The following is a 72,089-nucleotide window of genomic DNA, read 5'->3' as shown; positions in this document are numbered from 1 at the left end:
TCTCAGAATTGTTTTAATTTGTATTTCTCTTAGTGATTTGTAGCAATTATTCATGTGGTTGTTAAGGATTTGAAATTTTTCCTTTGAAATCTTTGGATCTAATTATATTTTCCTAAAAACTTGTCCCTCTTTTGAACTTCCCTATTTTGATTAATGACATCATCATCCTTTCAGGCACCTGAATTCCTACCCTCGGAGTCATCCATGAATCTTCCCTCTTCCTCAACTCTCATAACAACTCAGCTGTGAAGTCTGATTGAGCCTCTCTCCAAATCCCTCACAAATCTATCCCTTTTTCTCCTTTTACAAATCCCTAGTTTAGTTATATAATATAAACATAGTGTCATCTCCTCTTGCCTAGACTATTTCAATATCCTTCGAGTCATTTTCCCTTCCTTCCCATTCCAATCTGTTTGAGTTGCTAAATTGATATTCTCAAATAACACATATGACTCACCCACTCCCCAACACAAACTCAAAAATTTTCAATTGCTCTTTATTTTCTCTGGGATGATATATGGATTCAGCCTGACATTTAAAGCCCTCCAGAGTTTCATTTCCACTTACCTTTCTAGTTTTATTTCCTAGTACTCTTCTTACACTCTTCATTCCAGTCAAATTAGGCTATTTATTCCCTGCATATAATATTCTATCCCCTTTATCTGCTTGTGTCTTTGAACAAGTAGCTTTCTCTGCCTGGAAATGTGATCCTTTCTTAACTCCTACCTTATAGATCCCCTAGTTTTCTTCGAATCATCAGTCACATACCACCTGGTACATGAGGTCTTTCTCAATTAGTCCCTTGATTAGAATACACTGGCCCTCTTGAATTTCAGTTATATTCTTTGTATCTGTTTATGCGTGTATGTGTTTTGTCCTCAAAGGACAATGAAAACCCTTTGAAAACAGAGAGAATTTCATTTTTGTCTTGCTTGGCACTGAGCATGTAACAAGCATTGATAAATTGAATTGCTAAGATCATCAATGTAGAGCAGGAAGATACAGTTGTAGGCACCATAGAGCACAATGGTTTTCCTCATTTTATAGTTAAAGAAACTGAGGCTTAGACAGGTTGAGACTTGCCCAAGTTCATATGGGACATACCTGGGATTTGAACCCAAGTCCTCTGACTTCAGTCAGTTCTTTATTCAAGGTACCTTGTTGTATACTCTCAGAGTTTGTCTTTTTTTTTAATTAGATATTTCCATTAAGATTTACATTTTCTTTATCCTAATAAGAAAAAAAGTTGTTTATTTTCAGGAGCTGAACGTTGCATCTGATTTTTCTCTACATGCCAGGCCAAAGAATTTTTTGGAACACAAAGGAGAGGAACATGTTTCTCCCCAGCAATCCCTTTCCCTTTTAGAATAATTTTCCCCTCTCACAGCACAACATGGTGGCCAGTCCCAAAAATCTCTTTTCCTATCCACAGAGTAATAGCATACCCTACAATTTTTATGGGGTATTTCTTATTCATAGAGAGACTCCTCCCTCCCTCACAGTGAAAACCAGAATTTTCCCCTTTACTCACCCATATAGCCTCAATTTGAGCTGTTCAGGAGACTCCCACACTTCCTGGGAGAGAGATGTTGCACTCTATTAATATAGGCATCTGGAGAACACCTCCACACACCCCACAAAGTATACAAAAAGTATACTCTTATATGCTCAGCCCTCCTACCTCTCTTAACCTCTCTAGCCTCCACCCTCTCCCTTCTGTTTCTCACCATTTGCCCTTGGCATTCTCTCTGACTCATATACAATGCTTAGGCCTCTAATTCTCAGCAGACCAGGGGAGTGAAAGGCAGATGACTGTCTTCCTGTCCTTCCCATTATGAAAAGTGAAACTATATCTAGCCCCAGGAGGAAGATTGAATTGGACTAATATGTTTGTGAAGATGTTTCTACCTTGACATTTACCATATTCATTGTATTTATGAAGTGTAAGATATGAGTTATTAAACAAAACTGGAAATGTAGAACTAAAAATTTCTTGGTAACAAAAAATAGCATCATCTATAAAATTGTTCTTTATAATGTAACAAGATATAATATAAGCAGTTACACATCTTAATAAATTATAAAGCATATTGTAAAATAAGCTTGAAAGGAAGATGTCATGACAAACTGTTATATACATGTTTAATAAATTAATGTAAGCTATTATCAAATACTTTGAATGGCAAGTAATTTAATGCACTGGATTATCTTTAGGGAAAATGAATCTTTGTGGCCTAAAGGAAGTATTTACACTTCAAACCAAATGCTAATTTTTTTATATAAAGAGTCAGAGAAGCATGGGACAGAAAGGCAGGTCAGGAAGTCATCTAATCCTTCCCTTATTTCCAAGCAAAATTCAAGTCAAATAAAACTGTCTTATCCTTAACCATCATAAGAAAAGAATATTAAACAAATTATCTAATAAGTCTTTCTTAGGAGCCTTAAAAATCAGTCAACAAGTATTTCTTAAGAGGCTACTATATGCCAAGAACTGTAATAAACAGGGGCATACAAAGAAAAGCCAAAACATGGGTATGTAAAAAAGCCCAAAGCAGTCCCTTTCTTTCAGGAGCTTTGTTTATAATGAAGGAGAGGATATTTGCATAACTAGATATATGTAAGATATACACAGAATAGATGGATGGTAATATGGGAGGAAAAGACACTGGCAGTTAATGAGAAAGACCAACTGAAGAAGGTAGGGTCTGAGATGAGTCTATGAGGAAGTCCATAAATAGTTAGACAGCTTCTAAAACCAATAGAATTAACGAAAAAAGCATAAAGTTCAATGTGACTTGAGGTCCTCCTGATAATGGTGGTGTTTATTAAATGTGTGATGAGTGCTTGCTCCCTTTTTTGATCAGTATTTTCTTTTATGATAATTGTAAGTCTTAAGATTGTCTATGGCTTCTTTTCATTCAGAGGAAGCTATTTCCATGAATCAAATATTGGATTAGAGAGTTTCTGGAAATCCTTAGCTGGTCTTTGAGGACTTCTCACTTATTTTATAGGATCAATGAGGTAAGCAATCAATAAATGTCATGCCAGTTACTGTGCTAGGTGTTAGGGAGACAATTGTAAAGAATGAAGCAAAACCTACTCATAATGCTCTTATACTTTATTTATTTATTTAGTGATTTATTTTAGGCAATTGGGGTTAAGTGACTTGCCCAGAGTCACACAGCTAGTAAGTGTCAAGTGTTTGGTCTGAGACCAGATTTGAACTCAGGTCCTCCTGACTTCACTTCTATCTACTTCTTCTATCCAAACGTCTATCCACTGCACCACCTAGCTGCCCCTAAGCTCATTTTTTTTTTTGATGAAGCATATAGGGTTGCCCATAGTCACACAGCTAGCGAGTGTTATGTGTCTAAGGCCAGATTTGAACTCAGAAGCTCCTGACTCCAGGGCTGGTGCTCTATCCACCATGCCACCTAGCTGCCCCAATGCTCTTATACTTTATCAACAGAAACAACAGAATAGCTGTGTGACCTTGGACAACTCATTTAACCTCTGTTTGTCTTAATTTGCTATAAAATGGGGATAATAATATCACCTGACTCCCATGGCTATTGTGAGGGTCAATTAAGATTATAAAGTGCTTAGCACAGTGCCTGGCACAATAAGAACTATACAAATGTTAGTAGCCTGTAAAAGATGATGTTAAAGTGCTGTAATCACTATTCCAGCAAATTTGGAAAACTCAACAATGGCCACTGGATTGGAAAAGATTAGATTAAGTCTCAATCCTAAAGAAGGGCAATGCCAAGGAATGTTCAAATTACCAAACAGTTTTCTTATTTCAAATGCTAGCAACATTATGCTTAAGATTCTGTAAGCTAAGTTTCAGCAATATGTGAACTGAGAATTACCAGAAGAGCAGATTGGTTCTCAAAAAGGCAAAGGAACTAGAGACTGACATTCACAAATTCAAATTCAAAATTCAACAAATTGCCAACATTCACAAGATTATAGAGAAAATAAGGATTTCCAGAAAAAAAATCTACTCCTGATTAATTGATTACACTGAATCATTTGACTGTATGGATAACAACAAAATGTGTCAAGTCCTCAAAGAGGTGGGAGTACCAGATCATCTGGTCTCCTGAAGAACCTGTTTGCAGGCCAAGAAGCAACAGCTACAACTGAACTTGGAATAACTAATTGGGTTAAGTTTGGGAAAGGAGTATGACAAGGTTGTATATTTTTACTTTATTTACATAACTTGTATGCAGAGTACCTCAGGCAAAATGCCAGGCTGGATAAATCAAAAGCTGAAATTAAGGTTGTAAGGAGAAATATAAACAATTTCAGATATGCAGACAATATTACTCTGATTGTGGTGGCTTGTCCTTAGTTCTCGAAGAGGGCCATGACATCATAAAGATGATGACTTGACTTGCAATTGAATTAGATTGGAGTGAGAGAGGGCTGTGCAAAGTCACCAACCTCATTTTCTGCTCCAGAACCATATAGATCCAGTGGCCAGAGATAGATCAAGATGATTAGAGATGTCCCAGGATGCAGTGGGAGACCTTGGCCTTTTTAAGCACTTTGAGCGAGGCAACACCCATTCAGTAAATAGGCCTGTTTAAGAAGTGAGTGAAGAGATGGCCCCTTTAGTGAAAAAAAAAAAGGTTCAAACTGGGAGGAGAAGACCCTCAGAGTTGCTGGCCAAAAGAGAAACAATTACTATTTACATTTACTCTGAGCCAGGAGAGCACCAAAAATAACCATTAAATAGTACTGGGGCAGGGGCCTTTTGTTGTCCAATCAATGAGAAACAAAGTGAATTGGGTTTTAGGTATGGTCTTTAAGAAAGAAATGTAGCTATTAAACCCCAAGATAAGTAGGTAGTTTTCAGCCATCAAAATAAGGGTATCACTCTTGAAAAGGGTGAAAGAGAAGAGTGTAAAATCTGACTTGAAGCTTAACATGAAACAAACAAACTAAAAAAACCCCTGAGATCTTGGCAACTGGTCTCATAACTTCCTGGCAAACAGAGGGAGAAGAAATGGAAGCAGGGTCATATTTTATATTCTTGGATTCAAATATCACTGCAGACAGTGACTGGAACCATGAAATCAAAAGACTCTTGCTCTTTGGAAGGAAAACTATGACAAATCTGGACAGCATACTAAGAAGCAGACATCACCTTGCCAACAAAGGTCCATATAGTAAAAGTTATCTTTTTTTTTTCCTGGAAGTATTGTATGGTTGTGAGAATTAGTCTATAAGAAAAGATGAACGCTGCATAATGGATGCTTTCAAACTGAGATACTATAGAAGACTTTTGATAGCAATGAGATCAAATCAGTAGATACCTATTAATTAATTTTAATTAATTGATTGTAATTAATTAAATTAATTCAGGCTATTTACTGTAAGGTCAAATACTTAAGCTGAAACTTAAATACTTTGGTCACATAATGAGAAAACAGGACTCATTGGAAAAGACCCTGATGTTGGGAAAGATTGAAGGCAAAAGGAAAAGGGAACAGGAGAGGATGAGATGGATAGATAGTGTCATGGAAGCAAAAAAAATGAGCTTAGACAGACTTTGGGAAATAGTGGAGGACAGAAGGGTCTGGCATGCCATGGTCCATGGAATCACAGTCAGAAAACTGAACAACTAAATAACAACAACAGTTTATCATCATCATCATCACCATCATTACTGTCATTATTATTAGTAAATGTATCAATAATATACATGAATAATTTATACACACAAATGTATATATATGTACCATGACTATGTGTATGTGTGTACATACAATTATATAAATATGCACATGTGTATATGTATATATTATGTGTATATGAGACAAATAGTATATACTATATAGAGTATATGTCAATATATAGCAAATACATGTATATATATATACATGCATATATGGATAACCATAATAGTGTCTACACATATATGAGTATCTATCTACATGTATATGTATATATGTATACATACAGAATAAATATATGGGGAATAAATATAAATTAAATACAAGATAATTTAGGAGTGAGGAAAGGATAATACTGGCATTTGAGGGGGAGGAAGTGGGTCAGAAAAGCCTGTGCTTTGAGATGTAGCTGCATCTTAAAGGAAGAGAGAGGTTCTTATTTCTGAAATCTTTTATTTTAAGTACCATGCTTTAAGCCAAATCGCTCTGGTTATCATTGATTGGCCAACAGTAGGTCCCAGGTCAAGCCCCACTTGGTTATTGTTTGGGTCCTGATTGGCTCATCGGGAATGTAAATAGCAGTTGTTTCTGTTTTAGTCAGAAACCCTGAGGTCTTCCCTTTCCAAATTGATTTTTTTTTTGACTAGGTAAAGAGGTCGTTCTTCACCTCATTTCTTACCTGGATTTAATCACTGAATGGGCAGTCCCTCAGTCAAACTGAGACCTGCTCACTAAGTTAGCTTTAAAAGGCCAAAGTCTCCCACTACATCTGGGGCTATCTCCAGGCACTGAACCCAGATGGCTCTGGAGCAGAAAATGAGGCTGGTGAGTTTGTACAGCCCTCCCTCACTTAAATCCAATTCACTTGCATGTCATAGCATAACCTCCCTGATGTCATTGACCTCTTCAGGATAGGATATGAAGGACAAAGAACAATGACCAAGAAAATGGAGATGGAGTGATGATGTCTGTGAGGAACAAAAAATAGTTGAGTTTAGCTGGATAACAGAGTATGGAAGGGGTAGGAATATATAATGAGTTTAGGAAGAAATGTTGGGGACAGATAGTGAAAGTCTTTCAAAGCTAAACAGATGAGTTTTTACATAATTACAAATACATTGTGGTAATGTCATCTCAAAGAAATGAATAAAGAAAGTATAGTGGAAAGAACACTGGATTTAAAGTTAGAAGACTTGGGTTCAAATTCAAGATGAACCATTTATTAGCCATGTGATCATGAGTCAACCACTTAGCCCCTCTGATTTTTAGTTTTCTCATCTGTAAAACTGGAGACTATAATATTTGCACCCAACTTCACAAATTTGTTCACATTATCATAGATACAGAGCTGGAACAGATCTCTTAGGTCATCTAGTCCCACCTCTTCATTTTATAGGTAAAGAAACAGAGGTCCAGATAAGGAGAAGTTAAGTGATTTGTCCAAGGTCACTGTTATTATGAGGAAAATACCTTGTAAACTTTAAAGCACTATTGTTATTTCAAGATCACGCATAAGCAAATTAGGGAGATCTCTTCTGGCAACCTGAAAATTGGTCCTCTGTATTAATTCTTCTTCCCAGCACAAAAGACTGACTCGTTGAAAATCTAGTCTCACATGAACTCCTAAAAGCAGACAAGGAACCTATAGCCATGTCATCATTAACATCATGTTCTAAAGTGATGTGCCCTGGCATTATTGACATATCTTACCATTAGATGAATTCCTTTAATACTGGTTCAAAGTTAACTTTTTATCTTGAAATCCATTTTCTTATAGACTTCTACATTTTTTACACTGGGACTATTTTCATTACTCTCCCCACCCCCAAACAAAATAACTTGAAAATTTTTGATATAGTAGTAAAGTAGGCTACAGACCTGAGACATTGTGGGATTGCTCTATACCAAAAGTGCTAAACTTTTAAGGTATAGCCCTTACCAGGTGGAATGTTTTAATGAATCATGGCTTCCATGAAAATAACTTAGTCTTCCATCTTGTTTCCTTTTTTAAAAATAGATAGAAAAAATAAATGACTTTGAAAGGATCTACAACACAGCATAAGGGAACTGAAGAGGCTCTTAGGTCAGGCCAGAGGTCAAGTGCTAATGCCAGTTACACTACAGCACCACTAGTAGATGTTGTGACTGTGTTCAATCTAGACCTTTTTTTTTTTCTGGCAGTTCTAAGACCTGTATTTGGGAAGCAAAGAGAGGATGACATTGTTGTGTTCTAGGGGTGCTGGAAATCCTGAAGTGCAAGGGTACAGGACGGGTCTACCTCAAAAGAATTCAACCACTCATGCTTTCTTTCAGTAAGACTAACAAAGTTTATTGTGTTACCATTAGAAGTCCTTGAGATTTTAAGAATCTGTGCATTTGATGAGGGTAAAGTTGATATTTTATACAGAAAGACTGTGGGAAGATTGGGATTAAGGAGTGGCAAGTAGCCTGGGGTGGGCCAGGTGCAGCCAATTACGAGAGTTTCACTTTCCACAGTGAAAGGGCAATTAAAAAGATTATTGACTGGGATGGGTCAGGTGCCTCAGGCAAAATCCAAAGATCTAGATTCAGGGGCTTTGGGAGTCCAGGTCCCAAAGATATGGTCTTTTCCTTTTAGGGGTTCAGATCAAATCCCATCCCCCATCAGCACCTGATGATCTATCATTTTAATTATAAGGAATCAGATAAAGTATAACAGAGACATTTCCAACTTTCTAAATTCTAAAACTGTGACTGGGTCTAAGTGTAGGTGGAGGATCTAGCTACTTCACTTGTCTCTTTGAGCAGCACCAAATTTTCTCTGGCCCTCAAATAAAATCTCTGTTCTATCTGTCATAATTCCTGGAATTCTCATTCCTATAGTCCTTCTATTGTGTTTCCAAAAAGAAAATGAAGATCTGTCCCCAGGAGAGATACCACAGTAAACTTTTCTGACATGTTATCATATTGGCACAAGGGAGATCATGAGATTAGCTACTAGTACCTTAGTAAGGATTCAGGACATAGGGTACAGTAAAGGTTTAGGTGAAGAAGAGGGAAGGAAAAGTGAAAGTCTAGATCGTATAATTTTGCTCAGAAAAGACTGGAACCCCAGTGGGTGGCCACAGGAAGAGAGAAGTAGCATAAAGGTAGCAAACATTTATAAAATTTCTACTATGTGCAAGTATCTCCATTAAATTCCTACTCTAAGACCTTCTGGCGGCATGGAAGTGACCCTGAGTTCTTGAAGGCTCTAGTAGATCCTATCAATCTTAAAAAAGCTTCAAGTATGAGCCAGTATATTTATTGTTTGTGAACCAGACTAACTTAATTCAGAAGACTCATTCCACATTGGCTTCAAAGTGATGTATATTTCAGCTACAGCAATTCCCTAAGTGATCTGTGTCGGTGGAGGGAATACCTGAAGAAATCACTGACACCAGAAATAGATGTGCAAGGTACTGGAAATCTTAAAAGATTTGTGCATGATAAGGATCACTGTAATGGAAAGTATGGGGACACTGCTGAAAATGTAATTTATGTGTTTGTTTGCTTGTTTGTTTTTTGCCTGCAATTTATGAGTATAATAATGCCACAAATAATGATCAAACCCCTAGGTCAACAACGCATAAACCTTTTAGATCTGTAATATAGGCCAGGGAGGATGGATGGGCAATAACCTTAATTGATAAGAGAACTCTTAAAGGTTAAGTGAGTTGCCCAGAATGTTTCACAGGTAAACCAGATCTTTGTAACCTCAAGGCTAGCTCTCCACTACACCAGAGGTGTCACATTCCAAGTCTAGCTTCAAGAGTCCCAAGTGCTACTGAAACAGATTAAAATATAATTGGGAAATATTTAACAAAATTAATTAAATATAAAAAAGATAGAAACGCTGATTTGTGGTTTTCTAAGTCAATATGCAGCCCACAGGGATCCTTAGGTATAGTTTAGTGGCCCACTTCCTGTTTGAGTTTGACAACACTGCACTATAGCATGTTGCTTTTAGATTCAAAATGTATCTGGTTTAAAGTAAAAACCTATAGAAAAAAAGTACCAAAAGGACTTTATATAATACTGTTTAAGTAAAAGAAGGAAAGAAAACCCTGACTGGAAGCCATAATTCATGGTGCTGGAAAGGGAAGCAGATGAGCCAATCTCAAGAACCTAATAAAAAAAAATTAAAAGTTAAAAATTTAAAAACGTAGTGATTGAGGAACATGACTAGATGGATGAGTAGATCTATGGTGTCTATACCAACAGTTAGTTCAATATTCTCATAACTTCTTAACCGTGATTCTCATATGTTCCTATTCCTGCCCATCATTTTCCACCAACCACTGTTTCATATCTCACATCTCCTGTTCGCATCTTTGAATAGAGATCTATATTTGTAGCCAGGATGATTTAAGCTTGAATTTTGCCTCAAACACTCAAGCAATATCTGTGTAATCTGCATTAATCACTTAGCCTTAGCTTCACTATCTGTAAAACTGGAATTATAATACCTACTTCTAAAAGTTGTTATGAGGATCAAATAAAATAACATATGTAAAACCCTTAGTAAAACCAAGTGCTATGTAAATGCTATCGTCATCAGTAGCAGCACTAGCAACATAATCATTATCATTGAAGATCCTCTCCTGGGTCATGGGAGAGAGGGACTTGAATGTTCAGGAGTTCTTGTTGCTACTGCTCAGTCAGTGGGGAAGGGTAATATCGCTTTTGAAGGAGATTCAAAAGATAACCTTCGGAATCTAGATATAGTCCTTTACATTTATCCTGATTAAATTTGAGATATGGCCCATCATTCTAGTTTGTCAAGATATTTATCATCCAATTGATCAACTATTCTTCACAGTTTCATGACATCCACAAATCAGATGAATATGTCATCTATGCCTTTTTCAGAGTGATTAATAAAAAAATAAAAATAAAAAAGTCAAACAAAACAGAACTGAAGAAGAATAGTGGAGAGATTTCCCTCCAAGGTGATGTCAATACATTAATCAATACTTTTTTTTTAAATAGTTCAATAGTTTAATCATCATTTAACCCCTTTAAATGCACTGCCATTCAACATGTTTCTTCATCTTGTCACAAGGAAATATGTTTCCGGTGCCATAAGTTGGGCCTCTGAAAGGATTTCTCCCCTGCCCCGCCCCACCCCACCCCCTACCAACTCCTTGTAGTAAGAGCAGAGAAATGATTGGAAGGTACAAAATGCTTCCTTCATTATTGTCATTCCCTACCTCCACCCTTTTTCACTTAGACTCTGATGGGAAGTACCCATGACATGCCTTTGTATTTAAAAAGAAAAGTGAGGGGCTGAATTGGTCCATCAAAAGAAAGCTAAGTTCAGGCTATAGTGGGCAATGCTTAGGAGCAGAGGAAAGGGTAGCCTGGGGTGAAGAACAAGATGGGTCTGACTGTGGGGTGTGGGGGGTGAAATTGAATAATGAGATTTAGTAGTGATAGCCTTATTAACACTGTTACTCCTCTAACTGCAAAACCCCACACTAGGTTAGTCCTAGATTAAAATGAAAAGAGTCTGTGATAGTCCTGCTCGATGTATTGCTAATGCTATCCATCCATGATATGTTTTGTCCTTAAAACTATCATTACCATGTATTTTTGCACTCCCTGATGAAAAGACTCAAGTCAATATGTTCAAGTAGTCTTATTAGTGTATTTGGACAGGCATGGAATATGGATAATAAGCTGGAACCCAGACTTAAGTAACACCATAGGATCATAAATACAGTGTTAGAAAGGACATCAGAGGTCCTGTAGTCCAACCCCATCATTTCACACTTGAGCAAACTAGGACCAGGGAGGTTGAGAATTGCCCAAGGTCATGCTCCACGACACTATCAATTACCTTTGGAAAGCATATGTTCCTTTGCTTTATGACTTTCTTGATATTACTAATCAGAAGGTTATTGAACAGAGTTATTGCTGTTTTTATATCTTTGAAGGAAACTTTATGATTTTGACATTTACGTGTAGATTCAGCAAAAAGAGTGTTGAATTTGGAGTCAGAGAACTTTCCCTGCTTTCTTCTGTTTTGTGAGTAATGTGGCTCATAATCTTCTACCTTTGTCCATGAAGTAAAGAAAAGCATTTGTTGATTATTAAGTACTTACCATGTGCTAAATATTGTCATAACAAATGAATTTATATTCTAAACTGGTATTTCTTTTGGCTTACTTCTCTTTTTGCTTGGAAAGTAAGTGAAAGCTTTGTTGACCTGGGAGCTTGTGGCAATCGATTTACATTGTTGAATTGTAACACATAAAATTGTTATAATCGGCATCTATGCCATTTCTTTCACCCATCATATCTCATTACTTAACAGGAATAATTTATTTAAATAGATCAGGTTATAGTTATTTTAAATGTAAGCTGTGAAATCCATTGTTATTCCTCCTTTTTTTTTCTTTTTTTTTGGTTTGGAGATTGTCCTGAGTTTGAGAAGACTATGCTTATAGAACAACAAGCTTGTGCACATTCTACTGTGCTAGGAAAAAAAAAGGCTTTGAGTGCCATTCTTTCAGTGGAGTGAATCTGCTTTCCAAGGACCAGCTAGCTCACTATAGATAGGCTTATCACAAGTAGGCTATCAACTTGGAAATTAATTCTTTGAAATCCAGGAAACAAAGAAAAATGTGAAATGACATTATTAATCCTCCTTCTGTTTCTTTAGTTACTCTCGAAAGTGGTTGAATATATTGAAGAGATGGCAAGCAATTTTTAGACCTATAAATTTAACTTAAATATGAGGTCCTTTTATAATGACCAATGAGTTGACATACTGCTGGAGAAATTGAGTATCAACTTTGGCATTGACATTATAAATGAAGCCAGAGGCCAGAATGAAGATACAGTTAAATAGAAGGATGTCCAAGAGACTGTCTTTGGGGAAATGAATAAAGGAGTAGGAGGAATTAGCTTAAATTTATTTCTAAAAGTAACAAGAAATGAAACTAAATGGCAATTTGACTCTCATATTTCAGTGTTTATGATAATTATTTGCAAAAAGACCTCCATGGAAATAGTTGCAGTTTATATGATAACATAGCAAAAGAAATGGTAGAGAAAATCTACCAAGAACTGAATTCTCTACAAATGAAATGAACATATATTAGAGTACTCGGTAATTGAGAAGCAAAGATGAGACTAGTAGTTAAGGACAATATTTTAAAAATAATAATAACTTTGACAGACTTGGCTCTTCACAGCAATGTAAGAATCTAAGACAACTCCAACTTGGCTCTTCACAGCAATGTAAGAATCTAAGACAACTCCAAAAGACTCACGATGGAAATTGCTATCCACACCCAGAGGAAGAAATATGCAGTCTGAATGCAGATGGAAGCATACTATTTGCTCTCCTTTTCCTTTGTTGTTTTGTTTTATTGCTTCATTCTTGTGGTTTCTCTCATCAGTTCTAATTGTTCTTTACATTGTAACTAATGGGAAAATATGCTTAACATGAATATATATGTATAGCCTATATCAGATTGTATGCCATCTTGGCGGGGGGTGGGGAGAAGTGTTAGGAGAAGAAAATTTAAAACTCAAAATCTTATGGAAGTGAATGTTGAAAACTAAAAATAAATTAATTATCCAACAAACAAACAAAAATTAATAAATGGGGTTATGCCTTCTTAACAGAAAGATTTCACCTCAGACTAGGCACATTGGGCTCCACTTTCTTGAGATCTTTTGTCCTGATTAGACCTAAGCAGGAAAGATATCATGCCCAAATATAGTAATCAGAAGATAATGACATATCAGTAGATGATTGCCAAAGATGGCAAAGTAGGCATACTATCAGGGGAAGGAGGGGAACAAAATTCAAAATAGTGACAATGGAGAAGAAAGGAAAACCTCCTTGGCTACTGGCCTTTCTCAGTTAGTCATTTATGCCTAAGGCCTTTACACATATGTACACTGGCTGTGACTGGGATTTTTTTTTTAAAGTGACAACACTATTGCTTTCACAATATCGACCTGCACTAAAAGCAATTGTGTGTCAGGGCATCTGCTTTTGTCTCTAGAGGGAATGACAAGAATGGTAATATCCTGAGATTTCAGAAGACTAACAGGGTTTCACCTGGAGTCTGAGTACCTTCTTTTCTGAAAAAAATCAAAATGGTCACAGGTGCTTTTATTTTTTTTTCCTCAATAGGTCATTTCATTTGCCCTGCTGGGATATTTGACTCCAGGTGCTCTCACTCACCAATAGACAGAAGGTAGTAAATAGAGGAGGGAGGCAGATTGCCTAACATGATATTCCAAGCTGCCAACAGAAACATGCCTTGAGATGCTATTTAGTTCCATTAATATCATACTATAATATAGAAGATGAGAAAAAAGATGAAGTAGCATGTTTGGGTAAGTGCAACTCTTCAAACAAGATTAAAATTAGAGACTTGTTTTAAAATAAAACATCTTAGAGATTAGAATAATTAAGTTTTCAGAGAGTTTACTTTTAAAAAGTAAAGTAAGGCACTAGTGAAATTCTCAATCAAGAAATATTTAAAGAGTGTCTCAGCATTAAGTGTCAGATTCAATGTCAAGTCTGAAAAATGATGTAATCAAATTTGGGAGATGTCAAAGAACATGGGAAATAATTGTTAGGGACACCTTAAATTTCTACAGTACCTTATACTTTGCAAAGCACTCTCATTTGATCTTCAAAATAACCAAGTACAATAGGCCTAGTAATAATATTATACTAATATTACAGATGAGGAAGCTGAGATTTAATGAAGTTAAGTGATTTTTCTAAGGTTATGTGACTAGTAATAAGAAAAAGTAGAATGCAGAAGAACTGACACCTCATTCGCTGTGTCATACAGATTGTCAGAATACAAAGAAAGTGAATGAATTCAAAGCTTGGGGAACTGTAGAGTTATGAGTTTTATAAAAGAAGAAAGGTCAACATGGAAAATCCCATTTGAAAATCATCACTCATCATCCCTGTGCATTTCTGAACAATGCCCTATGCCGCTAAGCTTTGACTTTGAAAAAAACAAAGAATAGTTAATATACTACATGCCATCTCTATTTACTATATTATCATTTTTTCAGTTAATCACACTAAACTTTGGGGTCACCTTCATCCAATCCCACTTTCTAGACTTTGAGACCTAATCAGTCTTCAGGTCCATTCAATTTTATGTTTCCAAACTTTTTCTCATCTTCATCCTTACAAAATCACAGAACATTTCTTTGAAAGGGACATAAGAAGTCTAGACAAGGGCAACTGTATTTGAAAAGATATCCCTTTGACAATAGCCATTACAAGGGATAATCTGGCTTCTATTTGAAAATCTCCAGTGAAGAGGAATCAACAATTTCCCAAGGAATTTGGGAATCCACTTTGAGAATGTCTACTTTAAAAAATGATCTTCTTTATATTGATTCAGAATCCATACCCCTATACCTTTCACCCATTAGTTGCCATTCAGTCCTTTAGGGTCATAGAAGAAAAATTTAATCTATCTTCTATAGCACAGCTTTTCAGAAACTTGGAGACAACAGTCATGTATATTCTATATGAATGAATGAGTGGTCTGGGATAGATGCAGTGTGGTACCTTGCACTATGACAGCATTTATAAAGAGAGGAAAGATTGTGCACAAATTAGTGCTCACTGTAGAACTTGCTGCTACTTGCTAATGTTGCCCAAGCCTGATAAAATCAGACTTACTCTTTCTGTTTAATCACTTTTAATCACCAAATGAATATGAGATAGTGAGAGGAGGAAAGTAAGGCTTAAATAGTCCTCATGATTATAGTTCACACATTGTTTTGCTTCTGCCAAAAACAGCAACAAAAAAAAAATCTTCTGTTCAGACCACATCACTCTTAGAAAAATAACCTTTAGATAGAAATTAAAATCAACACTTCAGCATAAAGACATGAATCTGAATATGGTATCATTTAAAAAAAATAATCTTAAGTTTCAGTTCAATAACATTAAATCAAAATGATGTTCAGTTTGGAAGGACAGAATCTAAACCATCCACTTAAATCAAATTAAGAGCACTTAGGCATAATTATCACTAGCATACATTTTGATTTGCTCAAGATAAAGCTCTAGCAGTTCCTTAACCAAAGGCAAAATAGCAAATGAAATCTAAAATTCAAAATTTAGATGACTAATTTTATCCTTTCCAATCTAAAAAGAGCTAGAAGGAAATGTGTCTACATTGTCTACGATGTTGAAAGAAATACATATATATATATATACATATATATATATGCACATATGTATATTGCTTTTTGTCTGGAAGCAAGTAATTTATCTACTTGTTTGCATAGTATATATTCATTTTTGTACATGTGATAGGAAACTATAAGGCAAAGTGATCTTAGCCTTGTAGAACTGATTTTCTCTTCAGGAAAAAAAAATAAGCTAAAATATTCATCCTCAAATAAATGACAGAATTAAAGTCTAAAAGGAATGGTAAAATTTTAGCCCTGAAAGGAGCTTTAGAAGAAATCTAGTTGATCCTCTCCCTTCATTTTAGAATCTTTTCTAAAGCATCCCTGAAAACTGGTTATTCAGCCTCTGCTTATATACTTGTCATGACCAGGAACTCCTTGGTGGACAAACTAAAGGAAGGCCAGAAAATTTGAAGCTTATTGGATGACTGGATCCAAAGGGTGATTAGTTATTTGATATCTACCTAAATGGAGATTTTTTAGGTATCTATAAAAAATTAGGTGATTTTTAACAGATATAGGCAAAATCTAAAAGTTGAGAATGGGACATGAACTGACAAAGGGAGTTTCCTCATTTGGGAATTCCTCATACCTGTGAAAACACAGGTCCAGTCTCTGACCCCAGTCTCTATCCATGCCTTGTATAAAAGCTTGCTTATCACATTTGTAGATGAGGATTCCAAAATATTTTGGTGAACAACAATGCTAGGTCAAAACCAATGAGATTAAATGTAATAGAGTTAAATATATCTGGGTTGTAAAAAATCTATTTCACAAATGAAAAGTGAAGCAGGTATGGGTAGACAGAATTGAGTATACAAAAAAATTAAAGAAATTGGTATTCCACAAAGTTATTATGAGTCAACCATTACATAAAACTAATAATGCTAAGGCTTTATTAAGAAAGGCACAGTAGGAGCAGCTAGGTGGTGCAGTGGATAGAGCACTGGCCCTGAATTCAGGAGGATCTGAGTTCAAATTCGACCTCAGACATATAATGCTTACTAGCTGTGTGACCCTGGGCAAGTCACTTAACCCCATTGCCGAGTCAAAAAAAATGGCACAGTGTTCAGAACTAGGGAGGTTATTGTCTCAATGTAATCCAGCCTAGTCTGATCACATCTGGAATATTGAGTTCATTTCTTGGTACCATGTTTAAGGAATGCTATAGAGAAGTTGGAAAGTATCCAGAGGATGGTCTTGAGTTCATTCCATATAAAGAACTACTGAAGGAAAAAGGTATGTTTAAACTTGAGGGGAGAAAACAGGGTCGGCTATGATAGTTGTTTTCAAATATTTAAAGTGTGAATGAAAGATTCAATTTATTCAACTGGGCTCCAGGGTTGGGAATTAGGAGCAATGAGTAGCGGTTGTAAAAAGGCAAGTTTGATGTGAAAAAAATTCTTAATAAGGGCTTTTGACTGCCTTAAGGAATAGTGAATTTTTTCTCACTCAAGGTTGTCACCCAAAGGCTGAAAGTCCACTTGTTGATTATTTTGCTGACAGGATTTTTGTTCAGATATAAGTATGTCCAAGATTGTCTCAAAGGTGCCTTTCAAATCTGAGATACTGTGACTTTGGTAGTTCATGAGACAGCTGCTCCTATGCTGGACAGCTCTCATTGTTTATACGTTCTTTCTATGAGTTGGTCTTTCCTTTCTGAGAATTACATTTCAGTGCTTTGATTTGCACATGGTAGGTACTTAATGAATGTTTGTTGACTGACTGGATATTTATAGTTCTATACTCTAGTAAAGGGGTTATCAACCTTTTCCAAGCCATGTATCCTTTGGGAATTTGGTGAAGCCTATGGACTGTATTTCAGAATAATGTATTTAAATGCATAAAACAAAATGCATAGGATTGCAAATTAAACCAATTATATTAAGAAACAGTTACATTTCCATCTATCATTTATCTATCTATTTATCTATCTATCCATCCATCTATCCATCTGCCTATCATTTAAATTCCATGGATTCCAGGTTAAGAATGCCTGCTCTAGAGAAACTCAGGGTAAATACTCCCTCTTTGTTGTATCATTTGTTCAAAATTTAAAGATGATCAAATTTCTTGGATTATAGGATGCTATAGAGCAAGAATGAAGATCATCTTGCCTGTTTCATTCTCTTCTCTAAGCTTTAAATATTTTTTTCTGCAAATATAATTTATTTTGCAGATCCCTTACTATCACATTTACCCTATTCTAGACAAATTCCAAATGATCAATGCTACTTTTAAAATATGGTGCCTAGAATTTAATGAAATACGCAAAGGTGATTTGAGCAACACATAATATCTTAGTTTGTTTGATATGATGTGTATACATGAATCTAAGAAATGAAGGAGCTGGTATTTTGCAAGATTCTGTAAGATCTCATCGGCTTTGGTACTCCACCTCATCACTACCTTCTCCCTTTCTGATTGGAGGGTGAGGCCATGAACTTGAAACATCCATTTAAGGAGAGAACTCAACTCAGAAGATCTCATTTCTCACCTGACTGCAAACTTTGTAGATTTCTTTGACTTTTCCCCAATTTTCTCTTTTTCTGTCAGGTACCTTTACCTCACCACCTCTGGATTTTCAGGTTCCTTTTTGTGCTTTGTCTTCACCCATTAGATTGTAAGGTCCTTGAAAGCAAGGACTGTTTTTCTTTCTTTCCCTCTTTCTTTTCTCCTTCCTTTCTTCCTTTCTTTTATCCTTCCTTCCTTCTTTCCTTTCTTCTTTCTTTCTCTCCTTTCTTCCTCTTTCTTTCTTTCTTTTTCTTTCTTTCTTTCTTTCTTTCTTTCTTTCTTTCTTTCTTTCTTTCTTCCTTCCTTTCTTTCTTTCTTTCTTTCTTTCTTTCTTTCTTTCTTTCTTTCTTTCTTTCTTTCTTTCTTTCTTTCTTTCTTTCTTTCTTTTTCTTTCTTTCTTTCCTTCATTCATTCTTTCTTTCTTTCTTCTTGTATTTGTATCCCAAAATCTTAGTACAGCAATAAATAATAATAATAAATGTTTATTAATCGATTTGTCAGTTCACATTTAAGACTTATTAGAATCATTCATTCAACATTAGAAGGAACATTAAATCCATACTATGTATCAGGCACTGTGCTAGGCACTGGAGATAAAAAAGAAAAGAAAAATAGTTCCTATCAAAGAGTTTAGTTTGGGGGGAGGACTGAAATAGCATGAACGCATAAAAATATAATCCACATATGACTTAAATATAAAGTTATTATTATCCAAAGGGAGGTTATCCAGATAGGTTTCATGGAGAAGGTAGCATTTAAGCCGAATTCTCAGAGAGTTATGGATTCTAGAAGATGGAAGTGAAGAGAAAATTATTCCTGCCATGGGTCTATACAAAGGTCCTGAAATAGGTGCTAAAATATTCTGGGTGTAGGGATGGGATAACAGGAATACAGCTTGGCTAGAGCATATAGTTTGTGTGATAAGTCTGGAAAAGGAGGCTCAAGACAGGTTAGTAAGGACTTTAAATGGCAAAGAGAGGTTTGTATTTTGTTCTTGAAGAATCTTAGGGAATTACGTGATTCACAGTGACTTAACAATGACTCACCCAGGATCACCCAATTAGTAAGCTGAATTTAAATCCATGTCTTCTTGATTCCAGGCCCACCATTCTGAACACCATGCCCAGTTCCTTCAAAGAATTTAACTTTATTAAGATGGTTGGAGATTGTCTCATCATTTTAAATAGCTGGGTCACATTGTTAAATTTATTAAAATTTTAATCAATACCCACCACCCATTCCAGGTCTTTTATCACATGAACAACAAGCAATCCAGATTTATCCCACCACATATTTGTATCATTTATCTTTTAATCTATTTTCTGTATCTTCACATCCTTGGAAAAGTCTCTTAAACTCTCTGATTCTCATTGTTATCACCTATGAAGTGAGGGGTTGGACCTGAGTCTAAATTTATGCTCCCATGATACTATAAATTCATATTTCTCTCCATGAATTTAAATGTCTGATCTCAGTCCATTGTTCCAGGAAATAAATGAGCTTTTTAACAGTGATGCTCCTAACCATTAGATGTTTTGCATTAATACACTTTAAGGTTCCCAAGTATATATTCTATTTCATTTGATCTTCACTACCTCCCTATGATATGAATGGTATTTTTTCCCCCTTTTCATAGATGAAGAAACTGAGAAGTATTAAATTAAAATTAAATTATTTAAGATTAAGTGACTTATTTAGGGGCACATTGGTAGGGGACTGACTCAGAATTTGAACTCAGGTCTTCCTGATTCCAAATCTCGCACTTTTTGTATCCTTATGGGTCACCTAGATGCCTCAAATAAAATATGTATTATTTTTCTATTTTGAGTAATGCACTTTGCTAGGTACTGGGCAGGGCCCCAAACTTCTTTCCAGGTTGGTATCAAGCCAATGATCAATTTCAAATTCCACAGACATTTATCATTTAGCAAAATAAGAATCTACCTAACTTTTACATAATCTAGTCCCATTTCTCCATTTTCCCCACAAGGACACAAGAGTATTATGAAAGACTTTTGTCAAGTGCTTTGTAGAAACCAAAATGTATTATGTATATATCATGTTTTTCATTTATTTGTCTAGTAAATCCATCAAAAAAAAGGAAATAAGATGAGCTTGATGGAACGTTCTTGTAGTGAACATATGGTTGCTTATACCAACTACTGCTTCTTTGTGAATACTCATAAATCAGTTAATTGAATCAATTGTGGAATTTGGTCATTAATAATCAATCTTATTGATCTGCAGTTTCCAAACTGAAAATTTTCCCCTTTTAAAAAATGGGGTCAGCATGTGTCTGCCTGTTTCTTTCTTTATACCTGCAGAAATTGTTAGGAATGATTTCATGATCCCATCTGAAAGTTCTAATAGTAACCCAGGATGAAAATCACCCAGGTCAGGAGACAAAAATCATTCAGTGTCATCAGGTGCACTGAGAGGTTATAGGCAGGTGTAGGGAATAGAGAGCCAACTTCAAAACTAGGAAGAGGTAAGTTCATGTCTCATTTCTGACATACTGGGTAGGTATTATTCACAAATTTTCAATACTCTCTCAGACAGGAGCTCTTAAACTTTTTGTGCATCATGGATCCACTTGGCAATCTGGTGAAGCTTATGGATTCCTCAGAATAATGTTTTCAAATTAATTGAAGGAAATCATAAATTTCAATTGAAAGTTAGTGAAAATAAAGATAGATGGTGGGATGATACATATATTCCTGCATACAGATAGAGATGTCTATCTGCATTTATATGTATACATACCTGTACACATATGTGTGTGTGTGTGTGTGTGTGTGTGTGTGTGTGTGTATAAATCAAGATGCACTAAAATCTGTCTACTGGCCCCTTGTGGGTCCATGAACTCCTGATTAATAACCTCTACTCTGAGGTACAGAAAGGTGTAAACTTGCATTGGTAGAAGCATTTTCCTTACCTGGGAGTTCACCATACCAATAGATTCACAGGTACAGTGTCCTTAGGCTTCAGTATTCAGCAATATCTCTGTTACTGTATTTAATTGAGTGTCAGTTTGCTGTGTGACCCTGGGCAAGTCATTTAGCCCTGTATTTGCCTCAGTTTCCTCATCAGTAAAATAAGCTGAAAAAGGAAATGGTAAACCATTCCAGTTTCTTTGTGAAGAAAACCTAAAAGGGGGTCATAAAAGGTTACATATGACTGGAACAACTGAATAACAAAATTTCTTGTTAGAGAAAGCTATAATTATAATTTTTGAAAACAATGCTAACAGGTAATAGTACTAAGCTAATCTCTGATGCTTAACTAGAATATTTTGAAAATTCAAGCTATACCCTTAAAAAAGTAATCATTACTTTATAATAAAGTAAATAATATATTGTTTACATTGTCAAAATATTTCACTGCAACCATGTCATCACAAAAACACAAATATAAATTTAGTCAAATGTGTAAATTAAGACATTAGCAATATTACATTATGCATTGTAGTTGTGTGGTGATATACAAAGCAGGACAGAGGATTCAAATAAAATTGTGTGTGTGTATGTGTGTGAGTGTTCTCCCAACATCTTTTTGAGTATTTATTTCTCTAATAGGTTGAGAATAAGTTACTCAAAATTGCTGCTAAAGTTGATTAAGAGTTTTACTTTTAAATGGGGCATGTGGTTGATTATGCTGGCTATTGAATATACTTTAAATTTTTTTTTCTAAAACAAGTTTGTAGGAGAGACAGAGAGGAAGTAAAGAAAATTTTTGTGAAATTGGTTCCCAAAAGAGAGCAGAGTAAGGGATTCTGCCAAGTGGAGACGAGAAATTGTGAATCAGGTTTGGCCAGACTAATCCTAATTTCTTCAAATTCAACTCTATCTTGTTTTTTTATGCATGTTTTATGTACCTGGGCTCCCTTATGTCTCCCTGGTTCTGTTACTTTAATATTTCTTCCCTCCATCCCTTATTGTAAATAATTCTTCCACTTGATTTTTAAGCTATTAACTTGAATCTGGCTGCTTATGAAATATAGTCCTACTAAAGAAATTAATCTTAATCACTTTAACAAGCTGTCTGCTCATTGAGAAATGTATCATTATTTTATTCTGTTTCATTTCAAGCCTTAGATAATCAAATGAGAGTGTAGAAAATTGCATCTTAATGCAAATTAGTAGAGACTTAATTTGGATGTTTGGTTATGGCTTCCAAACAAACATGTTTATACACACATATATAGGTTCATATATGTATATATATGTATTTATAGGTGTGTGTAAAATATGTTGTTTCCATTGCCAAAATATAAGAATTCAGGATATGAGAATATATATGTATATTTACATACACACACACACATATATACACATGTGTATGCATATATATATCCAGATGTTACATACATTTACACATATATCCACACATCCTGAATATATCCTTGTATATTGTATTAAATGTAATATATATGAAAACACATATATGTATATAATATATTTTTCCCACTTTCTTAACTGATATTATACTTTCAAACTCTATGAAGGCAAAGATAGCTAATGATATTTTGAAAAGCTTCTGTAGTCTGGAAAGAAAGCAAAGCACATTGGTTTAACAGCAATCATTTTATATCTGAATGTTTGGCCTATACAGTCTCTTTCATTAAGTATTCAAGTATGTTGGAAATTAAGCCATTTTCTCTATAAGTATGAGCTACAAAAATTGATATGTAGATAAATAAGGATCATAGCTTTAGAGTTGGAAGAGACTTCAGTGGCTGTCTAGTTGAATCTCCTCATTTTACAGATGAAAAAACTGGTGTCCAGAGATGTTTAATAACTTGTCCAAGGTCTCACAGGCCAAAAGTGCCAGAGGTGACTTCAAATCCAGACCTTGTGACTTCAAATGCATACTTTTGAAGTTTCTTATTTCTGTGTTCTAGCCAGTGGTTTACCAATCTTTCTCTTTTTGTAATTCTGTGTAAGAGTAATGAAAAAAGACTGGCAATTTTAATTTAAAACTAGAAGAATTAATGGCATCTGGGTGGTGCAGTGAAAAAAGCCCTAGGCCTAGAGTCAAGAAGCTTTACCTTTCTGAATTCAAATCCAACCTCACACATTTATTGGCTGTGTAACCTTGGGCAAGTCACTTAACTATGTTTACCTCAGTTTCCTCATCTGTAAAATGAGCTGGACAAGGAAATGACAAACCACTCCAGTATCTTTGCCAAGAAAACCCCAAATGGGGCCATGAAGAGTCAGACGTGACTGACCAACAACAACAAAGAAGCGTTTAAGTTATTTCTAAAATTCTTAAGCCCTCAAATATTTCAGGAGTTATTTAAGAATGAAGCCTTATTAAAATACCCTGCTACATATAAAACACAAATATAGCATACTGAAAATGTGCTACTAACTCTTTATGCCTTTAAATCAATGCTGGGAGATTTTTATATAGGAAAATAACCCCCAGCTGTCCTCATTCTACTCCTATGAAGCTGTCATTAAAAGGTTAGTGATATCTTTCTATTTTATTTCATTGCATGACCACTGGAGCTATTAGTGCTGTTAGAAACATACTAAATTAGAAATATTGTAAAAAGTTAGAATCTTTCAAATGATGACATTTTTCAGTTAATACATAAGGATGTGTAGGAGTATATATGTAAAATGAGTTAGTAGAAATGAAATATCACTCCTCAAGGCACCAGTTCTTCCTCAAGCTAGCATATCTACTGAGGGATAGTAGTTTTGAATTTTCCTAATGTCTTAGGTAAACTTCACCTAAGTTATCTAATGGGGTCTTTTTTTTTGTGCTGAAAATTGCATGTAATTTTAAAATAAATTCTAATATCCGGTATTCATCTTTTTAAAAATGTAAACATTTTTTACCACTCCAGGTTGCCTTTTAGACATTTTAAAAACCCTAATTAATAATAATACCTAATATTTTCATAGCACTTATTACATGCCAATCACTGTACTAAATGCTTTAACTCATTTTGTCCTCACAACAACCATAGAAAGTAGATATTAATATCATCCCCATTTTACAGATGAAGAACCTGAGGCAACCAAAGACTAAGTGACTTGCCCAAGGTCACAGAGATAGAAGTGTCTGAAGCAAATTTGAACTCAAGTCTTCCTGACTCCAGGCTCAGTCCTCTAATCACTGTTTCACCTAGTTGCCTCATATTATATATTGAGATGAATTATCTAATGAATCTGAATTGTTTCTTGATATTTACAAACTTTTTAAAGTAATTCTAAACTAACACATGTCATCTATTCAGTTTGTTGGATCATTTAATGTTTAACACTTTAAAAAAATCGATGTCTTGGTTCTAGCGATTATGAAAAGATACACTCTTTGGTATGTTAACTTTCAAAATAAATTGCCTTTCAGCTGGTTTTTAATGTTACTACTCAATATTCTTGACATGCATCTGCATTCCCTATGGAGGAGGAGTCTTTTAATGACAAATTCCTTAAAATGGATGAATATGGGGGTACCTGTAAATGCTCCCCCTACCATGAATACATGTGTTGGGGGAGGGTGTTACATAACCTCCATAGAGTCAAGCAAGCAGAGTGAGTTCAGTAACAAAAATGCCAACCAGGTTGTATACAGAGTATTAGAAGTCATTTCCAAAGTCACTGACTTGAAGACTGGACATCAAATCTTGCCTCAGATACTTCTAGCTATGAGATCTTGGATAAGTTCTTTTAATCTAGATTTTAATCTAGTTTTCTTATTTGTAAAATGGGGATAATAGCATCTCCCTCTTAGGGTTGTTGGGAGAAGAAAATCACGTAATATTTGTAAGCACTTTGCAAATCCTAAAATGTTGTATAAATTATTATCAATTCTACCTTCCTGTCACTATACCCTCTTATACCCCTCAACAGGGGAATAGTCTCATTTTCTAAGTCCATTTGTGGCATTATTTCACATTTCCTTCCAACTCAGTATCCAATTTAAAGGAGAATTTCTCCTGAAGAAAAGCATGCTCCCAACAGCAAGAGAAACCGCAAACATAGCAGAGTGATGAAATGGACCAATCCAAATAATTTTCAACATAATAAGTGAATAGAATATCTGACACTTAAGTAATCATGCTAGCTTTAGAGAACCTTAAAAAAGGGGTTCTTGAGCTGGAGTCTGTCAACTTATTAAAAATAAATATTTTGATAAATGTATTTCAATGCATATAATTTCCATTGTAATATTTGCATTTTATTTTATTCATTTAAAAGTATTTTTTTTTCTGAAAAGAAGTCTATAAACTTTGTCAGACTGCTAAAATGGTTTATGGAACACATTTAAAAAAAAAAAAAGAACAACTTCTACCTTATAGTTTTCATCTATTATTTCATTTGACCCTCATAGCAACCTTGTGAAGTAGGGAACACAAACACATAATCCACTATCCCTTTTCCAAATCAGATAAGTAAGACTCATATGTTTAATCATCTGCCCACTGTCATAGAGCTAATAAAGTCAGTGTTCAAGCCTAGGCCTATCCTCAGTTAAAGTCTTTCCATTTCACTAAAGACTCTAGCACTCTTATTTATTAGTTGCATGAACTTGGACAAATAATTTACCCTCTTTGGGACCTCATTTTCCTCAATTGTAAAATAAGATTGTTGGAGTAGGTGATTTCTAATGTCTCCTCCAATTCTAAAGTTAATATCTTATGATCCAGATGTTTCATGTGAGTGTGTTCATAACATACTAGTTACTGCCATGGGCTTTTTTAAGGGAAAAAAAAGAAAACAAATTAAAACAAATCCCTCAGCATTTACGGGGCATCTAAGTCAGCAAGCACTACTGGAGAGGATATAGAATAATTTAAAAATATATTCTCAATGAGCCTATATTGAATCACAGAGTGTTCTAGTTAGAAAGATGCATCTAGTCCTATCCTCTCATTAGGCAGATGAGGAAGCTGAATTCTATAGAGGTTGTGACTTGTCTAAGGTCATACAACCTTAAAAGTATGAAATCTTGGACTTGGACCCAGGTCTCTAAGGAAATCTATTTGATTTTGTTAATTATTCAGATTAATCAGTGAAGCCTAATAATGAAATCACAGATTTGTGTGGGATATGGCAGCTTCTTAGTCTAGCACCTGAGGAATCAGACTTAATGGGGAATAATTAAACTTCTATGTAGTGGCTAAGTAATACCAGGTATGGAATTTGTTGTTCAGTTTTGGTCTGACTTTCTATGACTCTATTTGGGGTTTCCTTGGCAGAAAATACTTGAGCAGTTTGCCATTTCCTTCCCCAGTTCGTTTTTCGGGTGAAGAAACAGAAGAAAATGGGGTTAAGGGATTGTAACCAGGGTTACACAGCTAATAAGTGTCTGAGGCCAGCTTTAAACTCAGAAAGATAAGTCATCCTGACTCCAGGCCCAGCACTCTATCCACTGTGCCACCTAGTTGTCCTTACACAGATTAGGTGAAAACAAAACACCTTCTTAACTGCTGAAATGTGAGAATGAAAATGATGTTATAAATAGACTTAAATGAATGAGATTCCCTGCAGGTGGTTTAGTTAACCAAGGATTTACTGAGTGACTTCCATTGGCATGGCACTCTTCTTTTTTTAGCCAAAAGCTATCTGTCCAGCAGAATGTAAACAACTTGAAGTGAGAAAGTTTTTATTTCTTTTATATTTGTATTTTTGAGTAGCTTAGCACAGTTCCTGTCACACATACTGTTCACTTAATGTATACTTAATGAAATGAATTTAATCTATCTATATTCAAATCAAGTGTATGTGTGAGCATATGTCCTTCTCAGGGTCATATATAATAGAGGTTATTAACTGTTTTATAGAAAGATGATCCTAGGGTCACAGATATTACGTTTAGAGCTAGAAGAGACTTTAAGGGGCGGCTAGGTGGTGCAATAGATAAAACTCTGACCTTGGAGCCGGGAGGACCTGAGTTCAAATCTGGCCTCAGACAAATGACACTTACTAGCTGTGTGACTCTGAGCAAGTCACTTAACCCCGACTGCCTCACCAAAATGGGAAGAAAAAGAAGAGACTTTAGAAGCAATTGATTCAATCCCCCCCCCTTTTTTGTTTTACAGGTGAAGAAATTGAGGCACAGTGTTAGGGCGAATGTCTCATGGTCTCATGAGGGCTCTGTTGAGGGAACTTTCCCATGGGAGTTCTAGCTTCTATCAGTAGAAGCTGAGGGTCACAACATAGTTGCGTGGCAAAAATAAGGAAGTCTCCCAGGACCTCTGCTTTGCTGACATGCAGCTCCCACGGTTGGTTTGGCTCTCCTCTCACTGGGAGATGAGTCCTGACACGAGCTCCAGCAGACCTGATGATTGGCTATCGCAGGGGGATCACGCTTTGAACATGCATCACTAGGGCCATAAAAGTCAGCTAACTGCACTCAATAAACGGAGCTTCTGCCACCTTGCTGTCTCCCGCCTCATCCATGCGTCTCTGGGTTACAGAGCATTGAGCTGGTCTCATGCTCATCACTGCAGCAGCCGCATCAGCACAGAAAAGTTATCTAACTTCCCAGGGTCACACAGCTAGTTAATACTCAAAACTTCCTGGTTCCAAGTCCAGTGCTCTGTCTACAATAGCATGCTGCCTTAAATGGGAACCAAGATTCTTGGTTTCTTGTCATGGATTTGGTATTAATTGGCCATGGACCTTGGACAAATCATAAATCGCTTAGCTGTTCTCTTATTTTCTTACCTGTAAAGTAAGAGCATTTGATTAAATATCTCTAGTGTATCCCAGCTCAAACGTTCTAATATTCTATTCAGGAATGAATAAGGTTTTACCAATCTATATGAAAAAGTTTTAGAGTGAAGTTTATCCCAGATATTTAGCCTTCAATATTTCAGAGAGACATGAACTTAAATAAAAATTAAATTAAATTAAAAAAATTAAAAAAATAAGAAAACCTTCCTTTTGCATTTTAGGATTGAGTGCTGTAAATAGCAGCAGAGTTTAAAATTAAAAGAACTCAGAACCATAATGTTAGAAACTAATTTTGCATATTGCTAACACCATTATAGAGACAGAATCAGAATTGGAAGGGAAAGAAAGGCCATTTAGCCCAATACTTACCAACTAGTGTTTTTTTATAATATTTCTGATCAAGAGGTCACAGGGCCCCCCTTTTCAAAATAACTACAAAGATTAGAAACCCACCAGCCATTGAGGCAATTGATTCCACTTTGGGAAAGAGGTGATTGTTGTAAAGTTTTACTGTAATTCATTGATCCTTCATAGAGAATCATAGATACCACTAATTTGGAAGAATTCCCATTGCAGATCAGCCAAAGGACAATGGATAGGCATGTGCTGGGTGTGAGTGGGTCACAACATATTATCACTGAAAAATTATACAGAATTACCATAAAGATTGTCACCAAAGTGACGTATAACCAAAAAAGGATGTTAGGGAGCTATATACCAAGAGCAAAGGATAACAGATGGACATCTCATGGGCTCCATTGATTTCCCAATAATTTTAAGTATTCAAGCACATAGGAATGCTATTATTAGGTGTTTATGTGAAGACTGTAAGAGAACACATGAATATGTTAAGATCAGTGGCTTGGGAGGCAAGACCCTTCTTCTTGTGATCACATCCACTGGAGTTTCAAAGATCTAATTTTTAGGAAATTATTCCTTGTATCAAATCTAGATTTGTCCCCTCTGCAAATTCTATTCACTGTAATTGGACCATGAACAACCAAAAAAGGAAAATCCAGACATTTCCACATTGTAGTCATGGCAGTTATAACTTCCATAATTCTCTTTCTTAAGATAAATTTCCTCAGGTATTTAAATCATTGAGCCTGGCCTCTGGACTACTCACCTTCCTGTTCACCCCATCTTGAAATGCTCCAATTTCTCTTTTCTGAGGATGTATATATATTTTGGAGATAGTCACTCTGAAAATTTGTTATGCTTGGATAAGCATATTTGTTATACATTTTTTTTTTATTCTCTCCCTGCCAGAGGTGACAGAATTGGGAGGGAGAGAAAACAACTCTTTGTTAAGTGAAAAAGTAAATTAAAATAATTAAAACAAAAACAAAGAGTGCCCACAATTAAACATATTATGGCAGATGTGACTTAGTAGAATGGATTCTATACAATGGGAATCTCAAATTCCTCATCTGTATACCACAGTTCTATTAACACAGTAAAAACTGCAAGGACCAATTAGTGATGATTCCCTTGGATTTGATCTTCCATGAAAAAGCTCAAAAATACAAAATGGGTCTTGGTATCATATAGTCTCATCTATTCCCCTGTGTTGGTGGCAGAATGGTAGAAAGGGGTTATAAAATATACAGTGTAACATATCCTTTTTGATGGCTACAAACATTTGTTTAACTGTTATAGCTTTAAAAGTGGGATATTTATTGTTCAGTGCCAAATAAATTGATATGCTTCTAGCATAAGTGAACCACATCAATATTAAAATTCTCACTGTAAAACAGAATACATAAAGATTTTATTATTAAATTAGTGGACAGATCACAGTTTCTCCATGGAGGAAAAAAAAGTGAAGGCGATAGTGGAGTTGATTTCATATGTTCCCAAGGGCAAAATGGACAATAATTTAATGTAATACATATTCATTTCATCATGCAGTGCTCATGATGAGCATAACAGAATAGGTTACTTCCACACTTCCAAAGTGCAATATCTCTTACAGAGGATAAAAAAGCAAAGAAATTTTGCAAAATCAGGATAAAGCTTTATAATCTGTGACTTCAAGTAAGAAGTATGGTATAGTGAAGAATGATAAAATTTATGTTGAAAATCATTGGTTTCTATCTGGTATTGGTTAAAAATAGAAAGATAAATCACTGAAAAAGACTAGACAAGAGAGAAATAAAAACAATAGAACTCATTATTTAGGAGGAGATTTTGTAACTCTGATTGATTACATTGATCAAAAAGAGAAAGAGCAAATCAATACATTGAGTATGTGATTAAAACAACTAGAAAAAGGATAAATTAAAAATCCCTAATTAAATACAAAAATAGAAATCCTGAAAATCAAAGGAGAGATTAGTAAAATTGAAATAAAGAAACTATTGAACTAATAGAACTAGGCATTTTTTTTAAACTGCTAAAATTTGAAAATATTTGACTTAGGATAATAATAAAACCCATTGCATCAATTAAAAAAAAACTTTATATGAGAAGTAGCCATATTTTCCAAATCAAAAAAAAATTAGTGAGAAGAGTGACATTGTTGTGCATATTTTCACAAATCTCTTTAATGTCTGGCTTAATTGCGGCTGGGTTGTTGTATCTGTTCTGCATTCAATCTGTTGTGAAGTGTTGTTTTGGTTGAAGTATATAAAGAAAATCTGGCCTCACACACAAATGTAGTTGGAAAAAGGAGCAATACATCAATAAACAAATAACTTTTTAGTGTTATTATGAAAATAGGCTTGACCTTATGGACTCTCTGAAAGGATCTCAGAGACACTCAAGGCTCCACGAGCCACACTTGGAGAAACACTGATCTAAGTCATTGATAAAAATGTTAAGCAGCTCAGGGCCAATGCCTGCTCTCTAAGGGATTCCACTAAGGACATCCCTTTAACTTGTCATGGAGGCATTAATGATTTTTCTGTGGGATTGGCCATCCAACTGCTTCTGAATGCAGCAAACTGTGTCTAATGTGCCACATTTTTCCATATTTTCCACAATGGTGTATGAACAACTTTCTTCAGAAGATCTTTCATAATGAGAAGTACTAGACAAATGCATCTTGATCAATAGTATCATGTGGTAGAATGAAAAGCAAGAAATCCCACCATTCTAAAATACATTTGGCAAAAACTGGGCCTGAGAATCCAGGAAGGTTTCCATAACAGTGAGAAGCAGTGGCAAGAGAAGTGAAGGCCTCAAATGAATCAAGTATGAAGGTTGTTTGGATAACTATAGATATAGGCAGAGAATATTAATGTCTCTTGAATTTCCAATTAACAACAATATATGTACAAAGTACAGGTTGGTTCCCTGCTAGAGAGAAAATGAAAGGGCAAAAAAATGAGTATCTACTCCTCAGTTTTTGGGGGATTATGATGCAGTCCTTGAAGGAAAGAAATGTTCTTTTTTTATTAATTTATTTTAATTTATCAACAATCACTTCCATAAGTTTTTGAGTTTTAAATTTTTCTCTTCCTCCCTCCCCACCTTCCTCCCCAAGACAGCATGCAGTCTGATATAGGCTATACATATACATTCCTATTAAACATATTTTCACATTAGTGATGTTATAAGGAAGAATTGGAACCAATAGGAGGAACCACAAGAAAGAGAAAACAAAATAAAACAGAAGAAAAATATATCAAATAGTATGCTTTGATCTGCATTCAAATTCCATAGTTCTTTCTTTGGATGTGGATAGCATTTTCTATCATGAGACCTTTGGAGATTTCTTAGATCCTTGTATTGCCAGGAAGGGTTAAGTCTAACAACGTTAGTCATCACTCAGCATGGCTGTTACTGAGTACAATGTTCTCCTGGTTCTGCTCACTTCACTCAGCATCAGTCCATGTAAGTCTTCCTAGGTTTTTCTGAAGTCCACCTGCTCATCATTTCTTATAGCACAATAGTATTCCATTACATTCATATACAACAACTTGTTCAACCATTCTGCAATTGATGGGCATTCCCTCAATTTCCAATTCTTTACCACCACAAAAAGAGCTTCTATAAATATTTTTTGTACATGTGGTTCTTTTCCCATTTGTATGATCTCTTTGAGATACAGCCCTAGAAGTGCTATTGCTGGGTCAAAAAGTATACACATTTTTATAGCCCTTTGGGCATAGTTCCAAATTGCTCTCCAAAATGGTTGCATCATTTTACAACTCCAATAACATTACATTAGTGTTCCAATTTTCCCACATCTTCTCCAGCATTTATCATTTTCCTGTTTTGTCATGTTGGCCAATCTGATAGGTATGATGTGGTACCACAGAGTTGTTTTGATTTGCATTTCTCTAATCAATAGTGATTTAGAGCATTTTTTCATGTGACTATAGATGGCTTTTATTTCTTCATCTGAGAACTTTCTGTTCATATCTTTAGACCATTTATCAGTTGGGGAATGACTTATATTCTTACAAATTTGACTTAATTCTCTATATATTTTAGAAATGAGGCCCTTAGCCGAGACACTGGTTGTAAAAATTCTTTTCCAATTTTCTACTTTCCTTCTAATCTTGGTTGCATTGGCTTTGTTTGTGCAAAAACTTTTCAATTTAATGTAATCAAAATTATCTATTTTGCATTTCGTAATGTTCTCTATCTCCTGTTTGGTTAGGAGTTGGTTTTGTGGGGGAAAAAATGAACCATTGGTTAATTTAATTAAAAAATAGAACTTAATCATCCAGTGTTTGATAAAAAGGAGAACATAAATTACCTAGAAAAAATAACTTATTTGATTAAAAACTGCTGAGAAAACTGGAAAGCAGTCTGGCTCAAATTGTACTTAGACCAACACCTTATACCATATTCCACAATACATTCTAAATGGCTACTGCATCTTAATATTAAAAATCATACTTTTTTTAAGTAGTAGAAGAGAAACAGATTATATACTTCTTACAACTATGAATAGGAGATGTATTCTTAACCAAATAAGAGATAAAGGAAATTACAAAAGATAAAATAGATAAATTTTATTACACAAAAGTGAAAAGCTTTCTATATATATGAATCTCATCTATACATTTCTCTCTCTCTGTATCTTTCTCTCTCTCTCTCTCTCTTTCTCTCTCTCTATCCATCTACCTACCTATCTATCACTAACAGTCATTCCTCCATAGATAAATGGTCAAAATATATGAACAATTCTCAAAAGAATTCTGAAAGTATTCATAAAGACATGAAAGAATACTCCAAATCACTAGTAATAATAGAAATGCAGATCAAAACAACCATGAAGTTTCACCTTACATGGAACCAATTGACAAAAATTGCCAAAAAGGGTATTAGTATTGGAGGAATTGTAGAAAGATAGTCAAGGTAATATATTATTGGTGAAGCTGTGTGATGATTTAGCATCTTTGGAAAGCAAACTGGAATTTTGTAAATAAAGTGACTAAATTCCTCATACCTTTTGAACCAGAGATTCCATTGGTGGCCTTTTACTACAATAATGTCATCAATAACAAAATCCTTACATACTCAAAAATACTTATTTTAGCAGCATTTTTCAAGATAGCTGAGAATTGGAAATAAAATAGATGACCAACAATTGGGAAATTGCTGAACAAATTATGGTACATTAATATAATAATGTTCTTTGTAAAAAAAAAATTATGTGTGGTGAATACAGAAAAGTCAGGAAAGTTTTATATGAAATGATGAGAGTAAAGTAGGTAGAATCAAGAAAACAATATATACAGTAATTATAGCAATGTAAATTGAAAGAACAACTAAACAACAATCTCAAGTTAACATAGTTAAATTATAAAATTGAAGCAGGACTTAAATGAAGACATGTGAATGTATAAACCCCACCCCACACTCTTACGGAGGTGAGAGATCCACAGATGTTAAACATCACACTTTTTTTAGATTTTTTTCAATTTATTGATTGGGTATGCTAATATTTTTCTTAAAAATACTATTTGTTGTATGTGATGACTCACTGGGAGAGGGAGGGGAATAGATACTTGGGACATCCAAGATGGTATAAAAAAATATCAGAAGACATCAATATTCTTTTTCTGTCCTGTTAGCCAATATAATAGGTATGAGGAAATACCTCAGAATTGTTTTAATTTGCATTCCTCCAATCAATAATGAGTTAGAGGATTTTTATATGTCTATAAATACCTTTGATTACTTCATTTGAAAACTATTTGATTATATATCAATTGGGAAATGGTGATTTTTTTTTTATAAATTCGACTCAGTTTTCTATATGTTTGAGAAATGATGCCTTTATCAGAGAAACTTACTTCAATATTTTTTGTTTAGCCAAACACAAGGTTTATTAAAGATCCACCATATTGACTATTCTCTTAAGAAATCTGAGCACCTGTGAGCTATTGGCTAGATTGTAAAAATCTGAGCAGTGGCTAGATTATAAGAATCTGAGCATCTAAATGGAGACAAGATGAACCTTATATACAGAAAGACTATGGGAAGGATCTAGGCGTGGCCAAATAGTCTATGAGGTAATAGAACTCCAGGGACCTGGGCCATGTGGCCAAGAGAGAATGGAGCCTAGATAGGATTAAGGGTGGGAAGTGGCCTGGGGCCCTAGGGAGGTAAAACAATGGAGGGCTAAACTAGATTAAGGGTAACAGAGAATTGGGAGATTGGTTGTAGCCACAGTGAAAGGCCAATTGATGGGATTACAGTCTCAGGGGAACACCTGAAATTTGGCAATGTGGGAAAATCCAGGGCTTTTCCTTTCTGGGGTCTAGATCCCATCCTCATCATCCCCCCCTCAAACAAATGGGACCCAAATTCTTTTGGTGTAAGGGGTGAAGATCTTGGCTTCTGAAACTGCTTTCTGCTGGCAAGGGGCATAGAGCTGTCCCTGTCTCAAAGGGATCCCAAAGAGGAGGTTGACTGGAACCAAGCACAGGCTGCATCCAGGGAATGATGGGCAAACACTGGCCGTCTCCCAAACCCACTGTTTGTGGGTAGGTGAATGGGCTGTAGTCTGGAAGACATAAATCTGACAGAAAAGACTGCAGGGACCAAATGACAGGATAAAACATCCTCAGCTTTGTTTGGATTAAGATAAGTTAGTTTTCCAACATGCTGTATCAAATCTACCTCATGGCCAGACTCAGGAATAGCCAGGTGGGTAACATTCCTTTTCAAAGGAACATAATGTGGAAACTGAGCCAGGAGGATCTCATCTTAGACTGAGGCTAAAATTGTCCTCTCAGCTTTTTCCCAATGCTGACTTTCCACCAGTACCACATTGTCTCCAAGTGGCTTGTGGCATTTCTCAGATGGTAGATTATTGATTTATTGATGGATTATTATGATCCATTAGACAAAACAAAATACTGAGCTTTTTTACCTCAAACAGCAAGTTTCACTAAACACAGCTTAGGAAAAACTTTTCCAGGATTTACATCTCAAATTTAAATTTGTCCTGGTGTAAAAAGCCAATCATTAGAGATTATTTCTATATACTTGCAAATTCTCAGCAAGCCAAACAAGCTTTTTGGCAAATTTACACATTAAAATAATAACAAACAACAGAGAAATTATTTAAACAGTAACCAAATTATGAAAATTGCTTGACATAACTGATACAAAAAGTTCACCAGTTTGAAACTTGAAACAAACCCATTACCAATCAATTGACTTCAATTTTGTTTAAATGCATTTCCAAATTACTTTACACAAAGAATTAACATCTCATCCTTAATAGTTAAAACTACAACTTTAAAAGAATGTGCTTACCCAAGTTCAGAGGCTAGCTTCTTTACTTTGAAAAGGATGTGCTGAACTTGGGTGATGCTTCCAGGCAAAGGTTGCCCTAGGGCCCAAGGCCATTGCCAGGGAGGCCCATGCTGTAGCTGCTGCCCCTCCCCTCCTTCCTTTCCCAGGTGGGGGAGGGCAAAACCAAAGGTCAGGGGTAAAGGGTGAAACTCTCTTCTCCTATGAGAGGAGTTAACATACCCTCTTGACTCAAGGGAAAGGAGTGGGAGAAAGTGACCAGGGTTGTAAGGACGAGTTTCAAAACTCTTTAATTATTGATCACAAAACCTCCAGAACCTGCCAAGATATTTTTAGCTGTTTTAACTTTTTCCTGTAACCTCCATGAAGGAGGGAAGGGAGTAAATAAGCCTCAGGGAACCAAAAAGCAACTGCAGTTCCCCCAATTCCCTATCGCTGAGAGAATTGACAGAATTGGGCATACGCTTCCAGAAAGGATATCCATCCTTGTCCTCTATGCTGCAGAAGGTGTACCTAGGTCCATGGCCTTCAACAGACCCAGTGGACCAAGAGCCTGAGAGCATCAGACTGAGTGATAGACAATCTCATAACTGTCTGCCCAAAAAGCACCTCCAAGCCTTGGTGCTTGGAGAGTGACCCCAACTGCAGATCAAGAAAAGGTGGGGGGAAAAGCTTACATACATTCCAGTCATGTATGGAGAAGAACTTGGGGTTAGGCAGTTTCCCCATATGGGCCACCAAAATATTGAGGTTCAGTGGTTCAGGGGTGCTGGGACTCCAAAATCACATGTGGATCCTGCCTGAAAGAATTAGAGTCAAGTCTTCTTTCAGCCAAAGATAAGGTTTATTAGAACATCTGTCATATTGGGCAGATTCTTAAGGAGTCTGAACATTAGTGAGCTATTGGTTAGATTCTAAGAATCTGAGTAATCACAGTTACTATTGCTAATTGTATTTCCCTCCATCCTATTCCCTGCTGCTCACATTTATTCTATTTTCTCTCTGCTTTCACCCTGTTTTTCCTCAAAAGTGTTGCTTTGACTACCTCTCCCCCAATCTGACATCCCTTCTATCACCTCTCTGATCCCTTTCCCTTCCTACTTTTCTGTAGGGTAAGATAAATTTCTATATCTAATTGAGTGTGTAAGTTATTCCCTCTTCGAGCCAATTCTGATGAAAATAAGGATCACTCACTCCGGCTCTTCCCCTCCAGTGTAAAACCTTTTTCTTGCCTCTTTTATGTGAGATAATTTACCCCATTCTACCTTTCCCTTTCCCTTTCTCTCAGTACATTCCTCTCTCACCCCTTAATTTTATTTTATTAGATATCATCCCTTCATATTCAACTCACACCTGCACCCTCTGTCTATACATACTCCTATCTGCCCTAATAATGAAAAGTTCTTATGAGTTATAAGTATCATCTTCTCATATAGGAATGTAAACAATTTAACCTTATCAATCCCTTATGATTTCCCTTTCCTGTTTACCTTTTCATGAATCTTGTATTTGAAAGTCAAATTTTCTATGCAGCTCTGATTTTTCATCAAGAATGCTTGAAAGTCCTTTATCTCATTGAATATCCTTTTCCCCCCAGAAGGATTACACTCAGTTTTGCTCTGTAGGTGATTCTTGATTGTAATCCTAGCTCCTCTGCCTTCCAGAATATCTTGTTCCAAGCTCTCTGGTTCTTTAATGTAGAAGCTGTTGAATCTTCTGTTATCCTAACTGTAGCCCGATGATACTTGAATTGTTTAATTCTGGCTGCTTACAATATTTTCTCTTTGACCTGGGAAATCTGGAATGTGGCTATAATATTCCGGGGAGTTTTCAGTTTGGAATCTCTTTCAGAAGGTGATCATTGGATTCTTTCAATTTCTATTTGACCCTCTGGTTCTAGAATACCAGGGCAGTTTTCCCTAATAATTTCTTGAAAGATGATGTCGAGGCTTTGTTTTTGATCATAGCTTTCAGGTAGTCCAATAATTTTTAAATTCTCTCCCATGTATCTATTTTTTTGGAGTTTTCTCCAGTTGTTTTTCCAATGAGACATTTCACATTGTCTTTCATTTTTTCATTCTTTTGGCTTTGTCTTATTCTTTCTTGATTTCTCATAAAGTCATTGGCCTCCATTTACTCCATTCTAATTTTTAAGGAATTATTTTCTTCAATGAGCTTTTGGATCTCCTTTTACATTTGACCAATTCTGCTTTTTAAGGCATTCTTCTGATTGGTTTTTTGCACCTCTTTTATCATTTGGCCTAGACTATTTTTTAAAGTGTTATTTTCTTCAGTATTTTTTTGTGTCTCCTTTATCAAGCTGTTAACTTGTTTTTCATGATTTTCTTGCATCACTCTCAGTTTTTCCTCTACTTCTTTTACTTATTTCTCAAAATCCATTTTGAGGTCTTCCATGGCCTGTGACCAATTCATATTTTTCTTGGAGGCTTTGGATGTAAAAGCTATGACTTTGGGGTCTTCTTCTGGTTGTATGTTTTGATCTTCTTTGTCATCATAGTAACTTTCAAGAGTCAGATTTTTTTTTCCATTTTTTGCTCATTTCCCTAGCTTATTAGTTGACTTTTTAAGTCTTTGTTAAAGTAGGGCTTTGCTTCCAGGTTGGAGGGTGCACTGTTCCAAGTTTCAGGGGATTTGTGCAGATGTTTTTCGGAGATATCATGTAAGTTTTCAGTTTTTCCAAGGTGGTATGACCTAAGGTGTTTGCTACTCTCCTGGCCTCTGCTCTGGTCTGTGAGTAACCAGAGACATTTTTTTCTGCCCTGGAATGTGAAGATGGTCCCTGCTCCACTGTGGCCACAAGCTCTGGTGTGCTAGTGCTCCTTCTCATCCTGGGACTTCCACCTGGAGGTATGACCAAGATCAAAGTATAGGCAAAGCATCAGAGTCATGCCTCAGTGCTAGCAATTGGGACCCCTGTAATCTCCTTCTGACCAGTTGTTTGATCTCTTCACTATCTGTGGACTGAGAGCTCTAGAAACAGCTGCTGCCACTGATGATTCAGTGTCTCCCAAGGCCTGGTCCTTGTTTTCTGGGGCCCAATCTGTGCTGTAGCAGCCTGCACTGGACTATGTTCCTCTCTCATTCTGATACAACAGACCTTTCCTGACAACCTTTTAAGTTGTCTTGGGCTGGAAAATTGTTTCACTCTGTCTTTTTTGTGGATTCTGCTTCTCAAGAATTTGTTTAGAGTCATTATTTAAAGGTATTTGGAGGGGTTTGGGGGAGAGCTCAGGTGAATCCCTGCCTTTACTCTGCCATCTTGACCCTATCTCTTGGATTATATCTTAATGGATAGAAAATCACCATTAGCTCACATGGAAGGTTTTTCAGAATGAGCTGTCTGTGTTCATTCACATAATTGACTGGTTAGAGCAAAGATCAAAATTAGCACCAAATTGGAAGAAGAAATAAATATGAGCTGACTGTAACACCTGCTGTCTGGTCTATTTTAATGTACTGTTCTCTGAGAAATTAAAAATGAATGAAAGTTAAGGTTGTGATTAATTCTGATTAGCATCATTTCTTAGAGAAGATTATCTCAAGTGCAACTTTTGCCACAGCAAATATCATGACTTGTACAAGTCTACCCAGGAGTCATTGGCAAATTTGGCTTCAATCCTCAGGATCTTTCATCCATTTTGGTCCTTTAACTCCTGACTTTCTTCTTAAATGCCTAAAAGAATCTTTGATCTCATCAATATGGTCAATCCTTCCAACCAGTCAAGTCACTACATATCCATTCATGCCCCACCCCCTAAATCTTCCACAGAGAATCAAGCCAACATAATAGAGGTCCTTCCTTGTTGTTTTTTTTTGGGGGGGGGCACTTTTTTTAACCTATTTCATCGATACCACTGAAACATTTGGGCCATTCATCTGTAATCTGTTATTTTTGCTGCATGACTGGCAAATTCTATTTGCATTAAAACATATCTTAAGTGATATTTATAAATAATTCAATAAGTTTTTCATGAGCACCTGCTATGGGCACAGCACTGTGGTTGTCATTCCTTTTTTGTCAATTCTCTTGTGACAGTCTTTGTTGCCCTATTTACATTCATCACAACCTTTCTATTATTTTTGGAATCTCTTATAAGTTTTATTTTTATGAGACTGTGCACTTATCACTCTTTTTTTAACAATTAGAATTATGAAAAAAATCTAACATGTTACCATGCAATGAAGTGAAGTAAAAATATCCACAAGTCTTCAAACAGAAGATGACTAATAACTTGTCAAGGATGTTGTTGTGGGGAATCCTTGGATTCCTGGATTTCTTCATATGAATATATCTTCTTAATTTACTAGTCAGTTGTCCTTTTATTGAATCTATTTTCTTGAATAGGGTATACCCTTCTATAGCTATATTCCAGTCATGAATCATATTCCCTAAGCCTCATTACCACCTCTGATATAGAACCCTTACTTAAAATCTGCACTTCACCCTGTACAGTCATCACACAGTAGTTACTTGTTTATAAATATAGAATCACATTATATACAAGTTAATGGGCCTTATAAATCATCCAATCTATTTTACTGATGAAAATAATGAGACACTATGCCCAAAGAACAATCAAACTGTATGTATCAAAGGTTCCCACATACCATTACTATGTCTATATCACAAAGAGATCATTAAAAAGAGAAAAAGACCTACATGTACAAAAATATTTATAGTAGCTCTTTTTGTGGTGGTAAAGAATTGGAAATTGAGGGGATACCAATCAATTGGGGAATGGCTGAACAAGTTGTGGAATGGAATGGAATAAAATACTATTGTGCTATAAGAAATAATGAGCAGGTGGATTTCAGATTGATAATCTGGAAAAATTTACATGAACTTACATGAATGGATGCATAGTGAATCAGGAGGACATTGTACACAGTAATAGCAACATTTTATAATGATCAACTATGAATGACAGTTCTTCTAAGAAATAAAATGATTCAAGACAATTCCAAAGGGGTCTTGATGGAAATGCTATACACCTCCAGAGAAAGAACTGATGAGTCTGGATGCAGATCAGACCATACTATTTTCACTTTAGTTTTTTGTCAGTTTTTTCTTTTATTTTGGTCTGTTTCTTCTTTCATAACATGACTAATATGGAAATATATTTAACATGATTACATACATATAACCTAAATCAAATTGCTTACCATTTTGGGTAAGGGAGATACAAGGGAAGGAAGAATAAAATTTTGGAACTTAAAAAAAATTAAATGAATGTTAAAATTGTCTTTACATGTAATTGGGAAAAATAAAATACTTTAAAAAAAAGAAAGAAAAAAATGAGGCCCACAAAGGTGAACTGACTTGCCCAGGGTTACGCATGTAGTGTTTGGGGCAGGATGCAAATACAGATCTTCCTGACTTCACAATTAGTGTTCTATCCTTCATACCACCTATCTGCTTCTCTGCAGTTGAAAAACATTATGTATGATCTCATTTGATTCACCCAGCCTCATAAAGAAGGTATTACAGGTATTTTTGCCCCTTATTTTACTTTGGCAAGAAGACTTTGCCAGTCCTCCTTAATTTCTGGTTCTATTCCCAATTTGTCCTGTATATGTGTTGTTTTTCTATCATACTTCCCATTGGACTATGAGCTCTTTGAGAATAGGGGCTAGTTTTCTTTTCCTTTTTTCTTTTTTTACCTTTCTTTATATCTTCAGTGCTCAACATGGTGCCTTGTCTATAAAAGGAACTGAATAAATGTTGGTTGACTAATTAACAACTTTGTTGAGAAAACTGAGACTTAGAGGGCTCAAATAGCTAGTTTGAGGTAAAATTTGAATTGAGATCTAGTCTTCCACCATATAAGACAACATAATTTCAGATATGGAAGGGGTCTCAACAACTATCAAGCCCGGCTCATAGACAAAAAGAATTGTCTCCTCTCACCCAGCTCAAGGAACTAAAATAAGAAATAACTCATTACTTCACCTAGCAGGCCATTCTATTTTTGGATAGTTCCAATTTTTAGGAAGTGTTTACTGATATTAAAAAAAAACAACAACTGAATTTACCTCTCAAATGATGAGGTCATGAATGGTTATGCTGAGTCAATAGCTGTGCTCTTAGTGTGTCTCTGTATGAGAAATATTCTTATCTGGCCTGTGTGTTGCCAAGTCCTATGTCACCTGCTGATTTAGCCTCAATGAATCTCAATGCGTGGTCCCAGTTTGTAGGATGACAGCAACAAAATGACTTTCCAGCTTTCCTCTCAGGGGAAATAATCTGAAATAAACTAGGACAAATATCACTGGGGAAACAAGGTGTTATCTCTTACCTCTGTTTCCAAATCTATTATTTGGGAAATGAATGGAGGGGTTGAATGAGAGAGAAAAAAAGGAGAGGAAGAGTCTGGCTCCCCCTCCCCCATTGATGTCTTTCATATTTAGTATTCATCACATAGCAATGAAGATCTGCTGTCATTGCATGGGTTGGAATCAGTCAGTCTTTTTTTTTTTTCCCCTGTAAATTTCTAGAGTGGAGAGTAGCAAATACCAATAAAAAAAAAAGGAAAAAAAATGTCATTAAGATTGTTCATGGATTGTTTGGGTTTCTTAACTCAAATTTCTTTAACTAACTTCTCAACATATGGCAATAAACAGGTCAATATTCACTCAAAGATTTTTTTTCAATTCTTCATACATTGAGCAGTCTTAAATCTAAGAGATAATCACTAAGAAATACAAGGGACTCTTCCCATTCTTTTTCCTCTTCCAATATGAAGTCTAGTCTATATTTGATGTACACAAAACTCTGTTTTTGCTGGATCTCTTTATTCTTTTTTTTTTTAAGAATTTTTATTTGGAGAAGCTAGGTGGCACAGCAGATAGATTACTGGCCCTGGAGTCAGGAGGACCTGAGGTCATATCTGGCCTCAGACACATAATACCTACTACCCGTGTGACCGTGGGCAAGTCACTTAACCCCATTGCCTAGCCAAAAAAAAAATATTCTTTTTTATACTTTTTTTTGGTCAGCTTTCATGATGAAATTGCATATATATCCATTTGTTTGCCATGCTCATTCCTTGAGATGATTTCAGTTGCTGGGGACTCAAAAATGAGATTTTATTTATAAAAGGCTTTCTGACATTTTTTTCTGGGCTTTCCCTTCCTTGTCTCCTGATGTACTGTTACTTTGTACAAAGGCTGAGAATTCTGAAAGAAAACAAACAATTACATAGTAGTCTTTTGTTCATTCCTCAGTTGTTTTTCAGTCAGAGAACTCATCCTGAAGAGATAGCAAATTATAGAATGTATTAAAATCTTGGAGTATAATTCCTTTCTTCACAAGCATCAGAGACTCCATACTTGGAACTAGGTCCTAAAAGTGATAAATATAAGGAAATTTGTGATTATTCCCAATAGAAGGTAAATTCCTCTTAGGTCAGGGGCCATTCTCCTTTGGTCCTTTTAACTATTTGTACCTAGCACAGTGTCTGCCAAGTGGTTGGCAGGTAATAATGTTTGTTGAAATTATTCTAATTGAGTTTGATTCAAATGAACTGCAGAAGAGGAAACTTTCATAGTGACATCTTCAATTGTTAATTTTCCCCTTGAAATAATTGTCAGAATGTTCTCTTGACTTAAAATAACACCCAATTCCTGGGTGGGTTTGCAATGAAGCATGTAGTGGTTATTGAGGGTGTGAGGGAGAATAGAGAGAAAGAGATAATAGAATTTAGATCAGTGCAGTTAATGCCAAAAGAGCTTATTTCATGTTGAATGTTTTTAGGGATAGGCCAAGGCTGATTAACCCCATTTGTGGGCCTTTGTCCATGAAGTAGTGTGGATGCTTTTTGGGAAGCTGCCATGTACAAGGTCTATCATAAGTTAATGTTTGATTCAAATTGCTAAAAGCTCAAAATGATACCCATGATCATGCAAGGAAGTCACTGTAGGGAACAAAAAAAGGAATACCTATTTTGAATGTGGTTGCCATTGGTGGCAAGTTGTAAGTGTTTGAGGTAGACTGTGTGATGGGTGAAATTTAACTGAGGAAACAAAGGTTCAAGTTTCTAAGCATATCAATTTAATAAGCATTACATACCAATAGAACGGGAAAGAAGAAATCTCTACAAGAAAATTAGAGACATGAAGGGAATGTTTCATGCAAAATTGAGCATGATAAAAGACAAAAAAAAAGGTATGAACCTAGAAGCAGAAGAGATTAAGAAGAGATGGCAAGAATATATAAGACAAGTATAAGATTTTAATATCACCTATAACCATGATGGTGTGGTTAGTGATCTAGAACCAGATATCCTGGAGAACAAAGTTAAGTAGGCCTTAGGAAACATTACTAGGACTAGTAGAAGTGATGGAATTTCAGCTGAGCTACTTAAAAATCCTAAAATATGATGCTACTAAAGCACTACACTCAATATTCCAGAAAATTTGAAAAAAAAAATTCACCAGTGTCCCCTGGATTGGAAAAGATCAGTTTATATCCCAGAACTAAAGAAGGACAATGCCTGAGAATGTTTAAATTACTGAACAATTATGCTCATTTTATACACTAGCAAAGTTATGCTTATAGTTCTGTTAACTAGGTTTCAGCAATATGTGAATTGAGAACTACTAGAAATGCAGGCTGGTTTTTAAAGAGGCAGAGCAGCAAGAGATAAAATTATCAACATTTGGTGGATTATGGAAAAAGCAAGGGAGTTCCAGAAAAACATCTACTTCTGCTTCATTGACTACACTAAAGCCTTTGACTCTGTGGATCACAACAAAATGTGGCAGGTCCTCAAAGACATGGGAGTACCAGATCATCTTTATCTTCTGAGAAATCTCTATGCTGGCCCAGAAGCAACAATTAGAATTGAACATGGAGCAACTGATTGATTTAAGATTGAAAAAGGAATACAACCAGGCTATGTATTGTCACCTTATTTATTTAACTTATATGCAGAGTACATCACAGTACATCAGAAATACCAGGCTGTATGACAAAAGCTTGAATTAAGATTGCCTGGAGAAATATTAACCATCTCAGATATTCAGACAATGACACTCTGAAGGCAGAAAGTGAAGACTAATTAAGAAGCTACTTGCTATGGGTGAAAGAAGAGAATGCAAAAGCTGGCTTAAAGCTGAACATTAAAAAAACAAAAAACAAAAAATTAAAAAAAATTAAAAAAAGAACTTAAGGTCATAGCAATTGGTCCCATTACTTCCTGGCAAATAGAAGGAGAAAAAATAGAAGTAGTGTCAGATTTCATATTCTTGGGCTCAAAGATCGCTGCACGTGGTGACTGTAGCATGAAATTAAAAGACACTTGTGCCTTGGATGGAAAGCTATGCCAAAAGACAGCTTACTAAAAAGCAGAGAGATCACCTTGCCAACAAAAGTCCATAGAGTCAAAGCTATGGTTTTTCCCATAATAATGTATGGCTGTGTGAGTTGGACTATAAGGAAAGCTGAATACTGGAGAAATTATATTTTTGAATTGTAGTGCTAGAGGAAACTTTTGAGAGTCTCCTGGACAACAAGGAGATCAAATTAGTCAATACTTAAAGAAATTAATTCAGACTGCATATTGAAAGGACAAATATTGAAACTGAAGCTTAAATACTTTGACCACTTAATGAGAAAATAGGACTCATTGGAAAAGATCCTGATTTTGGGAAAGACTGAAGGCAGAAGGAGAAGAGAAAAGCAGAATATGAGATGGGTAGAAAGTGTCATAGAGGCAACAAACATGAGCTTGGATTGACTTCAGGAGATAGTGGAGGATAGACGAGTCAAGTGTGCTATGGTCAATAGAGTTACAAAGAATCAAACACACCTGAAGCAGTAAACAACAGTAACAAGCAAACATGTCAATTGCATAACAAATCAAAACTAGACCTCCTCTGCTTGGCACTGGACCCCAAATACAGGGGGAGATAGATTTGTATGCATTATAAGAAAACAATTAACAGGATATAAAAAAGGATAAAAGATTAGGTAATCTAATTTCGAATTGGAGGAAAGATTAGGGACTTTCCAAATGGGGAGGAGGATGAATGATTTTTGGGTGATGGGAGGGACGAAGAGCAAGCAGATGGTCTTTCCCAGATGTGAAACAGGATGTCACTCAATTCTTATTATAAGCAAGCAAGTGAAATTTACAGGAAAATGAAATTTAAGTCTCAAAATGTAGTCTGTTGTACACAGTGGAATCAGTTTGGTCCATATAGTTCTCACAATCCCTTCAGTATAGTATCTTAGTGTCTCTTGGCTTTCTCAGTTATGTTTTTCTGTAACTAATTCATTCTATCAAAGCCCTAATAAAAATAGAACCTAAAGTCAGTCACATTTAGAGAGAATTTATGTAGAAATTTCACTTCCAGTCACTTCTCACATCATTTTTTCCCTTACCTCTCTGTTGATCAGACTTCTGACATCTTATGCTCTTTCCATGACTCTTCATTCTCTCAAAATCTTTTCTAAGTGATCATTAGAAACCTTTCTCTCCTATGGAAATCAAGTAGGCCTTCTCAGGTGGAAGATTTTTCAAATCCACTTTAGTGTAAGTTTGACCACGGATGCCGCAAGGCATTTTTAAATGTTGTAAGCATTTACTTACAATGTTATATGGGGACCCCTCTCTGCATTTATTTCATAAAACTATTTGCTTCCAAAGAAAACCAATAATTTATTGACAGTTTCTAGAAGAGTCCACATCTACTTCATAGGGTTGGTTTCAGAAATACTTTCCAGATACTTGGGAGAAATGGTTATGTATTGAAAAAGTACAAAACAAATTGTGTGATCTCAGACTATCAACAACAAATGAATTTGGAAAACAACATAAGTTATGGGCAGCTACTTATTGCAACAATGTGGACAGTTTTGTTTTATATTAAAAATGAAAACAATATAGCAACTATGAATTAACATTAATCAATATAATTTAGACATTAGGTTTGGTTATGGAATATAAGGAAAATAAACATATATAAAATACTAGAAGAAGTTACCAAGTTTACATTCATAGATATGCCAAGGCAGCTGACTGGTACAGCAGATAGAAGACCTGAGTTCAAATATGAACTCAGACACTTATTAGCTTCATGACTTCAGGCAAGTTACTGAACGTCTGTGTATGCTCTTTATTTTCCTCATCTGTAAAATAAGGGTATTGATAGTACCTCCTTCTGAAAGTTACCATGATGATAAAATGATATATTTGTAAAATGCTTTGTCAACCATAAAGAACGCTAGCTACAGTCATAGTGATTATTCATTTTAGGATTATAATTATGGGGTAATATTACCCAGGATATTTAAATTGCTTTTAATCACTAAAATACTACACAATTATAATATTGAATATTACATATGATATAATTGTCATATTATTCAGTGTGTAAACAATGATTATAACAATTAATTAACAGTTCAGATAAATCAATTTTTATGTTAAATCAATCATTACCAATATTTATCAGATTTTCAAATATCTTACTATTGACATTGATTCTCAAGGTTCTTTCATAGTGTTTAAAAATATCTATTCCACATCTATTCTTTCAGGTAATGCCAATATCTTAATTTTTAAAATTCAACTCCAGAAGATTTTGAAACCATAGTCAAGATTTTCTTTAATGGGATGTGAAGAAAGTACTCTGAAAGGTCAAATTGTATCTCAGTTCCTAAATGGTTACAACGTATTTAAGTATTTGTTTTTAAATTGGATTTCAATCATTTTCATGACTAATGAAATTCTTTTCTGAACATGATATATATTTTTTATAGTTTTTCTAGTAAAAGAATATAAATCTATTAAAACTTTACTTTGGTTATAAAATATGAAGCATTAAAGCTCACTTAAATGAGATTGACAATGTTTTATTATTTGGAATAAGGTTATCAAGTTAAAAGAATTAGAAAATCAAGGTCATTTAACCATCTTTAACTTTTATCTGAAGACATCAAATTACCCTCTTTTCCTATTACATGGTTAAATTCAGTGAATTTTCTGAGATTCACAGTTTTATATTTACACCTTCAATTTTCTTAGATTTTTAATATGGATCAGAAGTATCTTTAGCATCTCAAGTGTAATTCTTATTTTAGGAGGTGGAGCTAGAGCAGATGGGAAGAAAGAGAGATAAATTGAAAGAGAGTGAGAGAAAAAGAAAGGAGAGAGAAAGAGGGAAATATATATTTACAATTTACAGTCTTAGTTGTCTGGGGAAACACTGAAAAGTTAAGTGACTTGCTTGGGGACACATAACTTCAGGGTATTTATCTAAGAGCCCCTGATCAATTTAAGCTTTCAATTCATCTAATACAATTATATGCAGTTTTTTAAGGATATAAGGCAAAAAGCCTTTTCAGACTTTGGGTAGTAAATGTAGCCATATCAATTCTAAAAGGGGTACACCCTTTTAATGTATTACACCTTGTAACTTTATCAAATAGATTAGGTATTTAATTGATCAGGGGTCCCTTGATTCACTCTTCTGCTTGACCCACACATATATATCATATAGCCTTCACTCTATCCACATTGAACACAAAAAGCAGAGTTGCTATAGCTGAAAAGAAACACAAGTTGTGCAAATTTAGAGACATCTTCACTCCAAAAGTTCATATGGACTATTTATACCCAACTTATAGTAGAGCCTTCTGACCTCATATTTGTCTGATTAGCCACAATCAAACATACTGTACCACAACCCCAACATAGTGATGTCCTGTTGGTCCTCTTCAAGCACGAAGGAAAACAACTATGTAGAAAGTACCTTTTGATTAAGTTGAACTGAGCTGTTTAAAGAGAATTCTACAAAGGAGAGAGAAAATATCACACACACACACACACACACACACACAGACACACACACAGACACAAAGTGATTATGATAGGGATAGGAGCTATGATTTTCAATGGGTTAGGGAACTCCTGGTTGAGGAAACTCCCTCCACCAATGCAGATCAGCATCTTCTTTGGAATTTATAGTCCTTAAGTTGTTTAGGTTGGTCTTAAAAGATTGTATGAATTGTTTGGAGTCACACAACCTGTGTGTGTCAGAGGCAGGACTTGAGCATTAGTCTTCTTTGCTTTAAGGCTAGTTTACTAGAACATGTTTCTTCTCAGTGCTTATTTCAGATTGTCATGATGCATAAATTTAAAATAATGTTTCAGATGATAGCATGTCAAAAACTCTGGGTTCCCATAAAGTAATCATGAGTTTCAGGATGAACCATAAATGAGAAAAGTTGATACAATTAAATATTAATGGGTCTTTGAGGATTAAATTATCCTAATATTTTTCTAATATTGGGATTCTATTCTAAAACCCTTAGCTCAAAGGGCCAATCACATGGGATTTTTTCCTCATGGGTGGAATTGATTACTCAGTGCTATATGCCTGTGTGAGGGGTAGAATTGGTGAGAATTGGAGAGAAGAGAGATTCTGGTTTTCTGACTTTCAGCTTCAAGAGAGAAGATATGCCATTGAAACCTTTCTTGGGGTCCTGAAATGAGAAAGACTCTGGGAAGAGCAGTTAACAGCTTTCACCAGGTACCTAATTCTAGCTTGCTACACTAGAAATTTCAATGAATTTTCCCTTGAGTGAGATCTAAGACTCCCTCTCTTTGTTGAGCTAGGTTACCTTGCTCAAAAAGAAGGAGCCTTCATTCATTCTGAGTAAAGTCAGGTATATAGTCTCACATGTAAACTTTCTATGATTTCTGTTTGCTCTCTATTTGGATAAATAAGTTTATTTCTTGTTTGCTATGTGTGTTTATTGTGGAATTGGAATTTAGTAGGAAGGGAATCAAGCCTTGGATATCTATCTTGGGGACCTTCATCCCCAAAAAAGAGATGACTAGCAAGTAAGATTGAAGCTTATACCTAAAAATTACTTCCTCTAGACTAACAATATTTGAGTGAGGAGATGGATATAATTCTAGCCCAGGCCTATCTCTTTCTGAGGAAAGCAGAGTGACTAACCTCTGCTCCCAACCTTCTGCTTCCCATATTGGTAGAAATCAAAGTCTTCCTTGGAGATGGGTGGAGGCAGGAGACTCTAGAAATAAGTATTCTTGGCTCCCTGTCAGCCAAATTTAGACAGATCCATGTGGAGATGCATAAGCTACATTGACACACCAAAACAGCACAACCCCACATGCCTCCTACACTAGGCTAGTATTGCTGTGTGTGTGTGTATGTGTGTGTGTGTGTGTGTGTGCATGTGTGTGTATAATGTATTATATACATTTATTATATAAATGTATTATGTACATTTATCTCTAAACTGACCCATGTGAACTGATTACACTATAACACTGATGCATTCACTTGTGAAAAAAAATGGGGAAAAAATAGAGGTCCTGTTTGGGAAATAGAAATTTAGGGAACCTGGCATGTATCAATGGAGGAAATGGACTTCTAGAAATCCTTTTTTTAAAAAAAAAGCATTAAGTGCAAGGACAGGACAAAGAAGAGAAAGAGAACTAATGTTGCATTGAACTAGGCCCCTGTTCAGCTCAATATTTTTGAACATCCAGTGAAATGCTGAGAAACAAGAGAAAACTAGAACTATTTCTCTGAGCTTAGTTCAGCAGATATTAGTCAAGTCAATGGTTCAGATTTCTGACAGGAGCATAGTTTCAAGTTAAGGCCAACATATGCATAGAGAGGTTGGAGAGGGAAGGAAGGGATCTGATCTTTAGACCAAAAAAAAGTGACCTGATTCCCACAGATCCCTAGAGAAATTAAAAAGTGAGTGCATTGAGCTAGAGCCTGGAAGGGAGGAAAATGGGAACAAAAAAAGACTGGAAAGAAGGAATAACTGGAAGAAACTATTTAATGTTTTAAACCAAACCAATTGGACGTGTAATTGTAACTCACTTCAACTGTTATATTTGTTTGATACATAACTCCCCTTCAAACAATTCAGTATGTACTTTGGATATTGTTTGGGGACTGTGCTGAGGTTTCATGTGTGGGGGAAGAGAGGTCATTTACCTTTGCCCTCAGAGTGTGATTTTGGCAGCAATTTTTAAAAATGAAAATGTCTATTGGAAAACATATGACGTTGTACCCTTTTAGGTTATCACACAATTCCTACAAGCCAACTAGCATTTTAGAGTTGAGAAACTAAAGAGATGGGATCAAGAATTTGACATATGCTGTCAGCTCATGTTACATCAGTCACTGATTCACAAGAACATTAAAAAAAAAACATTACTGTCAGGCTTTCTTATCTGGATTCCATGACTTGTTGACATGTGTCCTTTGGCCTCAATACCAAGTTGTCACTGGATTCCTCCAGGACTGTTACTGCCTTGGGGGGTATGAGGTTTTGTGGTTCTCCAAATGCTTTGAAAATAAGTTTGTTTTTTTCAGTAAACCCTAGACTGCAAACTTGAATTTATTAGCCCCAGTCAAAACTCCTAGATTTATGTCCCTTGGCAGGACTTCTTTTTCTATATTACTAATAGTTTATGGTGTCAAATGGGTGACTTAATACTAATTTAGTAATAATGCACAACTCTCTTCAGGTTATTACTTTTTTTTCAGAATGGCTATTAAAATTTTAAGCATTTCTATGGAATTCTCTGCTCTAATACCCAAGCTTTCACTCTCATAAAGTTTCTCTTATTTTAAGACCTGTTGCATATTTAAAATATCCCCTATTGGCTGCCAATATGAATTTTAAATCACTATTATTTCTAAATCACAACAAATGTGTTGATCCTGTGAGCACTATGTTGGTGAAAAAAAAATCTCATTTTAAAATAAGGTAAGGGTGCCTAAAAAGGAAATTTTCATATTTCCCATTTGTGACCAAATATAAAATTTTAGGAGGAAATAAAAACATTAAATTTCTCCACTTCTGTTTATTTCCATACTGTGACAGCCTTTTTGTTTGTTTGTTTGTTTTGTCTTTTGTTAATAAAGCTATGTGTTGAGCATTTTGATCCAGGTTCAATTTTTTTTGAATAAGTACATTGGACACTGTGTTAAAAATCATAACGTTTAACTTCATAATTAAACACTTGGATAAGACTTTCTCATTGTCTCCATCTGAAAATAAAGTCAGGGTAAGAGATGACTCAAGAATCTTTTGTAAGATATTATAAAATAATACATTAACTCCATGTCTTTAGGAAACCTAGAAGATGTTGTATAGATATATTTAATGCAGTGAAAGTTCTGAGATAATCTTTGGAGGAAACCCTATGTGCTCTACTTAGACATCAAATACAAAAGCTATATCTGGTATTACAGTAATCACTCTCCCACATGTTTGCATTTTCTCTTCTTGATACTGCCTAGGGTAGAAAGGCTTAGGAGACATGAGCCCAGGCAAAGGAAAGGATATATACAAAAAGGAAAATATTTGGAGGAAGAGAAGATTAGGTGGAGAACCCTAAATTTTTGACAAGTAATCTGGCTTGTTTCAAGAAATTCTGGAGAAATGCACTCACTGAAGAGATGTCTGAAGATCACTAAATGAAAATACTTTTTAAAATCAGTTCTATAGGGTGTATGATTAGATGGACTTAGAATGAAAGCTGGTATTTCTGAATACCATTAATAAATAATAGTTGTAGTACAAATTTCACATGATGAGCTGTTCTACCTTAGGTACACCATGTAATTTCTTTTTTGTTTTCTAATCTTTTTTTTTAATTTTAGACTTGAACTCTGAAACTTAAATACATAATAAGAAAAGAAAAAGAAACATATTATAAACTGAAATATTAAAACTGAAATATAAAAGACGAAAAAAAAAACATGGTGCACAGCAAAACATAAGATAGGATTCAAAGTATATAATGATTAATTTCCATGTCAAGGAAGTGTATATATTAAATACTACACATTGTGTTGAAAACTATCCATCTTTTCTTTGCTTCCTTGTAGGTTTTCTTTTATTTGCTGCTGTACACTTTTTTACTTTGTTCTTTTTTTGCCTTCTTCCCCCAGAGGCTACAATTAAGCTAGGAAATATTTATACATAGATACTGATATATACATACATATATATACATATGCATATACATATATGCATACATACATATTTAAACAAGTACTTTCTCTAAGAGATTCTACTCCTAATCTTTGTTTTTATGTTTGTGCATATCTCTTATTTCCTATTCCTCCTGTCTCCTCTACTTTACTGCTACCCCATACCTTGCCCTTCTGTTACTTAGCTTACCCCACCTCCAATGATTCCCTTCCTTATCCTCCCATTCTCATCAACCTAAACACTCTTCTATATCCCCTTTAACCTATTCCTTCACCCTCCCCTCTAAAGATTCCTCCTTATCCTCTACCCTCTCCTTATCCCACAGGGTTTTATTTCTTTTTTGGATTTAGAAGACTTTTACACTCTTCTATATGTAAATGTATTGTTCCCTCTTGAACCCATTCCTGATGAAAGTAGTTTCCAGAACTAACAGCCCTCCTCCCTCATCTAGTTCCTCTGTATCAACTATATAATTTCTTAACCACAGTTTTCTTATCAATGAAATGGTGGTGAGGATAGCACTTTCCCAATGGAGTTATTATCATGATCAGTAAAATAATGTCAGTAGTCTTAAAGCATTATCTATGTAAATGCCAGCTTATTATTATTGGTATTGTTTTGATAGCAAGGAAAAGGCCTGAATTTGAGTCCTACCTCAGACCCTTACTGGTTATATGAATATGAGCAAGTCACATAACACTCCTGTGCTTCAGATTCTTCATTTATAAAATTAAGATAGCACCTACCTCACAAACAGATGTCTGAGGATTGGCTCAAATAATGTGAAAAGAGTTTTTTCAAACCCTGAGGAATAAAATAAATATTTTAAGTGCCTACTATGTGCCAGGCACTGTGCTAAGCTCATTTTAAATATTATCTCATTTGAGATATACAATAACCTACTTATGGGTATGCCTCCTACAAGTCTTTCCCTATTCCAATCCCTCCCTTCAGCCACCAAAGTGATTTTCCTAAAGTGCAAATCTGATGTTATCACTCCCTCCACTATTCTCAATAAACCCCAGTGACCCTATCACCTTCAGAATCAAATACAAAATCCTCTGTTTGGCATTGAAGGCTTCTCACAACCTACCACCCCCACTTTTCCAATCTTCTTACACCTTACACCTTACACCTTCACACATACTTTTCAATCTAGTGACACTGGCTTCCTTGCTGCTCCCCCATAATAACACTCCACCTTTCATCTCTGAGCATTTTCTTTGGCTATCCCCCATTCCTAGAATGATCTTTGCTCTTCATCTATATCTCCTGACTTCCTTCAAGTCCCATGAAAATTCCATCTTTTACAGGAAACCTTTCTCAATCCTTCTTCATTTTATTTCCTTCCCTCTGCTTACTAATTTCCATTTGTCCTGTATCTACTTGTTTGTTCATGTTTGTTTACACATAGTATTTGTAGTCCTTTCTTTGTATTTCCAGTGCTTGGCAGAGTTCCTTGGAATATAGGAGGTGTTTGATAAATGTTTACTGACTGATGTAGGTAGCTGAGGTGAGATTTGAACTCCAGGACCAGCAATCTTTCCACTGGGCCACTTAGTACTATATAATTAAAAACTACATAACATTTAAAAGAATGTATAGATGTGATCTCATACTATTAAATACTTTTTTTCTTTTCATATGTCTTTTGGAGAACATATAAACTCATACATCTTATAATCTTATACATGTCCATGGTTATTTTTTAACACATACATTTTAAACTAAATCCTACACCTATATGGTTTTCCTCCTGATTGATTAGCAAGAAGGCTCCCAAATCCATGCCTTTCATCAGAAATACATTTCCCTCTTTGTGTTCTGCCTTTTTTCTAGCACAGTAAAGACATACTGTTCCTTTCCCCTCATCCTCCACATATCACATATTTAGTTTTTTGTATTCTTGTGCTGTTTTACAATATTCTGCTTTAGCTATGTTGTCCCTATATTTGTGTGAGGTTCTTTAAAAGAAGCTTTGAAATCTTCTTCTGAGTTTTTTCCTTTTTGTTGTTGTTTTTCATCCAAAATTTTACTTCATACCTTCATTTAAGATTTTCTCTCTAAATCTCTCATTCATTTTTGCTACTACTTTCTGGACTTGGGTTCCCTCTATAATCAGTTTAATTGTTTCATATGTTTGTTCTTTCTTTCTAATTCCTCTGGATGATCTCTATGGATCTTAGACAAAGGTATTTCTTCCACAAGATGTATCTCATCCCTCATGTTTTCCTTCAATGTATCTTGTTCACCCTTAGATATTTTTAATCTTGTTTCCTTATTTCCTCTTGTTACAAACAGAAATCCATGTAACTTACTGTTCCCCTATTTGTATCTGAAAGACACTCCTGGCTTCCATCTTTTATAACCCCAGGATACTTCCTTGTACCTCTCTACTCAGTTGTTAGTGCTTGAATTCTTTCTTTTCTTCCTTTCCTTCTAGGTCCACAAAGCTTTTCAGCTCTGTCTCAAGCCCTATGTGTGTGTGTGTGTGTGTGTGTGTCTATAATTATTCTATATATGCTTCTATTTATCAATTCTTTCTCTGGATGCAGATAGCATCTTTCTTCATATGGCCTTTATAGTTAATTTGGATATTTATAATACACAAAATAATTTACTTGTTCAAAGTCATTCTTAAAACAACATTGCTGTTACTGTATACACTGTTTTCTTGGTTCTGCTCATTTCACTCTTCATTATTTTATGCAAGTTTTTCCATGTTTTTTCTAAAATCATTGAGCTCAGCATTTCTTATACTACAGTAGTATTCAATTACATACACACACACACACATATATAGATATAGTATGTATTTAATTCTGTGTGTATCTCTCATTTTTAAATGTGTTTCTTGTAAACAACATGTTTTTGGGTTTTGATTTTTAATACATTCTTCTATTTCCATTTTATGAGTGAGTTTATCACATGCACATTCAAAGTTACAGTTGACATTAGTGAATTTTTCTTCATCTTACTTTTATTCACTATTTTCCTTCTCAGCTTCTTTTCACTTTATCCCTGTTACCTTATTTTCTCCCCTTACCCTCTTATTCCATATTTTATCCTCCTCTCTAAAAATCTCTGCCTTATCTATTTACCCTATTCTCCTAATCTTAATCAATACACCCTTCTAAAAGTCCCTCCTCCACGCTATCCCCCAGTTTCTTCCCTTTTCTAGAAGTTCAAAAGACTTCTGAACCTTTCTTTCAAATTACCTTAGTAATTATAACAGTTTTAAGAATACTACTACTACTACTAATAATAACTAATAATTGCTAAGATTTATATTTTCATATATCATAATAAACAGTTTGACCTTAATCATCACTTTATAATTAGTCTTTAATGATTTCCTTATATGCCTTCTGGATCTTTTATATCAAATTTTCCATTGAGTTCTGGTCTTTTTTTATTACAAATACCTGAAAGTCTTTCAGTTCATCAAATATCCATTTTTTTTTTTAAGGATTATACTCAACTTTGCTGGATAAGTTATTCTTGGATGCAGTCAAGCTCTTTTGTTCTTCAAAATACAATGTTGTAAGACCTGCGGTCTTTTAGTGTAGAAGCTGCTAGGTCTTGTGAAATCCTGATTGTTTTTTTTCTGCAGTATTTAATATTTTTTCCTTGTTCCTTGCAGTATTTTCTCTTTAACCTGGGAATTTTGAAACTCAGCTATGACATTCCTGTAAGTTTTCTTCCTAGGATCTCTTTGAGGTAGGTATTGGTGGTTTCTTTCTGTTTCTACTTTACATTCTTGTTCGAGAACTTCAAGATAATTTAACTTAGAATTTCTTGTAATGTTGTATCTAGATTCTTTTTTTTTGTTCATAACTTTCAGGTAGTCTGACAATTCTTATATTGTATTTTTTCAAACTTTTCTCCAAATGAGTTGTTTTTCTAATGAAATATTTCAGATTTTCTTCTAGTTTTTCTAGTTTTATTATATCTTAATACTTAATAATTAATATTTTAATCTCATAACATCATTCAATTTGGATTGCCCTATTCTAATTTTCAAGGAGTCATTTTCTTCCTTAAGATTTTGTTTCTCTTTTTCTATATGCTTAACTTTCTTTTCATAATTTTCTTGGATCTTTTTTCTAATTTTTCCTCATTCTCTCTTAATTGATTTTTGGATTCCCTTTTACATTCTTCCAAGATTTCTTTTTGGACTTGTGACCATTTGATGATACTCTTTAGGGTAGGACTGCCTTCTGTTACCTCACTATCTTCCTCTGAACATGAACCTAGATCTTCTTTTACACCAAAGTAGTGATCAGTGGTCCAGTTCTTTTTCCTTTGCTTACTTGTTTTTATTTTTAATTTGTCTTATTTTATTTTAAAAGCTTAATATCATTACTATCAAGTTTAATCCCAAGCTGTGGATAATGTTGACCTAAGCCTCACATTCTTTTTATTGTTAGCGAGTGGCTCAAACTCAGGGATTCCTCTCTTCCTTCCCTAAACCCCTATTGCCTTAAGGATGTCCAACCAAAATGACCAACTTGCTGTTTCCTATATACTAGTTATTGAATCTTCCACCTCCATAACTTTATATAAGACCCTTACCTTGCTTGAAAAGTACTCCTGCATTACTTCACACTTTTAAGAGTCCTTAGCTACTTTTGAGGTTTGGATATCTTACCACCTGATAGAGGAGTACTTTTCTCATTCTTCCAGTTGTTAGCACTTCCCTTGCTCCCTCTCCACCACAAATAACTATATTAGCAGATGGGAAAATCTATTATTTCATTGGGATACCATAAGTGAATTTTTTCAACCAATATAGATTGGCTATTGTTGAATGAATGAGTGAACAAACATTTATTAGATGTTAATTATTTGCTAAACTCTGTACTGGGCTTTGGGGATACAAATATAAAACAGGGAGGACCCTGACTTCAAGGAGCTTACATTCTTCTGTGGAGAAAAAAATTCTTTAAAAAGTTGTGACTAGGAAAAGGATATTTTGGTCTGCAAAATAATCAGGAGAATAAGTGAATCCATAGGGTATTCAATTGATAAACCCTTCCATTCTTTTCCATTTTACTCTCTTTTCCTTCTGAACTTAATATACACCAAACAAAAAAAAAAAGACATCTTCATGGTCAGTATAGAAGAAAAAAAATGTACTGTTTATGAAACTGTGAATCTCTACTATATAGAGCCTTTTTTTCTTTTAAAGTATGTAATAATTTCAGCATGCAACTTTACATGCTGTCTCACAGGGAGGAGGTATGTAAATAATATCTTCAACCTTCCTCTCTCTGCCAGCTCCTCCACAAATGGAAAAACAAAACTCTCTCTCTCTCTCTCTCTCTCTCTCTCTCTCTCTCTCTCTCTCTCGGGTTGGTATGGCAATTGGGGATAAGTGACTTGCCCAGAGTCACACAACTAGTGAGTGTTATGTGTCTGAGGCCAGATTTGAACTCCAGTCTTCCTGACTCCAGGGCCAGTGCTTTATCCACTGCACCAACAGCTGTTCCAAAAACAAAACTCTTATAACAAATATGCTTCATCAAGAAAAACAAATTCACACTGACTGAATACCAAAAAAAGCTATGTCTCATTCACCTCTCTGTCAGAAGGTGGGTGACATGCTTCATCTAAAATCCCCTGGAGACATGATTGGTCATTGTATTGGTCAAGATCTTGTCTTTTAAACTTTTGTCATTACAATATTCTTGGCATTATGTAAATTGTCCTCCTGATTCTTCTTACTTCATTCTGCATCAGTTCACAAAAGTCCTTCCATGTTTCTTTGGAATTGTTCCTCTTATCATTTCTTACAGTATAATAGTATTCCATATAATAGTATTCTATACTAGGGGCAGCTAGGTGGCACAGTGGATAGAGCTCTGGTCTTGGAGTCAGAAGGACCTGAGTTTGAATTCAGCCCCAGATACATGATACTTACTAGTTCTGTGACTCTGGGCAAGTCACTTAACCCCAATTGCCACACACACACACACAAACCCTCAAATACCAAAATTTGTTCTCCCATTACCCAAATGATCAGTACTCCTTTTTCTTTACCAGTTTCTTTATTGCTAAAAAAATTAGTTATAAATAATTTATACATAATGAGTCCCTTTCCTCTACCTTTAATTTCATTGGACAATATTGCTGGGTCAGAGTCTAGTGACTTTTTGGACATAGTACCAAAATGATTTCCAAATTATACATACATACACACACACACACACATATATGTATATGTACATATATATATATACTATATATGTGTGTGTATACATATATACATATACATACAGCATATACCAAATTACAGCTCCACCAATAGTGTATTACTGTATTTTTCCATATCTCTTCCAACAGTTGACTTTTTTTTTTTATCTTTACAAATCTAATGGTCAAATTTTGTTTTGCAAAGCAATGGTAGCATTAATTCATTTATGGTTACCAGAAGGTTACCAGAACAGTAGGTGGAAAAGTATATACTTTTTCATGACAAGAATATGACCCAAGTTACACATGATTGGAGATCCAGGGCATATATATATATATATATATATATATATATATATATATATATATATACACACACATATATATATATACACACACACACATATATATATACACACACACACACACACACACACATACACACACACACACGTATATATGTATATATATATATATATACATATATACGTGTGTGTGTGTGTTAGGTTCTCATCAATCAGGATAACATGGACATAGGGCTAGCTCTTCCAGTGTATGGTCTCCAAAGGTCTAGCTTAGAAGATACAGCAACTGCAGCAAAGGTGGTAGTAGGTTATTATGGCTCATTGAAGGCCAAGGTGAGTGAAATATGTTCTTTAGATTGTGGTCTTTGAGAGTTCCTTGGACAGCTAAGAAGTGATTCTTGGGGGTCACAAAGCCATGGTTTATCAAATGCAGAACTTGGATCTAGGTCCTCTTTACTCTTGGGCTAGCTTTCTATCATTATGCCTCTTGGAGTCAATCTAGTATTTAATTATTTTTGTACATGAACTATCACAGGGGTCATTAACTTGGGGTTTGTGAACATATTTTAGTAACTATCTTTCAATATAATTGGTTTCCTTTGTAATATATGTTATGCCTTTAAAAGTATTATTCTGAGAAGGGGTCTATGTTTTTCTGTACGTTATATTCCCTGATAGAATGTATACTCCTTGAAGGCAGGGACATTTTTTATGTTGTTGTATTTGTATCCACAGTGGCTGGCAAAGTGTCTGGCATATAGTAAATGCTTAGTAAATGTTGTTGAATTGAATATTATTGAATTAGATATGACCTGGTGTGTGGGGGGGGGGGACTTGAGGAGATAAGGGAAAGCGGGGGGAATGGAATATGCATTTATATAGTACCTTCTTTGTACCAGGCAGTGAACTAAGCACTTTACCAATATTATTTCATTTCATCCTCACAATAACTCTGAGGTAGGTGCTGTTACTATCCCCATTTTACAGTTGAAAAAACTGAAATTAACAGGTTAAGTGACTACCCAGGTTCACACAACTGGTAAGTATCTGTGATCAGGTTTTGAAGTTGTCTTCCTGATTCTAGATCCAATGCTCTATCTACTGTGCAACTGAGTTTCCTTGATTCCACATGGAGAGAGAGAGAGAGAGAGAGAGAGAGAGAGAGAGAGAGAGAGAGAGAATTTTTTTTATCAGATTCCACAAGGTATGTTCCAACACTGCTTTGTGCCTTTTAAAAAAATTCATATTGGCTTTTCTGGAAGTGCTTCAACTCTATTGTATCTTACTGAACTCCTTCCAAGCCTAGTGTAGCCACATTTTCTTTATCCTATCTCAATTCACTTATTGGTGAAATATAGTCCACTATCCCATGAGACTAATCAGCAGCTATCATTAGTTCTAATTTTATGGGTGAGGAAACTGAGACTCAGGAAGATCAACTAATTTCCCCAAAGTCAGAAAGTTACTTCATATCAGAGTTAGACCTAGAACTTAGTTTTCCTAATTGCCATTTATTGTTCCTTCTATATCATGTGGCTAACTGAATGATAAATCTTTTCCACACTTGTGTATTGAATGTCAAAACTGGATGGAAACCCAGAGATATTCAAGTTCACAGGTTTCAATCTTTTTTTTTTGATAGTGAAGTGGACCCCTTCCCAGAATAATAATTTAAAGGCATAATATATAATACATATATTACAAAGGCATATAATTGTATTGAAATATAGTTACCAAAATATATGTTCACAGACCCCGTTAATGATCCCCATCATAGTTCAACCCCTTTATTTTATCGATAGGTGAAAAAGCTGAAATCCAAAGGAAGTGAAATGACATATTCAGGGAAACAATGAGTAGATCTAGGGCAGGTTGTTTTATCCCAAGTCCAATCCCTTTCTTTATTTCCTCAAGCGTTCAGGAGTCTTTCAGTTCCTCAAGGCTAAGGACCAGGATTGCCTATTAGTTTCTGTGCTTTCTGCACATCTGCTTTACCTAAGGAGAATTTGAATTCGTATGATCTCCTGGAAAAAACTCAGCTGTTTATTTGTAGTAATTTGATTTATTGTAGATTTAATGCATGTTTGTATGACCTTCTCAAAATAGGGAGCTCCCTCTCCCAAATCAAGTTCCTACCTGTCTGCTATTTAAGAATCAAGTTAAGAGTAATTACTAAGAATAATAGGTAGAAGGCCATTTCTGGAGTCAGGAAAACTAAGGTTTAAGTACTGTTTCTAACACATGCTAGCTGTGTGACTCTGGCAAAGTTACTTAACCTCTCGATCTCTCCCTCCTCCCCAACCCCTACAACTCATTAATACTATGAGTAAGAAGGATTTACTAATCTGCGTCTTCATCTACCAGGACTTTTCCAAACTGATGAAATCAAAGGTTCAGAAAATAACAAACTAATCTCACATAGGAATTTTCTCCTGGAAAAGACATTAACTATAGTCATTATTTAGGACATGGTTATTTTTTTTCTTTTTGATTCAGATGTTATTTTCTTTTCTGAGTTGTGCTCCTTAAGTATGCAATATTTCTTAGGAAGAAAAATGCCAACTCTAATTTCAAGAAATAAAAGTTTTGTTATCTATTGTTTGTGATAACATATAATAGAAATGAAAAATGATAATAAACTAATTCTGTCCACTGGCAGATTCCTAATCCAATTTGGTAATGCAGATAATCTTCAAAGTGGTACATAAATGCCAGTTGTTTTTGATCCTGTTATTTTCATCATTTTCCTTATTATTATGTCATTCTTTGTATCTTTCACTTTGAATGAAATCAGACTTATTCTAGAACCATTTTTATCTGAACTCCAAAAAATAAAACAAACAAAAGAAAACAAAACTAGAGATAAGAATCAGATATTAACCACAAGAATAACAACAATATACCTGACATTATGAAGCACTTTAAAGTTTGCAAAATATGTTATATTCATTGGATTTCTTATGGGCAATTATACCCAACATGACAATCAATAGGGAATATAGTGTGTTTATGAAACCATACAATTTCTTCTTAATAGCATTTAGCCTGTCCCAGTAATAGTTCAATATATAACTATACTTTATCCTATGAATGTACAAAAATCCTGCCTGAAATACTTCCAAATAGTCATAGAAATGTGCACTAGACAGTTTTAAAACCTCAATATCTCTGACTAATTAAATGTCTCTCTGATATAGCCAAAGGCAGGAGTTCTTGTGATAGTTCTAATGACCTGTAAAATCCAAACCATACTCAACTCCTAAGAGCTCAAAACTTGTGCAAGAAACCATAAAATACAAAATCAGCTTTTCTTTCTGAGATTTAGACTTAATTCTAAATTGAAATATGATAGTTGTAAGCTAAAGGCCTATATGGCAACCTTACTTTAATGTGAAATGAAATTTAATAAAGTAGGTATAGTATCCACTAAGAGCTTGTGGATAAAGTTTATAGGATGGTAGAGAGGACACTGTTTTGAAATCAGGGAACTTTTTATTTAAGCACCTTTATGTCTACCCCAATAACAGATAGGATCATGCAGGCTGGTACCCTGGTTCCCACACAGTTTTATTTTCCTCTGGTAGATTTCTACATTTTGAAAACTGTCTATCCTTTGTAGTTTGGAGATTATGAGTATTTGGTATGTTAACATATAAAAGGTCTTAATGTAGTTTAAGGTTTTAAATTTCCAAAAGTATAAATGATACAAACTTAACCATAAAACATTTAAAAGGTTAATTGTTATTATTGTTGTTCACTTATTTTTATTCATGTCTGACTCATTGTAACCCCACTTGGGGTTTTCATTGCAAAGATACTGGAGTGATTTTCCATTTCCTTCTCCAACTCATTTTATAGATGAGGAAACTGAGGCAAACAGGATTAAGTGACTTGCCCAAGGTCACATAGCTAGTAAGTGTCCAAGGCCAGATTTGATTTCAAAAAGATGAATCTTCTTGATTCCAGGCCCAGCACTGATGACACCAGTTAAGTGCCCTGACAGGTTAATTATTAAATTGTAAAATATTTGCTTCTTTTTTAATAGTATTTTATTTTTTCCAATTATGTGTAAAGACAATTTTTAACATTCAATTTTAAAAAATTTTGAATTTCAAGTTTTTCTCCCTCCTTCTCTTACCTACCCCTCCCAAAAATGGGAAGCAATTTGATATGTTATGAATGTGCAATTAGGTAAAACATATTTCCATATTAATCATGATATGAAAGAAGAAAAAGACCAAAAGAAAAAAAAACACAAAAAAATAAAGTGAAAATGGTGTGCTTCAAATTGCATTCAAACTCAATCAATTCTTTCTCTGAATGTGGATTTTTCCATCATGAGTCCTTTGGAATTTTCTTGAATGATCATATTGCTAAGAAGAGCTAAGTCTATCATAATTGATCATTGTGCAATGTTGTAACAGTGTGCAATATTTTCCTGGTTCTGCTCATTTCACTTTGCATGAGTTCATGGAAGTCTTTTCGGGTTTTTCCCCAAAATCTGTCCTGCTCATCATTTCTTATTGTGTAATAATATTCCATTATATTCATATACCACAACTTGTTCAGCCATACCCTGATTGATGAATATCCCCTCAATTTCCAATTCTTTTACACCACTAAAAGAGGTACTATACATATTTTATACATGTAAGTAATTTTCCTTTTACTTTGGTGTCTTTGGGATACAGACCTAGTAGTGGTATGGTTGGATCAAAGGATATACAGTTTGATTGCCCTTTGGGCATAGTTTCAAATTGCTCTCCAGAATAGTTGGATTAGTTCACAACTCCACAAACATCGCACTAGTGTCCCACTTTTTTCACATCCTCTCCAACATTCATCATGTTCCATTTCTATCATATTGCCAATATGATAGATATGAGGTGGTACCTCAGAATTGTTTTAATTTGCATTTATCTAATCAATAGTGATTTAGAGCATTTTTTCCATATGCCTGTAAATAACTTTGATTTCTTCATCAGAAAACTGCCTGTTCACATCCTTTGTCCATTTATCAATTGGGGAATGGTTTGTATTTTTATAAATTTGACTCAGTTTTCTTAGCTATTTGAGAAATGATGCCTTTATCAGAGACATTTTCTATAAACAGTGTTTCCCAGCATTCTGCTTTCCTCCTACTTTTTGTTGCATTAGTTTTGTTTGTGCAAAACCTATTTAATTTAATATAATCAAAATTATCCATTTTACATCTAATAATGCTCTCTGTCTCTTGTTTGGTCAAAAATTCTTCCCTCCTCCATACATCTAACAAATAAACTATTTCTTGCTCTCTTAATTTGCTTATAGTATCACCTTTATATCTTAATCATGTATTCATTTTGACTTTATCTTGATACACAGTATAAGATAATCTGTAGTTCTATACCTAGTTTCTGCCATACTGTTTTCCATTTTTTTTAGAAGTTTTTGTCAAATAGTAAGTTCTTATCTCAGACACTGGGGTTTTTGGTTTTATCAAATCCTAGATTACTGTGATACCTAATCTATTCCACTGATTCACCACTCTATGTCTTAGCCAGTAATAGATAATTTTGATGATTCCCACTTTGTAATATAGTATGAGATCTAGTATGGCTAGATGCAGTCCGGCAGCCCTTTTACTGAATCCAAACTTCACAAAACAAATCCCCTTAATAAAAGGATTTATTTTGTAATACTTAGACTCAGTCAAAAGGCCGCACCCAAGGACCTAGAAGGCCACATGTGGCCTCAAGGTCACAGGTTCCCCACCCCTGTTCTAGGGTATCCAGGCAGTTTTTCTTGATAATTTCTTGAAAGATGCTGTCCAGACTCTTTTTTTTCTCTTTTTTTGATCATGGCTTTCTGGTAGTTAAATAATTCTTAAATTATCTCTCCTTGTTCTATTTTCCAGGTCAATGGTTTTTTCAATGAGGTATTTTGCATTTTCTTCTATTGTTTCATCATTCTGATTTGATTTGATTGATTCTTTAGGTCTCACAGAGTCTTTAGGTCTCATAAAGCTTCTACTTGCCCAATTCTAATTTTTAAGAAATTATTTTCTTCAGTTAGCTTTTGTACCTCCTTTTCCATTTGGCCAATTCTACTTTTTGAAGACTTGTTTATTTTTCCATTTTTTGTGCTTCCTTTTCCAATCTGTTGACTTTTTTAAATGATTCTCTTTCATAACTCTCATTTATTTTCCCAATTTTTCTTCTGCCTCACTTATTTGATATTTAAAACCTCTTTTTTTTCCAGAATGACTCTCTGGGACTGATACCAATTCATATTTCTCTTTGATGCTTCACATGTAGGTTTTTTGTTTTGTTTTGTTTTGTTTTGTTTTGTTTTGTTTTGTTTTTTCTTACCTTGTTTTCCCCTGATGAGTTTGTATTTTGATCTTCCCTGTCACCATAGTAGCTTTCTATGGTCAGTACCTTCTTTTGTTATTGTTTTTTTTGCTCATTTATAGCCTATTTAATGACTTTTAAAGTTGAACTCTGTTCCTGGGGTATAATGACTACTGTCCTAAGCATCTTGTGCCAGGGACCAGGGGCTGGTCACTGGCTTTCTCTGCTGGGGCCTCCAGGTCTGGCAGCTTGCCTGCTGCACTGGGGTTTCTCCAGACTAGTCTAGTCAGCTGTACATGAGCCTCCAAGCATGTCAGGCCTGACCACTAGCCTACTGTGTTAGGGCTGGATACATCATAGCTGACCCACTATGTTGCTGGCCTGTTGAGCCAGGACTATGGGGTCTGGATTGCTGATCTGTGTTGGGGCTAGAGACCTCCCACTGGCTTGCTTGGACCCTGCTTGCACTGGGCTGCATTCTCCTTTTGCCCAAGTGAGATCAACCTTTCCTGCAGTCCTTCTAAGTTATCTTGGGCTGGAAAATTATTTATTTCACTCCATCCTTTTGTGAGCTTGGTTGCTCCAGAATTGATTTTCTGGCATAATTTAAAGTTACTTAGAGGGAAATTGGGGAGAGCTCAGTCAACCTCTTGCCTTTTCTCTGCCATCTTGGCTCCATCTCATTATAACTTTCTTAATGAAATTCAATATAATCACCTTCTTGTGCTAATTGCTTTAGAAAATTTTCAAACTTTATAAAAACTTTCATTTATTGTTGCTCAGTGACTGAAAGAAATACACTTGTAATCATAGCCTTAAGATCATTCAGAGAATGAGGTTTTAATGAGTACTGAACTGTTTTGACATGAACCCATAAGAAAAGAGTATAATAGAGATAGATATGGTGACCAAGGTGGCTAAGCACGAGGTCCTTCTCTGCCTACTAATACACTACTCTGAGAAAATGTCATCTAGAAATTACAATATATGTAATGCATAATAACATATCTCATTAAATTTTTAGTTAATTATTCAAAATTCACAAAATTAAGTAGATATAAAAGTAATTTAAGTAAGTAAACTTCTAATGCTGTTTTTGTAAGATTGTAGCATTTATACTTTTGAAATTTTAAAATCTTTTTTTTATTCTTCTTTTTTTTGGTGAGGCAATTGGGGTTAAGTGACTTGCCCAGGGTCACACAGCTAGTAAGTGTCAAGTGTCTGGTCTGAGACTGGATTTGAACTCAGATCCTCCTGACTCCAGGGATGGTGTTCTATCCACTCAGCCACCTTGCTGCCCCTAAATCTTTTTTTTGAAACTGTTTTGTGAGGCAATTGGTGTTACATAGCTAGGAAATTTTTAAACTTTAAAAGTGTATTAAGACTTTTGGGACATTTCATATTTTATTTATTCATTCATTTATTTATTTATTTTTGTAGATCAATGTCATATATAAATTATTGTAAGTAGAGTTATCTCTATGGTAATCTTCTGGTTATGGATTTTTTTGTATGTTAAATTCTTAAAAATATTTAGGGATCTATATTTAAAGTGTGATAATTCATACTGTTATTTGCTGCATGTTTTATTTTGTTTTATTGTATAATTCTGCCTTCCTGATTGTTTCTTTCTAAGTCTTCTGATAAATTTAATTTTTAAACCTGAACAGATAGCTTGAATAATTTCTTTCATTTCTTTTCATAATCTGTACCAATCAATAAAGTTGAAAATAATGAGAAGAATCATATTAATCATGATGACATTTATTTGTGATGTGGTTGTTTTCATATTGTTTCCTTCTGGATGGAGCATATGAAATGGTTAAAATCCAAGACTAAAATTTTAAAAAAAATCCCTTTTTACATATGATATCCTCTTAAAATCAATTAAAAATATTTTGAGCCAATGACTATTAGAAGTTTGTTTACAGAAATGGAGGTATTTATAGTTGTAGTATGGTATCAAGTCATTACCTCTGAAAATTACAGAAAGGTTTTCTTTAAGGAACCCTTCTTATCATTTAGTATTGCATGTCTTTTTGTTAAGATACCTTGCTAATCTGTTATGGTCTATTGTTTTATTACTATTATCATTACTATTGTTATTATTGTTGTTTTTATTATTACTACTACTATAACTTCATTCTCTTCAAATTGTTTTTTTTTGGAGTTCAGTTAGAAGTGTCCCTGGGACAAATCACTATCCTGTAATTAAAAAAAAAATTAGTGATCTGTACACAATTAGTCAAGTAAATAAATGAAAAGCTGAATAAAATATAATAAATTACACAAGCTCATCTCCTTTAGGACCACTGAAAGCATGCCTGCGTAGAATTAAAGTACAGGGCAGAATGGTGGGAATTACATTTACAACATCTTGTGCCCATGATTTTTGATTTTCTTCATCTAGGTTGATATTTCTCATCTTTTTTAAGACCATTGAAAGTGTCCTGAATAAAATTACAGTAGCAAACAGAATGATAGGAATGATAATTACCACGTTTTGTTCTCATGATTTTTGGTTTTTTTTTCCTTCTGCTACAAACTGAAGGGTTTGTATTTTTTTTAAAGCTTTATATTCTTTACAGCTTGTGGTATGAGTATTTGATATGGTGATATCTATTTAAACTGATTTTCTTAAGTTTTTATGGATCTCTGTTATATCTGAGAAATTGTGGATGGCAATTTGCTCTCTGATGATGCTATGGTTCCAGTACAGTTTATTGGTTTAGTTCTTGATTATATTTTGAGGTCTCTATTTGTACTAAGTGGATTTATTATCCATCAGATGATGAAAGATATTGAGCTTCTGATTTACAATTCTAACCAACAGGTCATGTCTTGCTAGGTATTACATAGATGCTAAATATTTACAGTCTGCAGTGATGTATTGTAGAGTTTCTACCATTTCTTCACACAATTTACATTGATCCCTAAATCTGAGCTCCTAAAAGATATCTCTTCTGTAATTCTGGACAACAATAACTTGGTTCTAAATTGATATCTTAAACCCTTCAATTTACTCAACAAATCCAAGTCTTTCCAAAGTTTCTCTTTATATCCTGGAATTCTTTTTCATTTTCTTATTGCTTCTCATCTAACATTCTGTTTTCCTATAAAGTATTTATATTTTTCTCAATGAAATAAACTATAAATGCTCTGTATAAAGTTTATACATATAAAAGTCACCTAATTATTTTGACTCTTTCAAAATAATTTGAGGGAGTCACTAATGTTCTCTTCTTTTGATAGCAGTACAAGATGCCCTCTGTTAGAAAGAAATGTGGGGCAGCTAGGTGGCACAGTGGATAGCGCACCAGCTCTGGATTTGGGAGGAACTGAGTTTAAATCCAGCCTCAGACACATAACACGTACTAGCTGTGTGACCCTGAGCAAGTCACTTAACACCATTGCCTAACCCTTCCCCCCAAAAAAAAGAAAAAAGAAAGAAAGAAAGAAATGTGATCAGGACCATGTTTGAAAAGAATTTGTAAAGTATTTTGACAGTAATTTATGTACTACTATGAAACATCTAGGTAGCTAGGTGGTACAATGGATAGAGTGCCATACCTGGAGTCAGGAAGATTCATCTCCATAAGTTCAAATCTGACTTTTGACACTTAGTATCTGTGTGACCCTGGGCAAGTCACATAACTGTTTGTCTCAGTTTTCTCATCTGTAAAATAAACTGGAGAAAAAAATGGCAAACCACTTTATTATCTTTGTCAAGAAAACCCTAAATGGGGTCACAGAGGCAGACATGATTAAAAAATGTCTCAACAAGATGAACTATCTGAACCAATAATTATGAATCTTTTCTCTTGCAAATACTTTTTACTTTTGCACATAGGCTTTGCTCTTAGTCAACTCCATTGACATAACTAGTCTTTTGTTCATTATATTACTGATTTGTAGGCTTTGTGTTCTCATTTGATCTAAATTGTGTTTTTGTTGTATTGGACTTCTAATGATCATATATCAAACCAGGAATTTTCCATATCTTCCTTCTTCAGGGGTTCTTTATCTCCTCCAATTTTTTTTTTCCTTCTCAAGCTTCTATATAAATGGTTTCAACTGATATTGAATTGTTTTTTTTGTTGTATATCCTGCTTTGACAGTTATATTTTCAGTTGTTGCTAAAGTGAATCGAAAATTTCTATTATACTTTTTTGGGGGGCATAGTGCTCAAAGTTCTGCTTGAAGGTATAGAAATTACTCTAAAAGTGAGGGCAGAAAAACAATAGAATAGTAGGATTAGCCCAAATGTACTCAGAAGAGGTCTATGTGGATGATGGCATAATTCTAAATCTGTTGAAGGATTGATTTCTCAGTGTGACTGAAAGAAAGAGAATACCAAAATGATGGCAAACTCTTGTCCCTTACTAATACAAAAAAAGTAGCTAAGAAGTATTAGTAACTACTGATCCATATCTGGTAACCTTTGATTTTTTTGCATGCCTTTAGATGTTAATTATTCCTAGACCTAAGTTAATCATGTGGAAGAAATGTGTTGAAAGGTGTAGTCATAGAAATTCAAAGCCAGAAGTGGCCTTATAGATGATCAAGTTCATTATTTTCCTATTAGATATTAATCGATAAATTAATTAATAAGTGCTCACTATTTACAAAACACTTTACTAAGCACTGAAGATGCAAATAGAAAGGCAATGGTGGGAAATAAGACATATGGACAATTTTAGCTACAAGTCAGATGAAAATGTCCAATGATCCATAGGGTGCAGCAATGAAGTAGATGATAACACCTTTTCTTTAATGTCATTTCCACTGATAAAATCATCCATTTCTGATGTTTAACCATTTGTCAGTACCAAAGACTTTGATGTAAGGAGTTCAGTAACTGTGTCTGTAGCTCTGGCAGGATTAATCATTAAGCTGCATCTCCATAAGGGTTTCTTTCTTGGATGATGACTGAGAATACTGAGGTGGAAGCATGGCTTTCCCAAGGTTCTTGGGTTCAGTGTTCTGGACTGTCTCCATCAGGATCTGAGGTGGTGGTGGTGGCAGTAGTGGTGTTGGTGGTGATGGTGGTGGTGGTTTGACTTGCTTGGTACATGCTGCCTTGCATCTCTTATTCAGGATGCCTTGTTCCTGAAACAACTATATTGTTATTCAACTATTAATGTCCTGTGTATGTCAGCTGGTTGGCTATTGGTGCGGATAAAGAAACTGAGACCCAGGTGAATTAATTGAGTTATTTGTGGTCACAAAGTTAGCTAATTGATTTTATCAACTTTACCCCTACAATATATTGTAAGAGGTGGAGTAGGATAGATAGTTATTTGACTAAAAATAATTTGGGGTTTTAGTGAATTGCAAAATTAATATGAGTCAACAGTTTGATTTGGCAGCCAACAAAAGGAAATTCAATACTGGGCTCAATTAAAAGCAGCATATCTTTCAGGAGGTAATAATTCTTTTGTATTTTTCCCTAGTCAGACCACATCTGGAGTATTCTGTTGAGCTTATGGGTATCACAGTTTAAGAACATTGATAAGCTGGAGAGAAATCAGGCAACTGCAATGATGAAGGATCTTGAGTCCAAGTCATATGTGGATATACTGAAAGAATTGCAAATGTTTGGTCTGGATAAAAGAAAAAAGGAGAGATGTGATGGCTATGTTCAAATACTTGAAGAGACATAACATGGAAGAAGAATGGAGCTTCTTATTCTTTTTTTTAGTTTTTATTTTTTTTATTTTTAAGATTCATTAATTTATTTATTTTTGGTTTTCAAGATTCACATCCACAAGATTTTGAGTTCCAAATTTTCTCTCCATCTCGTCCCTCCCACAGCATGCATTCTGAATACTTGTTCCCCTAACCTGCCCTCCCTTCTATCTCCATGCATTTCTCTTATCCCTTCCTTTTCTATTTTCCTGTAGGGCAGGATAGATTTCTATACCCCATTGCCTGTATATCTTATTTCTCAGTTGCATATGAAAACTATTTTTTAATATTTGTTTTTAAAACTTTGTGTTCCAAATTTTCTCCCTTCCTCCTTCCCCACCCACCCTTATTGAGAAGGTAAACAACTCGATACAGGTTATACTTGTGTTGTCATGCAAAACACTTCCACAGTAGTCATGCTGTGGAAAATTATATTTCCCTTCATTCTATCCCCCCATCCTGTTTATTCTATTCTCTCTTTTGACCCTGTCCCTCCTCAGAAATGTTTGCTCCTGATTACCTCCTCCCCAATCTGCCATCCCTCTATTATCCCCCCACTCTCTTATCCCCTTGCCCCCCTATTTTCCTGTACGGTAACATAGCTTTCCATACTCAATTGAGTGTGTATGTTATTTCCTCCTTAAACCAAATTCTATGAAAATAAGATTCACTCATTCCCTCTCACCTTCCCCCACTTTCCCTCCACTGTAATAGCCTTT

The sequence above is a fragment of the Vombatus ursinus genome, unplaced genomic scaffold, assembly GCF_900497805.2.
Source record: "Vombatus ursinus unplaced genomic scaffold, bare-nosed wombat genome assembly UNPS02014774.1, whole genome shotgun sequence".
Lineage (NCBI taxonomy): Eukaryota > Metazoa > Chordata > Mammalia > Diprotodontia > Vombatidae > Vombatus > Vombatus ursinus.
The sequence above is the reverse complement of the archived record's forward strand: the minus strand, read 5'-3'. Positions refer to the sequence as shown.